The following is a 72,089-nucleotide window of genomic DNA, read 5'->3' as shown; positions in this document are numbered from 1 at the left end:
TCAGATGTCTTGATGGGTAACAAAAGAAACTAAACAAAATTACAATGATACATTAATTATCAAAGGACTACTAACAGTTACTGACATCCCAGCTCCAGACCTTAATTAAACTGATTGAGAAATTACTACGTTTTTCACACCTTATGAAATACAATCATAGTATGGAATGTAACCATGTCAGTCGCAACATATCAAGTCAATTTCACGTGTTAAAAGCGTAATACTAACCCTAGCTTCGTCCCATGTGTTTTCCTCTTCGCTAAAGTAGAAACATTTATTCTCGTACTTTAACCATCTGTTTTGACATGAGCATGAAAGTGAAAGTAAATAAAATATTTTAGAGAATGTTGATCAAACAGCATGACTTCGTTCCTCAAATATTTGTACGATAATTGTAGTCTTACGTTAGTCGTTTGTATACATTTGTTAATAAGATGAATAGAAAACATGTATATATGTCATTTTGCCTGAAATTTTACATTCCTGAAACACAAGTTGATTTATTTTCATGACTATTGATACATTTAAGTGTTTTAATTAAACTTATTATAGACGAAGACTTTAGCTCCCACCTTCTAAATCATTGGCAATAAGAACTTACAAGTGAATGAACTACCACAGCATCAAGAATATGGAATATAGACTGTTAAATTAAAGTGATTTGTAAATGACATGCCAATTGGTACTGAATATTCTAAAAAGGAAAAATAAAATTCTAAACGTTTTCTTACCCTTCCGGAGCACCTGAGATCACCACTAGTTTTTGGTGGGGTTCGTGTTGTTTATTTTTTAGTTTTCTATGTTGTGTCATGTTTGTCTGTTTGTCCTTTTCAGTTTTAGCCATGGCGTTGTCAAAGAGGGACGAAAGATACCAAAGGGACAGTCAAACTCATAAATCTAAAACAAACTCACAACGCCATGGCTAAACATGAAAAAGACAAACAAACAACAGCACACATGACACAACATAGAACACTAAAGAATAGACAACACGAACCCCACCAAAAAACTGGGGGTGATCTCAGGTGCTCCGGAAGAGTAGGCAGATCCTGCTCCACATGCGGCACCCGTCGTGTTGCTTATGTGATAACAAATCCGGTAAATGGTCTAATTCGGTAGGTCACATTCATGAAAGGGAAGGGGATTGTAGTTACGGCGTAAGAAACATATCCGATATCATTTGTGAAACGGTTATTCCATAACGGTCAACCAACTCGTGATGGCCTCCGTAAAATTTACGAAGGGATGATTTCAACTTCACCATTTGTAACTCTTGGTTTAATAGCTTCCTTGTGAGCAGCAACCCTCTATCAAGAAAATCATGATAGGAAATGCAAGCACGGGAATATCGTATCAATTGGGAGATATATACCCCGTATGCTGGTGCTGCTGGAATGTTGCTACTTAGAAATGGAAAGTTCACAATTGGAAAACTGAAATCATCTCTTTTGTCGTAAAGTTTTGTTTTCAACATACCCTCATTGTTAATTTCTAGATGTAAGTCAAGATATGAGGCCGACTTAACTGTATCTGTAGTATCCTTTATCTCTAGCTCGATTGGATAGATGCGTTCCACATAGTCACCAATTGTTTTAGTGAAAGAACATCATCTCTATAGCAAAAAGTAGAGTTAAAGGATATTGCTAACTTCTTATCTTTCTTCCTAAGAAGTTCCTGCATGAAGTCAGCCTCATAATAATAAAGAAATAAGTCGGCAAGTAGAGGGGCACAGTTTGTTCCCATTGGAATGCCGACAGTCTGTTGAAAAACACGTCCCCCGAATGTAACAAATATGTTGTCAATCAAGAAATCAAGCATCTTGATAATATCAGTTTCAAAGAATTTTTTGTTCGAATCAGAGTGATCCTTTACAAAGTAGGATTTATCCCTCCCCAAGACAAGATACTTGTATCTACGTTGGCCATTCTTTTTTACGAAGCAAAGCAATACCAACTCTTTCAATTTGTCTTTTAGTTTTGAATGTGGAATACTAGTGTACAGAGTAGAAAAGTCAAATGTTTTAATACTGTTACAAGATGAAAGAGAGTTAGATTGTATGTACTCTAAAAGATCTTTGGAATTTTTAAGTATCCACATCTGATTCACGCCCCCTCTAGAATAGGCAGTTTCACAATAACTCTGAAGCACGTCTTTGATTGCTGATAAAAGAGATGTTAATAATTTAGAAAGAGGTTTCGTAGAGCACTTGGAAGACCCAGCAAAATACCGTTGTTTGTAAGGACACTTATGTAGTTTAGGTATCCAATACAGTGATGGCAGATCCAGTTCTTCTTCTTTGGTTGAAATTCCAAAGGAACACAGAACAGACCTATGATTATCCAGGATTTCCTCTTTTGTAAGTGTCGTGAGGTTATATGTTGAGTTTCCAAGTGAATTGTCAATACCTAATTCGTTTATCAAGCAGTTAATATAATGAGTTTTACATACAAACACGATGTTGTTTGGGGCTTTATATGCGGGGACAACAACATATTTGTCATGGAGGTAGTTTATTTTTTATTTTCGATTTATGAGTTTGACTGTCCCTCTGGTATCTTTTGTCCCTCTTTTAAATACGATTTTTTTACATGAGGTACATGAGGTATTTCATGTAATAATTCAGGAATATTACAGTATTTTTTTAAAATTGTTTGATATGTCTGAGTTTTTGATTTTGCCATTTCATAAAGGTCTTTCCATTTAAAGTTTCCTTGAAAATTGATCTTTCCACTTTTCCGTGGAAAGACCTTTTGCTGTTGTTCTGATTATTATAAGGTCTTTCCAATTTTCTGTGGAGAGACCTATCAATTTTCTGCTGGTTATGATCATTATATTTTTCTTTTTCCTAAGCCACATACAGTGCTTTTATGATTTGCAAGATGTCGCTAAGATTTTTCGCATTTATTGTGATTTTGAAACTGACCCTTTTTAGTTGAACTTTTTTTTTATTGTTAGAGTTAGATGCATCTCCCCAATCACTGTTTCTTTTTGTGGGCGCATATCTTTTGCAATCGTTTAAGATTAAAACAAAATTATTTCACCAATTTGCTCGTTACTTTGAATCTTAAAAATAATTTTGACTGAAGTGGTCCGGAAAATCAATTTAAGAAAGATTTCCCCTTATGTATTTAGAATTAGAAAAAGGTGATTTTAATTGGTAAACCATGAGTGATAGAGACATAGGGTCTGTTTAATTTGAAGACATTGGTAAAATAAAGACGGAAATAAGGTCAAGGTCAAAGGTCAAGGTCATTTCTAAATTGGGATTGTGGCTTATTTTTTCCTCTTTTAAAACTCCAGATAAGTTATCGACATCGTTTTTTTTACTAAATCGTTAGTTACGACATTTTGTAACACATACAAATTGGTTTTTAAAGGGTACGCTAACAATAAATTAAATTTTACTTTCTTGATTTTACTTCATATGTATACATGATAAGCCATAGGACTCTTTCCATAAGGTTTCAAGCCATTCAACCTTAGAAAAGCCAACCAGAAATGACCTTGTGTAAACCGGAAGTAGCTTTTTCTTATACTTAATTAATATTAAAGTATAGAACTATATATTTTTGAAATCAGTGTCAAGTTAACATTCAAATATATATATTGCTAAAGTCACATTATTCAGAGCGGAAGTAACAAATTATCTCCATCATTTATTTTCTTTGTATAGAAATCATATATTTTTGGAATCAGCATATAATAAGTTATTTTTTGAAGCTGGATATTAACAATTGGTTTTTATTTTATTTTTCTTTAGTCTATTTTTTTTCCATGGCTGTTTTGTTGTTTCAAAAGATGTCGCTTAGCTTTTTGGTATATGCTATTGAACAGTTTATACGCCTTTGAAACTGACACCCTACAACCGTATAATTTATTTTGTAAGAGTTATCTCCCAGAACACTGTTTTTTTGTATGCTACTCCTTTGCAACCGTAAAGATTTGACAAAGGACGAGGAACGATAAGCCTACCCTTTTGCCCCACTATTTTCTCATTTTTCTCATTTTGTTTTGGAAAGTACTTATCACGTAAAAATATTCCCTTAGGTTTGAAGTTTGTTTGGATGAACTTCAAAACCATTAATATCAGAATATGGGAAGGGGAGGGCGATAAAAGGGCATCATAAGTAACATAATAAGTAGCTTTCAAAACCAAAATTTGAAAAATTAGAAAATAGGGGGCCAAAAACGGGACTTATCGTACTTTGTCTTTTTTTTACCACATTGCTCGCTATTTCTCCAGGATGTTTGTTTAACATCAAAGCATTCCAGAAACTCCATGTGAGATATGTACCCGTTTGCATTTGATATATTAAGTGATTTGCATTGGTAGACCATAGGTGATAGATAATGGCTTTAGATATGAGGTACTTATGCCCAAAATAGAAAATAATGTCAAGGTTAAGTGTCAAGATCATATTTAATTTTTATTTCCGCTTCTTCTCACTTCTTTTCATAAACCATACAAAATATCGACATCATTATTTATTAAATAAACAGTCGTTAATAACATGTTGTATCTTTAAGTTGAAAGGGTGTGTATACATTAAATGGGAATTTTCGTCCCTCTTATGTGTAGATAAAGGTAGCAATAAAATACCGCTGTTCGAAAAAAATAATAAATCGATTGAGAGAAATAAAATCCGGGTTACAAACAATAACCGAGGTAAACACATCAACTATTAGAGGAAAACAACGAAACAACAAAAACACTGAAGTGCAATAGAAAGAGAAACAAACTATAAGATAACAACTGCCATTTTCCTGACTTGGTACAGGACATTTTAATTAAAAACATGGTGGGTTGAACCTGGTTTCCGGCTAGTCAAACCTCCCGCATTTATGGCATTGTTAAATATAACACTAAAATGATAAAATTGCATTACAAAATCCTGTATATGAAGTCTGAATAGTGTGAACATGCACGAGCTTAACGTATTAACTACGATATGTAAACACCATACGAAGGGGCAGAGGGTATGTTACTGCTGATAAATGGAAAATTGATAACTAGGAATTTGAAATCGTTCTGTTTGTCATAGATTTTAGTGTGAAATCGTCCACATTGAGAAAAAAAAAATATAAAGGCATGAAGCAGTCCTTCTAGTATTAGTAGTATCCTCAATTTGAAGTTCACGTGGATATATGAGATGTAAGTATTGGCTGAAATATGGATGATTCAGTGATATCATCCATATATCTGAAAGTAAAATAAAAGAATTTTGCAAGGTGCTTTTATTTTTGTTTTGTAGAAGGTTCTGACGGAATTCTGCTTCATACGAGTACAAAAACAAATCGGTCAGTAGGGATGCACAATTAGCAACCATTGGATTACCGAAATATCAACCCTCTAAACTCAACAAATTCATTGTCGATCAAAAAGTCCAGCATTTTGATAATATCATCTTCAGTATATTTTCTGGTCGTTTCAGTGTGGTTCTTCACAAAGTAAGAATTATTATAACCCAAAACAAGAAATGTGTATCTACGATTCCCAATTTTTTTTTAGAAAAAGCTCTGTTTAATATGATGATGAGGCGGTCTTTCAATTGAGCATGGGGAAGAGTAGAGTAAAGCGTAGAAAAGTCAAACGTCTTAATGCACAATTGCATAGATTGTGATTGATGATTAATCAGTAAATCTTTAGAATTTTTTGAGAATCCACATCTGGTTAACACCACTGGTAGACTATATATCATCACAAAATTTTCATAGGCCATTTTTTACTGTAGAAAAAATAGTAGTCAGTAATTCATAAAGTTTTTTAGTCGAACATTTTGATGATCCAGCTATCAATAGTTTTTTATATGGTAATCTATATAATGATGGTAAATTTTCTACGTCTTTTTTGATGATAATACCAAAAGAAAGAAGGACAGAATATGTAGGAGGGATTACCAATTGTGCTGTTTATTCCAAGCTGTGTTGTGAAACATTGCAAATAGTGGATTTTGCTTATGAGGACAATATTATTGTATGCTTTATCTGCTATATCAACGACATATTTGTCATGTAAAGAGGATAAAGCATCCATTACCTCCGGATTCTTAAAAGGGCAAGACATTTGTGTGCTCATAGAGCTTCGTAGGTTCTGAATGCGCTTCTGAATGCATGTTTGAATAGCTTTGATCCATAGAACTATGCGTACAGTGATATAACACATTAACCAACTATATCAAAGACCTATGATCTTTTGATTTAGTGTCTCTGGTGTATGACCTCGGAATTTGGGTCAAGGTCAAAGGTGAATTTGACGTTCTAGATTCTGACCTTTGATTTAAATTCATATTGATGATCATAAAGCCATAATATTTTGTGCATGAGGTACCAAGCCATATGACTTTAAAAAAATACCGGAAGTGACCTTGTGTAAACAGGAAGAAGCTATTTTTTTGTACTCATTTATTGTAAAAATATATTGAACCATACATTTTTGGAATCAGTGTCAGGTAAACTATCAAAATATATATAAAAAAACTGAAGTGACATTTTCAAACATGAAGTAAAATTTTATCTCCCTTTTTATTTCTTTTTGTACAGAAACCATATATTTTTTGAAACAGCGTACACTAAGCTATCATTTGACATTTCAAACCAAGTTGTAATACTCTTATATCAAAATAAATCCTTACTACTGGAAAGACCTTCAATTGTTCTCTAAACAACTGGTTCTTAATTTTTCTAATTAATTTTCCCCAAGAATGTTTGATAGGTGAATCCTGTCACAAGGAAGAGGGATTTTCTCGGTGTGTTTAAGACCCAGCGGTAGCTTCGGGTTGTTTTCTGTTCTTTAGTCGGATTGTTGTCTCTTTGACACATTCCAAGTTTTCATTCTTAATTGTATGTCCTACATATAAGTTATAAACAATCATACCATACATGCAGAAGTAGGGTGTATGTTATGAATTCATAGTTCCAGTGCAATTACAGCAGTTAGCATACGCTCTATCAGGTAAAAGTTTTCTTATGAGGTATAATATGGTTGCTAAACCCCTTTAAATTAAAACTATTTCTATAATTTCAGGATAAATAGATACCTTTGATATTTCACTTTGCCATATTTATTTTTTTGTGGTTAAACTGATTAAATTCATATCTAAAGCTAAAATATTTCTAGGTATAAAACATGTGACTGCAATTTTTAAATCCTACATATCTTTGTCTAAACTTCAATATTTTGGTAGCATTATATTTTTATTGCATTTACTAATCTTTATTGAAGATATTTTTGACAGATTCTTATTTTTAACCATTTTTTATAGTCAATATCATCGATCTAAGGTAGCTGCGGTGTCTTGGATTTTGAAATATATTAGGAAACAATCGGTCTAGATCTGTAATGAAATGTGAAAATTTCGAGAGTAGTTTATAATTCATGTGTACGAATTTTTATGTAAAAATAGAGAATTGTGTATTTAATCATATTAACGGCTGTACTTTACCAAGAAACGTTTTCGTTTGACAGATTTGTTTTTAAAACTTAGCCAAATAATGGTTGATAACTCATTTAGCAAGGGAGATAAATCAGATCAAGTCACTTTTATAATGAATGTGTTATGCATTTACCTTTTTTGTATTTATTAAGCAGTTTCAATTTGATAGCACCTCAACGCGTTCTTTTGTTGTGTTAAGTTCTATTACATTACATTAATGATCAAGTGATATTTTGCCACGTGCTACTCGTTTTAAATTACCTTAAAAGAAATGTGTAGTTCTTTAAAAAAAATCGATTAAGATTTTGTTTCCCAAAAATAATTTATTTCAAAGATATGGTGAGTAAATATTTGCTTATAATATATACCTGTTGATACAACTTGTCCTTGTCACAAGTATATAATATACGTATATAATGTACATACACAATAGAAAATGCATAGTACATAAAGGGAGTTGAGAGCAATATATAATTTATTTGGTATTGAACAGATCTTTACACTGGCCTGACCTCGCAAAAATATATATTTATGTAAAAAAAGTGTCGCACATAGAAAAGAAAGGCTTCATTGTTCGCATTAGGTTGAAGAGATTTGAACAAAAATTGTATTTCATGTTTTCTCATATTAAAAATCATCCATTTACTTATCGCTATTTTTTTGATATTTTGCAATGTTTGTAGTTTTCCAAGTAAACCATTTTGTGATTAGAAGCAACATAACTAGAACGTGAGAATAAGATGTATCTGCATTTATAAACTTGGAGTTATAATATTCTCATGAAAATATCTATAATCTCTAAGACGCAATATTTTGGTATCAACTACAACTCTATTTTTTGAAAATTGACAAGAATTTATCATTTTCATTGGTCTATCGGATGACTTTGCATGAGTAGGTCTGTTTTAAAAAGGTCAATTTGTAGAGGCGTTAACGCAGCTTTAGTGCGACTATATTGTGCAATACAGTTGTTGATTTAATAAAGTCTTATAAGTTTATCATTCCAACTCCCCCCTTTTTTCTGTAAACAACATACTTTTCTTTATATTTGGTTTGTTTTTTCGTCACATATAAAGGACCATACATTATCATTTATTTGTTTTTTCGTATATATCTGGAAAATATCATGTTAATTTCGTATTCAATCATAGACAGTACAACCGATTTAATAATTAAAAAAAACGTAGATGTGATATCTCTTGATTTCCAAACCTTCATACAGCTTTTTATTGATTTATTTTTTTAAGCAAATTTGATATGAGTCCATCCCATATCCATGTTGCACCCATAATGCTTTCACAGTTCGCTAAGACGTTTTAATTTTGTTAAATTTTGGTTTTTAATTTCGCCACTTGCCTAAATACATGTACATATCTACAGTCTTTTTCATATTCATTCCACATGGGTTATTAAAACAATCGTGGACTTTTTGTTTTCTTGGATCAACATGGTAAATAAACATTTTGTATACTTTACTATTTGACAACACATCTGCAGTTTCAAAGTGTAATTAACGTTGATGAATATACATAGGTTACAACAACTCTTTGAAATATTTTTCAAATTTTACATAAACGGTCATAATTCAGAACTTGTACTTCGATTACGTTTTTTACTCGGGGTTTGATATTCACCTTAGCATGTAAAATTTATAAAGTCCTAGAAGATATTTTGTACTTATCAAATACCGGATTTGATGAGATGAACCCAACTTGGGTCGTTCAGGTTAGACAGTGTACGGTACGGTGTTTTGTTCGGAGATAATTCGTCCCGAAGATCAATACATTTCACCACTCGACTATTGACAGACCTTGCTGATGTATTTCATGCTTGTATAGAGGTTCCATTACCTCTTCTTGGTCGAATATAGCAGATAATAATGCGTACATTTGGTTATTTGGTTTTTAATGTATCTATGCACGTCGTAAGGTTTGTCGTTATTTTCTTGGTGCCAATTCTGTGCTTACTGATGTCAGTTATCCCTTAAAATCACATTAGTAACACAGTAAGAATTCAATGCATTTTCAGCCCGACAAACAAGTTTGTCAATTTGATCAAGAGGGGTACCTGATACCGCTATAATAGTTATACTTTGGTCCTTAATTCTAAAGCGACTGCAATTTTAAGCATCAAGTATTACTGTTTTAGAATTTAGGAGTGTAGAGGGTTTCTTTTTCAAACACACTTTCAGTTGTTTTGTTTAATTCAACTATAAATTGCTCTGTGTGTTATTATCTTCGGTAAACGAGTCATCTTTATTGGCGTTTCTGCCTTTTGCAATGTCATGCACATTGTCATCATTCATTTCTTGGTCATCAGCTTAACAATTCCCTTGTAAATGACCTTCTGTTCTCGTACTGCACGGACACTCCGTCTTGTTATTGACTGCGAACAGCCTGACACTAAATCTCCCAAATTGGGTGCGGTTGGAATTATTGGAATACAGTTTGTTAGTTGAACACAGCGTGTGCTGGTCACGATATGTCTTAAATTAGACCACTAATAAGGGATCATTGCACAACATCACCAAATTTTGAAATATGGCCACATATTGTAATGGAAGCTAACTTTTGTATGTAGTTATAACCTAATTATGTTCTAAATACATACTATAGGCGAATAAACACCTATCATTACATAAAACGAACTAATTCAACAATGAATATATTTAAGTAATTACATCTTATTACATGTAATACGCTCTTTTGTTTTCTCTGAGATGGGAAAGATATCGAAATCTTCTATAGATAAATTCACCTGTATATACCGTCCTTGAAATTAAGCATCTAACAAGAGTATCATAATGTTTAAAATTTTGGCTGGGCGGCTGATGATCGGAAGCCTTAGAAATATCCGTGAAATATACATTGTGTTAAAATAAATACGGAGTTGAATAAATAACATATGTATGAATAAGTATGTGGAATTCCTACTTTAATGTAGTTAAAAAATATGAACTAGTTTAATAACATAAAACATATTTGTATATACATATATATATTTAACTAAACCCCTGATCATCAGCTATATATAACTATAATATAAATAGTTATCCCACACTATTTGAACTATTCCAATGATAAATGCTACAAGGACAACAAATAAAGGTGTCGTTATAATTTAACCATTTTATTGATTTTGGCGCGGGCTCTGTTATTTTATAAATATTGTGCAAGCTTTCTGTGGAGACCCTCCCGTTAGAATCTCTTTGAATGACCTGCGGTCAATCACTGGTGATCCAATCAATGTTTTATGGTTTAAGAACATAGGACTCAACGTCCGATTCTTTAGAAATTTATCAAAAGAGCAAGCTTATTGAACAGGATGCGAAAATTCGTGACCTTCTTATGAAGTTAAGATTAATGACTTTTATTTCCTCTGCTAATTATCAAAATAATATATATACAGAGAGCCATCTCTTAATTTTAACCATTCTGATTTTCACTATGAACAGAAATCAAGCTAGTGGCTTCGGAGCTCCATTTCTCAGGCCTGATACTGAATTTAACAGTGACTTGGATTTAGATTTGTCACCTAAAATTCCATCTAGTCAATCTTATCCGACGACTCCTCACATCTGATCCGAATTATCTGGACTTAACAGATAAACTTGATCCAGCGGAACTGTTCGCTAAGATTGAAGGATTACTAAAAGAAAGGATGAAAACCGTAACTATGAAGGAATCCTTGGTATACTTCAAAAATCTAGATCGTAATCCAGGCTTCCTTGGAATAAGTCTGAGATTTAATCCAAGTTACGCGTCCGATACAATGGAAGAAGTGTTCAAACAAGAACTGAAAAAAGTTGAACAGGATGTTAGGAGATCCGTCTATGAGAAAATGATATCTCAATGTGACACTATTATGTTAGACTATATGAAAAAAGCTCATGAACTGTTTAATACAGCTATCGCTAAACTGGATATTACGGACCCAGAATCTGGAAGGATCAGAACTGAACTATTTAAAAAGTTTGACACTATGACAACTAACTTCAAGCGCGAGCGCGCAAAGTATGCCGCCAAACTAAAAAAGAAACTGTGGAGGCCGATAAGGACCACTCCGCTCCAAAATATTTCACAAAAGAAGGCCGTGAACGATTCGCAAACCAGAAAAAAAGAATGGAGAGAAAACATTAACATTTTTTTCGTAACTGTTGAAATCCTGTAACATTATACCATCGTGTGTTCGATAAAGATAACAATAAACCATTAGTAAGTGAAATGTGTAGTAAACATTGAAATAATTATATAATACTCTACTTGAGTTGCACTAAGATTTGTTACTTATACTTTAATTAAAGATACCACCCACTATTTATCTCTGCTTTTTAATTGGCTGAACTATTTAATGTGTTGGGTTTATATTGTTGTCAAGATCATTCTGTTGATCATCAATATGGCGAATAGACGTGCTAAGCGTAAAATTAAGCTAAAGCGATTACAAAATCATAAAAATCGCAGGAAACCTCTGAAGCAAAATTATAACCTTGCTTCAGCAAAAAAAACATATTAAAAACTTTTCAGATGTCACACTAAGTGACGATGAATACCTAATTTTAGGAAAGGGGTTGAAATTTATCCCGACACCCTCCACTGATAGACTACGAACAAATATCCTCGGGGATTTCAATGGTCTCTGTCGGAAAATGAGATGTAAATTTGAATTAGATAACGGTAATTACAAACCACTACATCCCTTTTACATTAGATCTGTATATACACCTCAATTAGCTAATAATGCAATCGAAGCTTATATATTTCAAACAAAGATTGAAATTGACAACTTAAAATTTTCAACACACTATAGTAACTTATCTAAAAACGAATGAAATGCATTAAAATCCCTGAGAAAAAGGGCTGACATTGTGATAAAAAAAGCTGATAAGAACAATAATATAGTTATACTTAAAAGCGATACATACATATCCTAAGGTCTAATGCATAACGATAGCATACATTACGAAAAAATTGAAACCTTAAACACGCACATGATCCAGAGCGATGTTCAAGCACTAGTAGAACGTCTTCATCTCACTAACAAAATAGATAATACCACTTACAAGTTCCTTCGACAAGGATTTCAAAATAACAAATGTGGTAGATTATATTTCTTGCCAAAAGTTCATAAACTGTCTGGCAGTATAATAAACAATCTAGAAAACATTCATAATAGAATTACAATTAAGATACCTGGACGACCCATCATCTCACAATGTGGCTCCCCTACAGAATTAATTGGTAGATTATTAGATTACTTTCTCCAACCAGTAGTGAAACGACAAAATACATATACTAGGGACACTACACAAATACTGCAAGTAATAGAAAATACTGTATGTCCTCATGATATAATTTTATGCACCTATGACTTAGGAAGCATGTATACCAATATGTACTATAATGAACTTATAAGCGCCATAGAAAATGCGAACACTGACATGAGACAAAGCGATTATGAAATCCCATTAATCAATAAAAATTATCTTATAAATATACTCAAACTAGTACTATATACTAATGAATTTGAATTTGCCGGAAACCATTTCGTCCAGAAAAGTGGTTGTTCAATGGGTGCAGTTCCGTCACCCTCTATTTGTGATGTTAGAGCTTACACATTTATAAGCTCGATCTTGGAAAAATTTCCCTTTAATAAACAAGTTATCTTACACAAAAGATTTCGCGATGACTGCTTGATTTTATTTTCTGGAAAGTTAGAACAACTTAAAGTGCTATTCGATATAGCAAATTCAGAACATGAACTACTGAAGTTTAGTTTGAATATTCCAAAACGTCTGTTAATTTCTTAGACGTCACAATATACAAGGGCGATCGATTTCAGTCCACTAATATATTAGATACAAAATCCTACATTGAAAAAACCGAAACGTATCAGTTTCTACATAGAACAAGTGCACACCCTATTGGAACATTTAAAGGTTTTGTAAAAGGGGAAACCCTAAGACATTTACGTTTAAACAGCAATCAATCTAATCTTGAAAATGTTATAAAACATTTTGAATCTAAGTTATTAGAGAGAGGTTACTCATCCAACGAAATTCACAATTGCATAAATTCAGCCTTAAATACTAAAAGAGTAAATGCAATGAAATATAAAAAGAAATCTAATAACAAGGGCACCCCTTTAACTATGGTCACTAAGTACCATCCCTCGATTCGGAAGCTATCATCAGTATTACGAAAACACTGGTCAATTATACTTAATGACCCTACTGCATGTATTCAGTCGGCCACCTATCATTGCCTACAAACGTAACAAAAATATGTCAGATATAATAACCTCTGCAGTGGTCAAGGTCAATCAATTAACTTTAACTTCTACATATTGAAGTTTAATCAATGCAAGTATTCCTTAATTGATATAACATATTATAGTCTGCTATAGATAGCACATCACCTATAAATAAAACTTTAAAAATAATATTATAAAATACCAGGATTAATTTTTATCACCATCCCTAATGGAAGCTAACTTTTGTATGTAGTTAAAACCTAATTATGTTCTAAATACATACTATAGGCGAATAAACACCTATCATTACATAAAACGAACTAATTCAACTATGAATAAATTTAAGAAATTACATCTTATTACATGTAATACGCTCTTTTGTTTTCTCTGAGATGGGAAAGATATCGAAATCTTCTATAGATAAATTCACCTGTATATACCGTCCTTGAAATTAAGCATCTAACAAGAGTATCATAATGTTTAAAATTTTGGCTGGGCGGCTGATGATCGGAAGCCTTAGAAAAATCCGTGAAATATACATGTGTTAAAATAAATACGGAGTTGAATAAATAACATATTTATGAATAAGTATGTGGAATTCCTACTCTAATGTAGTTAAAAAATATGAACTAGTTTAAAAACATAAAACATATTTGTATATACATATATATATTTAACTAAACCCCTGATCATCAGCTATATATAACTATAATATAAATAGTTATCCCACACTATTTGAACTATTTCAATGATAAATGCTACAAGGACAACAAATACAGGTGTCGTTATAATTTAACCATTTTATTGATTGTGGCGCGGGCTCTGTTATTTTATAAATATTTCACTCATTTCACACTGGAAATATTTTATAGTCACATTTTTAAGTTGCTGTTCTTCATCTACTATTTTGATGTAACGATTTTTAAAGTTTATTACTCTTGTGCGTAATGTATGTAATTTGTTCTTGTCTTGTGCTGTAACTATACATTCTTTATCTGTCATTTGTCTACCAGAGTTTTTAGTTCAATTAATACATCAGTATGTGTATACCCTTGGTGAAACTAAATTCGAAGTGAATTAATAATTGTCCCTTGATTTGACCTTTATAATGAACTACCGTCCTTATAAAATCATATAAACAACTCACTGGGTTACTTACAAAATCACAATAAGAAAGAACAAATTGACAAATGCACAATCATTGTTTATTATATGCCCTCTTCGTAATTTCATTTTGATAGATTTGGCATTATATTGGATAAGCATCTTCATTTTATCTTATTTGAGTTTTAAAATCGAACACATAGATTGTCATGTGACCTTTTAAACGTTTGTTTATATATGTTTTCTTTTAAACTATAACGATTATAAATACTAATTAGAAAATGAAATAATTCGCTAATTGAAGAAACTTGAATCAATTGAAATATTATCTTGATCGTGTTTGTTTAAATGTAATCAGAATAATTCAGTCGTTAAAGTCCAATTATCCAGTTCAATGAAGAAATTCATAGCACATGTAATTATGATGTAAAGTTTACAATAAGATATACCGTTTTGGAGAACTATATGTATAGAATGAATCATACAGCAACAGTTTTGTCTAGTAATAATGTCAAACATTATAAGAGGCACCCCTGTCTCTTTTAAACATACCAAACAAAGTTCCAAATACTTATTATGCAACATGAAATAATCATTATCATCAAATTCAACATACCACTATATCAAGGTTTGGTGACTGTGACATAAATATCTTGTCAATATATCTTGAAACAAAGAATATCACTGATACAATTAAGTATCCTTCAAATTATGAATTTAATCTGGGAATACCTAAATTGTGAATACAGCCCTTGGATGGTGTAAACTTCCTAAAAAAAAACCCGTGTATGGTGTAATGGTGTATGGCATATGGTGTAATGGTGTAAGGTGTATGGTGCTATGGTGTATGGTGTAAAGGGGATTGGTGTAATGGTGTTTGAGGAATGGTGTGATTGTGTAACATGCAATCGGGAATGGTGTGAATGATGGTGTACGACATTTAATTGATTGAAAACGAAGTTCTTTTTATTTTATTTTTTAGAATTGTAAACATAAACAATAAGACTAATCTTAATATTTGAAATGTAATTGCATTATCGGTAATTTCGGATCGTGTAGATAGAATGGGGAATGGTGCATGGTGTAAAGTGTAAGGTGTATGGTGTAAAGGTGTAATGTGTATAGTGTAATGGTACACGGTGTATGGTGTAATGGTGTATGGTGTATGGTGTAATGAGGTATGGTGTTAGTGGGAAGTTTACACCATCCAAGGACAGTAGCAACATTCCAACTGACCCTGCATATGAGATAAATATATCTCAATTGTCACACAACGCATGTTGTCCCAATCACAATCACCTTGACAGAATTTTGCTTCTAACAAGGAGGTTATTAAAAAAGGGGTTTCAAATAGTTAGTTAAAATTATCTCTTAAAAAATCTAACAAACGCAGTAACAAGTTTGTTTGGTTCTTAGTACAACTTTGTGGAGATGTGTGGAAAGTGTCAATAACATACTCCAGTCAAACCCGTCTACATTGCATTACATTGATCAATTCAACAACACTTTCCGTTATTTTGATGAGATTTTCCCGTTAAATAAGCAAGAACTGTCTTATTATACTGCTGAAATTTATTCAAAGGAACTTACTAAACTAAGAATAAGTCAAATATAAGTCCTAAAAACTATCCATTCAAAGGTTTAGGTATCATTTTCACACAGGAAACTCCTAACTAAAATTTAAGACAAAAGAAATGATTTTTCACCCCTACTGTTATCTTTCCCTTGTTGAATAGTGATGTTCCTGTGACACAATCTTACGGTGATTATATGTCACACCTTAATTGCTTTGATTGTTGTCTGTTGTGACGTTTTAGACTTTGATGAACTTAATATATGTATAACACAAAGTACATTAAACATTTTACCTTTTACTAAATTCTTTTATTGATATAAAGATTTGCTTCGAAGTTTTGTTGTACCAGTTTGGTTTATATTTCAAACGGGATAACACATTCTCATTTTTATGGAGATGCTGTTTACCGTGTCAGGAGATTTAGACACGATACTAGTAAACATATCGATCCTTTGCATAAACTAATCCATAAAGGTTAAGAATTCAACACCAAAAGAAATTGTGTACCATCTAGAAACTTTCATTAATACTCATTTAGAAAATCGCTTAAATGGGTAATATGCATCTGCCAATATTAAATATCAATAAAGGTAAAGGGTATCATCAGTAAAGCTACATATCTACTGAAATCAATTTTGCTTTGTTTTGAGTCCTTTTGATTTTACAGCTCTTTGTGTATTCAATGACCTAACTGCTACTGCTTTAACTGTAAGATACCCTGAAACTATAAGTATATATAGGGTTTCATATAGATAAGTATTATTTTCTTATACTCCATATTAGAATAGTATAATTAAATCATTGTTCAATAATAATATAATACACTGATCAGAAATTAATTATATACTTTTTTTTACAATTAAATACAATGTTCAATACTAATTTAATACACTTATCCGAAATTGATTACCTAGTGTCGGTTCATATCGTTAATCAATTGTATGATTTAAGTGTGTGGAATATCGATTGGCTTGATCGGATGGTTTACCTTGCTTTAAGGAGAGAGCATGCTTTTTAATGGATTTTTTTGTTGAATTTGGCGATTTTATATCTAATTCTACTTGGAATTTGTTTAAATAGGTATTGGCTTTAACAGTTTTGATTTTGAGCATTCCTGACGAAGGAAAATTGGTGGAAAGTGCTGCAAAAAGCTAGACATTTATATTGTGTTTTTGTTTCTTTATCTAACTTTGTCGATAATTATGCAGGTCGACTTCTGGTGTAATCATCAGTTGTATATTCGGCACTTCGCTACTGCCATGATATGTTGAGTTTGAAGGATTGATATTTCAACAGAAAGTCGATATTCTAATGGATACTAATCGTACACATAATCTAGCTGATTTTGTTTTTGTACTCCTATAAATCAGAATTCATGCAGAACCTTCTTAAAGACAACAATAACGAGCACCTAACACAATTCTTTAATTTAACTTTCAGATATATTAATGATGTCATCTCACTCAATAACCTTTTTCGCCAGGACTTGCATCTCATTATCCAAGTGAACTCAAATTAAGGATAGAACTGATACTAGGGGGACTGCTGCATACCTTGATATTTTCCTCAAAATTGACTGAGATTGACGACTGCAAACTACAATTCTTGACAAACGGGATGATTTCAACTTCCCAATTATCAATTCATTTCTCAGCAGTGACATACCTTCTGCTCCGTCGCGCGGTTTTTACATATCTGAATACGTAACTCTGATCAACACACACATGAATGGGTTGATATAAAAGATATATATGTGTCTAACCTAAATATTGACGTTTGATACACGTCTTAGATTGTAGTTAAATATGGAACGCCGGAACTGTCTTATAGTATAACTATTTAAAAAAGAGGGACGAAAGATACCAAAGGGACAGTCAAACTCATAAATCTAAAACAAACTGACAACGCCATGGCTAAAAATGAAAAAGACAAACAAACAACACCACACACGACAAAACAATGAAAACTAATGAATAAACAACACGAACCCCACCAAAAACCTAGGGGTGATCTCAGGTGCTCCGGAAGGGTAAGCAGATCCTGCTCCACATGCGGCACCCGTCGTGTTGCTTATGTGATAACAAATCCGGTAAATAGTCTAATTCGGTAGGTCACATTCAGGAAAGGGAAGGGGATTGTAGTTACGACGTAAGGAACATATCCGATATCATTTGTGATACGGTTATTCCATAACGGTCAACCAACTCGTGATGGCGTCCGCAAAATTTACGAAGGGATGATTTCAACTTCACCATTTGGAACTCTTGGTTTAATAGCTTCCTTGTGAGCAGCAACCCTCTATCAAGAAAATCATGATAGGAAATGCAAGCACGGGAATATCGTATCAATTGAGAGATATATACCCCGTATGCAGGTGCTGCTGGAATGTTGCTACTTAGAAATGGAAAGTTCACAATTGGAAAGCTGAAATCATCTCTTTTGTCGTAAAGTTTTGTTTTCAACCGACCCTCATTGTCAATTTCTAGATGTAAGTCAAGATATGAGGCCGACTTAACTGTATCTGTAGTATCCTTTATCCCTAGCTCGATTGGATAGATGCGTTCCACATAGTCACCAAATTTTGAATTATTTAGTGAAAGAACATCATCTATATAGCGAAAAGTAGAGTTAAAGGATAGTGCTAGCTTCTTATCTTTCTTCCTAAGAAGTTCCTGCATGAAGTCAGCCTCATAATAATAAAGAAACAAGTCGGCAAGTAGAGGGGCACAGTTTGTTCCCATTGGAATGCCGACAGTCTGTTGAAAAACACGTCCTATGTGTTTTGTCGCTTTACCTTTACGTCCTGTCATTTCTTCTTTATGTTATGTGCAGATGCCTTTATTTCCTGACGCTGCATCTCTGTGACATGTCAAATTAGTAATTTGTTAGGTCAAACAATTGTATGATATGTCATTGCTAACCTTTGTTGTGTAAAATAGGCATTACATTATGCTGTAACTATTATATATTATGTAAATGCTTCCAGATATTATGATCAAACACCTTTACGTTCTTTCATATTTTTTCTATGTTGTGTCTTTTCTTCCTTTACGTAAGTCGGTTAATAATTGCGTCCTGTCTCAAGTGTTATTGTTATGTCAAATGTTCTAAACGTTTTGTTTTAATGCACCTTTGTTCTATGTAAATCTCATGATATTATAGTCTTTTAGCGTTATGTTGTGTTTATACATGTGTATCTCCAGTGAAAAACACAATACATAATGGTATAATTCCTATGCGTTTTGCCGTCCAGTTGATACTTTCTGTGACCATTCATTATGTCATGTGCAGATTCCTTTTACATTATGTGCAAACAACTTATACGTTTTGTGCAAACTTCGTTTACATTATGTGCAAACATCGTTCACCCTATGTGCAAACATCGTTTACTTTATGTGCAACCATCGTTTACTTTATGTGCAAACACTTATTACGTTATGTGCAAATACCTATTAAGTTATGTATAACAACTACATCAGTATGTGCAAATACCGCTTACATTATATGCAAACACCATGTAAGTTATGTGCAAATGCCTATTACATTATGTCCAATCATCTATTACGTTATGTGCAAACACCTATTACGTTATGTCCAAACACCTAGTACGTTATGTGCAAACATCTATTACGTTCTGGTAAACGCTTTTTTGACACAGATTAAAACAAAACGCATCAATGATATGCATTTAGAAACTAAAGAAAATTAAAAGTTTGAAATTTCTAACAAACTGTGGTTTTTTATATATTGATTGGTGTAAAAATGCTATATGCATACAATGTATCTAGTTTTATGGGAAATTATTTTGCTCTACTTTAAGAATGTGCGTTATGCATCCATGCTTTGAAAATTTGTTCACTTTACTTGTTGAAAATTTTAACAAATATACAGACACGACTCTAGTTTCCAAGGGAACAATACGATATAAAAAGGAAGACGTGGTACGAATGCCAATGTGACAACTCTTCACAAGAGACCAGGATGATTTGTTATTACCCTTCCATGCAGTACGGTTTTCATCTAGCGAGAAACGTGAACTAGGTTAATGCTACAAATGCAATGACGTCTCCCACGATTCATGTAGCAGCTAAGGAATCCTGCAAAATGCTTAAGATATTTTGTTCGTTCATTTCTCTTAACAGATGTGAATATTATTCTGAATAACCTTCCTAAGACTTGCTATTTCCTCCGTCCCCGACAAGGCGTGTTGAGACGGGTGGGTGTCATGAAAAGAGGGGGGGGGGGGTCAGGTTACCCGCCCCTCTTATCTGACAATTTTTTTAAAACAAACAGGGATTTTAGAAAAATTTGATCCGATTTTGGATCAGACTGTTAGAAGGGTGTAACAAAAAGCTGCATGTACTCTAAAAAACTATTTTTTTCTTATTAAAAACTGCCTTATCCTGTAATCAACAAAAATGACGCATACACATATTTCTTCTGAATGAAATAGTTATCAGCCTTGTTTCACCTTCACCGGCCATACTGGAAATTGAATCCCGCAGCTTGAAACTCCAGATAATGACTTTGATTTATCCGTATTTGGTCCGGTAACTTTTCGAACCGTGTCATCAAGAACGATACAAAAAAAAAGCATATTCTAGTAAATTGTTATTGTTTTCTTCTATTTTGTATTCCCCACTTACGATAGTAGAGGGGCATTATGTTTTCTGGTCTGTGCGTCCGTTCGTCCCGCTTCAGGTTAAAGTTTTTGGTCAAGGTAGCTTTTGATGAAGTTGAATCCCAATCAACTTGAAACTCAGAACACATGTGCCCTATGATATAATCTTTCTAATTTTAATGCCAAATTAGTGTTTTGACCCCAATTTTACGGTTCATGGAACACAGAAAATGATAGTGCAAATTTCAGGTTAAAGTTTTTGGTCAAGGTAGTTTTTGTTGAAGTTGAAGTCCAATCAACTTGAAACTTAGTATACATGTTCCCTGTGATATGATCTTTCTAATTTGAATGCCAAATTAGAGTTTTTACCCCAATTTTACGGTCAACTTAACACAGAAAATGATAGTGCGAGTGGGGAATCCGTGTACTATGGACACATTCTTGTTTTATATAAGTGATGTCCATATCGTTTCTTTTGTTGTCTATAAGAATAAATAAATAATTTCGTTGCTAAAATGGTCATCATAACATAGTTTTCCCTTTGAATTTCAGAAAAAATTACTATCTATAAAAAGAAGATGTGGTATGAATACCAATGAGACAATTCTCCACGAGAGACTAAATGACAAAGAAATGAATAACAATAGGTCTCCTTGTGGCCTTTAACAACAAAAAAAAACAAAAAACAAAAACCATACCGCATAGTCAGCTAGCCTAATCTATTTGTTTTTTTACCCCATTTAATTTTTTCACCAGTTTAAAAAAAAATGGTTACAGTTAAGTAATTCGCTGTTATTAGCTAGTTGTTGTATACAAATAACTGGTAAACAACACTTTTTTTGCTTTGTTTGTACATGTGCAAATAAATTTTCTTGCTACCCGCTTCCATGTTGATCAATCGGTAATGTGGATATTTCTTTCTGGGTAATAGTTTATTTTGGGGTTTTCTTCGAGTCCGCGTTTCAATAATAGTAAAAATCAGACACAATTGTTAAGATTTAAACAACGTATGCTCAAATACCAGGTGTAAATTGCAAACAATATATGTACATTGTCAGAAATGTAAAATGTATTAGTTGCTGCGAAACAGGAGAAAATTCGGCAACCTCGCTTTTCGTCCTGTTTCTAAAGCTCGTACACATAAATTTCACGTTTACCGTCAAAGTACATTTATAATCAATACATTATTCCACAGTAAGTTGTTGATATGAATTTATCTTTTTGTTCAATATTTCAACGAATATCGTCGTATAAATTAAAAACATCAACTTATTTTCCGAACGGAGAGTCATAAATTCAATGAATATTATTGCTGGATATACGGTATAAACGGTAAGCTTCGATGCGTTTAGTTATGAAAGCGAATGGTTCGATATAGCTAGATACACAATTAAGCCAAATGTTCATAAAAGGGGTTTGCTGCACATCATTATTCTGAGAAATCTTATTTTAAAAAATATAAAATTTCATACAAACATATTCTATTGGATCTAAATGTTATCATTCTAAATATACATTGTTTTGACAGTTTCCGTTAAATAATGCCATTTTTAGATATATCGGTCCCCCATTTTCTCGGCTACTGTTAAAACGAGACGTTTTTTTTTAAATCATTAATAGCTAGCGAGGCATGAAGTTTGTATGATTCAATCGAAATTATCCGCAAAGTGCATTGATGCAATCTTGTTCGCCTTGAAATCGACGTAACAAATTTAGTCAAAATTCTTTAAAAAAAACACCTATATAACGAAAAGAAAACTGTGACAGACTTTAACACGAAAGGGAAGGCTTAAATTCTTCTGTTATTTTCCTGCTACTGATTACAAATTAAGAAAGTTCACTTGTCATGTTTTGTATTGTTGGAATTTCGAAACCCTCTTGTTCATCTGTTTAAAGCACCATGAAACAATTGCCAAATAACCCTTGTTATGTTTTATTACTTTTTTTAATTCTTTATGTTAAAGATATGAATCAAAGTACTGAAGTACTGAACATCGGATGACCGCAATTTCTTGTGGATGGTCACAAGTACTTGTCTCAGAAAACCAAATCACATATCTTTACCTGAAAGTGACGTAAAAGTACAGATATATATTTTTCTGAGACAAGTCCGTGCGTAGATGATAAAGTCAACCTCAACGTAGTAGTGATACAAATCAGTATACTCTGTTTTTTTGTTATATATTATTTTAATGTTTGTAAATTACAGTTACCTGTATATATAATTTTCATCCACTTGTATATCATTATATTGCACTATATTAATAATAGTTCTGTGCAAGTGCATGGTGGACACTCTTCTGTAATAAGTCGATTTTTCTAATAGATTGAATTTGAGTGGGCATTCATATTTTCCTGCAAAACGTCAAAGTCCCACGCAGAGAGAGCAAAGACAGATAATTCTGCATGGGAGATTGCAAACGTTCTTGAGATATTCTTCCGCATGCGTTAACACACTTTTTCTGTACGTGTGTATAAATATCAAAGATTTTTTACTTTATTAATGTTTCTAACGGCATTTTTATATTATTGAATTATGTTCAAAAAAATATATTTTTAGGAGTATCTATTTAAAAATGAATTAATACAAGCGATAAGAAATGTAATTTTGCATTCGATAATGTCTGCGTATTTATCATATTTATAGATCGGTTACAATCTCAAAACGAAGGTTACGTAATGGAAATCTAGGCGACAGCAATACACATGAATGCCCTCACGGTCATCCGATGTAAAATAAATAGAGAAGTTGATCATTAAAATATCATGAGATAAACAAACACACGGACCTTAATTTTTTTTCTCTCTTTTTGATTTCTCATTCAATGACTAGTGGCGGAACCAGAATTTTTGAAAATGATGGAGCTGCCTTTGTTGGTTCTATAAACAGTTTAAATAAGAGGGGGCTCGGGACTCAGTTTTGCCAAAAATTCCTGCTAATTAAAAAAAAAATACAAGATAAGAGGTGGCTAGAAAATATCTTCGTCCTCGGTCAATATAATCTGAATAGACGCATATATAATGTGTTGACCTTGTATAAAGTCTATAATTGATAAATGTTATTCGGCGCCTTCCAAAACCATATGTTATGATTATGTATGCAATATATGGCGACCTATGAAATGACCCGCTTGATGCAGCTAATCTGCACGATTTGGTTGCTAAAAAATGTTCCTATACAACGATTTCAAAAATGCATTATATGTATTTTATGACTTTGTCAATCTAGATATAAGAAGATGTGGTGTGAGTGCCAATGAGACAACTCTTCATCCAAATAACAATTTAAAAAAGTAAACCATAATAGGTCAATGCACGGCCTTAAACACGGAGCCTTGGCTCACACCGAACAACAAGCTATAAAGGGCCCTAAAGTTACTAGTGTAAAACCATTCAAACGAGAAAACCAACAGTCTTATCTTTATAAAAAACGAGATTCGAGAAACACGTATAAATTACATAAACAAACGACAACTACTGTACACCAGATTCCTGACTTAGGACAGGTGCAAATATAGGCACACCTCCAGAGAGATACACCCCCAGAATCGTGTGTGTATATTTGTAAATATTTTAATTTTCAACAAGTAAAGTGAACAAAATATAAAAAGAATGGATGTATAACGCACACTCTTAAACATGTTAAAGTAGAACAACATAATTTCCCCTAAAAACTAAATATTTATATAACATTTTTATATCAATCAATATATAAAAATACCACATTTCCAATACTAAATCAACAACCCGATGCACACATATTACCTTGAAAAAGAATACCAGCGAAGTAGTTCAGAGTTTTTTTAGAAAGCTAAAGCTTATAATTTTCGTAATTTTCAAAGTGTATATCACTGATGCGTTTTGTTTTAATCTGTGCCAAAAAAGCGTTTACCAGAACGTAATAGGTGTTTGCACATAGCGTAATTGGTGTTTGGACATAACGTTATAGGTGTTTGCACATGTTTGTACATAACGTAATAGATGTTTGGACATAATGTTATAGGCATTTGCACATAGCGTAATAGGTGTTTGCACACAACGCAATAAGTGTTTGCACATAGGTTAAACTATGTTTGCACATAGGGTGAACGATGTTTGCACATAAGGTAAACGAGGTTTGCACAATACGTTTAAGTTGTTTGCACATAATGTAAAAGGCTTTGCACATGACGTAATCAATGCTCACAGAGAGTATCAAGTGTACGGCAAAACGCATATGAATTATACCATGATGTATTGTGTTTTTCACTGGAGATACATATGTATAAACACAACATAACGCCAAAAGACTATAATATCATTAGGTTTACATAGAACAAAGGTGTATCAAAACAAAACCTTTAGAACATTCGGCATAACAATCACATTTGAGACAGGACGCAATTATTAACTGACATACGTAAAAGAAGAAAAGACACAACATAGATAAAATATGAGAGAATGTAAAGGTGGTTGATCATAAAGTTTCGAAGTATTCACAGAATAGATAGTAGTTAAACCATGATGTAATGCATATTGTACACAACAAACTTTAGCAATGACATTTCATACAACTGTTTGACCAAACAAATAACTAACTTGACATAACACAGAGATACCGTGTCATGAAATACAGACATTTGCACATAACATAAAGAAGAAACAACAGGACGTAAAGACAAAGCGACAGAACACATTAAATATTTACACTATAAGACAGTTCCGGCGTTCCATAGTTAAACATTGATGTCGTCTTTCTACTAAATAGAGAACGTACCCTATTCCCTACTACGACTGTTTTATCCAGTGTAAGCTTTCATTGCTTGATGATGTGTCTCGGTATTAAAATATACAAATTTCATGTATTCAGTTAATATGTTTCTGTTGTTTTTGTTGTGTGTTTGGCTATATATTGTACATGTTGTGTTATAACTAACGAGTCGTACTTCTTAACATATTAACCTGGATTCAACAAAAAAGACCTGTTAAACTACATGATCTTTAATGTTGTCTGCATTCCGCGCATTTTATGTACAATCAGCTTAAGTAGCGATGTTGGAATTAAAAAGCAATAGAAAGTGTTCATGATAAAACAATTGAAGAGGTTACATCATATTTGTTTCTAAGGTCTATGTCTGGGATAGAAAATTCTTAGTATTTCCACAAAATGTTTTATTCATTAAACATGTTAAATGTAAAAATAATGATTGTTGTAATTAGATTTCCTGTCAACATATCATTGCTGACTTCAAAGCATAAGATGCCGATCAATTTCACACTTGACATGTTCATCAAATGTTTCATTGTTTGAATCAATTTAACAATTGATATACGCATAATTCTTCTTCTTTGACAAATTCTTAGTCATCATACATTATTGACATTCTGATTTTAGAAATGAAGATGTTTTGTGTACTATTGTCTTTCGAGGCTTATTCATTAGTTCCATCTATGTAAGTTTTGTGTTTGGCCGATCGTGGCGAAGACAAACTTTATGTCTTTGTCAACATTCTGCAATATGTCACAATTTAATAGAAATGGCTATTGAAATGTACTGAATATGTCTACCTCGACGACTCATTTTACGCCCAAGATGATTAACAACGAGAATGAATATAATAAATTTAATTAGATTTTCATATTTTCAAAATATCAAAAATCATTTTGATTTAATCAGTTATATGTGTTGTAGATTCCTTTATTGTCGAGCCTTCGAGATATTTGTCGAAAAAGCGAGACATAGCGATCCTACATTCCGTCGGCGGCGGCATCGACAAATATTCACTCAATTGTTAAAGTTTTCGAAATTTTAATAACTTTTTTAAAACTAACCTTGATTCTAAATGGGACAGAAGCTTGTTTATGATCATAATGTAGTATCCATAAGTAAATTTAAAAAAAAAAAAAATCTTTTATCCGCATTTCACTCCTTGGTTCTGATTGTTATTGTCTTACTTATAAACAGACTTCTTGTTTCTGTTAGTTAACATAACATTCACTCTGTGGTTAAAGTTTTTGAAATGTTAATAACTTTTTAAACTTTCCTGGATTTCTACCAAACTAGGACAAAAGCTTGTTTATGATCAAAAGATGGTATCCAGATGTAAATTTTGTAAATAAAAATTCTGTTTCTCCTATTTCACTCAGAAATGAATTGAGTTTTTTTCAGCCGGTTACACATAACATTCACTCTGTAGTTTAATTTTGTAATTTGTTTAACTTTCTTAAACCAACCTAGACTTTTACCAAACATGGACACAAGTTTGTGTATGACCCAAAGCTAATTTCTAGAGGGAAATTTTGTAAAAATCTATTACCTGTTTTCCGTTTGTTACTTTTAAAATTATGTATATAGTTTTTCTTTCGGTTAACATTACATACAATCTGCAGTTAAAGTTCTTAAAAAGTTATTATTTATTAGCTTCTTAAAGAAGACGAGATACTGGGTTCCGTGGAATCCTTACAAATTTTATACCACGACATTTGTAAAGATAACACACAATTTTCAAAAAGGAAGATTTTATACATTTTATTTTTGTTTGTTTGAAGTCTGTTATTGTTTTCCATAACTCATGAGAGGTTTTTGGGCAGCGTGTGGTTTTTCTTGACCTAATGGATGTGTTTTTATCCACCCGAACGGGACAACGTTACATACATTGGGTGTAAGTCCGCGTTTTGAATGTGTAAATGACGAACCAACCAAGTTTAGTTAGATTAAAGGCGTTCAAATGATTTTTTTTGAGAGTGCAAAGCTTCTTTTTACGTTTAATACCTTTCTATGATTCTTCGAAGGGTCCGTATGTGTCCTGACTTCAACTTTACTTTCTATCCCTATCCAGGTTACCATTATTCTGCAATGGGTTTTAAAATATTCCGCTACTCATTTTGGTCAATCCCTAATACCGTATTGTATGTGTGTTTTAATTTTGTATTTGTTTTCGTTCTAAACATTATTAATATTAGTCATTAGACGTAGAGAAGAAAACAACAATCAATTATTAAATCTATCAATAAATAATTTTCCCCCATCATTGCTTGCCTATGGAACATGTTTAACATCTTTTCGGAATTGTTGGTTCCAAAAATATCTTATTTTTTAATGATTGTGGTTCTTGGGTCCTTGATTCCCTTCTCACGTTGTGAATATTTTACTGTTTACTCTGTCGGTGTTTTTGTGGCGGTTTATATTGCAATTAACGTAGTCCACTATCGAGAAACTATAAAGTCAAGCAGTTCATTACAACACTTTTTCTTTTATTTTTTTGTGAATGTTTGTATAGGTTTCATAATAACATGTTATCATACCCTTATCTTCATAATTATGTTGTAAATGGGTATGTTATTTTAGATAAAAATCCAACTAAACTTATTCATCTTTTGAACAACTGCATTCTTTTTTTTTTAATACTTTCTGGTGTTCAAACTACAGTGCATATATACATTTTTTACAATACATAAGCATGATAGGTGAATGACATGATATTTATGGCATTGTTATACTGTTGATATTTTACGAATAAGACATAGTAAAAATTTACAAGTAAATGATGAGAATAATCAGTTTATGATACATCTTAAGGATACTTTGGAATACATTAAATATCCAGACCATATCAAACATAAATTTGATTAAATAACTTCCATAAATCCCCCCATCTGTCGACAAATGACACGTGTTTGTCTTTAGAAAGGTATAAATATTCTAATATCTCCAGCCGTCTTTTTAAAAATTTAAGAAACGCTTGCATATATATTAACAATCTGTCTAATCGTGTGTTCTTACCACTGTTAATGTAATATTTTGCCTGTAGAATAGAATAATTTAAAACTAAGTTACCAGAATTCAATACACAGAAATTATTCAAAAATATTTTTACCCCAAAAACTAAATACCACCAATTACAAAATTGTTTTATTTCTGTACATTAAAAAAAATGTATGCTCTATGGTTTCTATTTCTTTACAACTGGCTCATTCATTAGTTAAGGAAAGTTTATATTTTTCAAGAAGATAATTATGTGAGACTATTCTATGTAATATTTTATATTGGAAAGCTTGTGTATAACTGTATTCTAAATATATCCATGATGTTAAAAAAAATAACACTAAAAAACTTTAAAAAAAGTTTTGACTGGTATTATTGAGTTGGTATTTTGGACAAATAAAAACATAATCAGATATATCTTGATATACAATAATATAAAAACGTGGTCATTTACATAATATGTGAAAACAATTTCAGTTAAAAATCATCAATTTTTATAAAGGTTTGTGTGATCCAGGCTGACGTCTCTCTCATGTATGTTCACATCAACTAGGACAAAAGCTTGTGTATACACAATCCTTTTTCTCCTTTTTAACTCAGAAATGAACTTAGTGTATCTGCCAGTAAACATAACATTCACTCTCTGGTTAAATTTTGAAAGTTATTATAACTTTCAATACCATCATTGATTTCAACCAAACATAGACAGAAACTTGTTATGATCAAAAGCTAATTTCTAGGAGGAAATTTTGTAAAAAAATATATCCTGTTTTTCCGTTTGTTGCTGAATTATGTACACAGTTTTCTTCCGGTTTACATTACATACAATCTGCAGTTAAAGTTCCTATAACATTTGTAGGCTTCATAAAGTATTCGATACATTGTGGTCCACGGAAAAAAGATGCCTGTGCAAACAAATAATCTCAAAACCGTTCCATAATTATAAAATATGTTCCGGTTAAAGTATTCATACAAGCCTTACACAATTTTGTGTGTTTGAAATAAAATACCTGCATGTTTTCAAAATAATAAGATAAAAAAAATCATCGTTTTTTAAGGGCACTTGCTACAAGACTCTGAACTCCAATATATATAATTGAACTACAATTTATGAAATTGTTAACAAAACTGACGAAGGACAGAGGTTTCTGACTTGGGACAGACATGTTCTGCGGCGTGTTTAAACATGTTTTATGAGATTGCAAACCTCTAGCTAATGTAGATTAAACAACCATATACAAGACACAGCAATTTTGTGATTACTGTTTAACTATTATTTGAATATGTTTACACTTGTCAACTAGAAGAATGAGGCAAGTGTTTTTGCTTCGTGTCTACCTTTATCAGTACTTTTTGTTTGTGGTCCATTAAACTACAGTGATCAGTTCAGATTGATACTAAAAGACATCCTGACAAAACGGGCTGTTTAGATCCTGTAAATCTTCAAGCTCGCGGTTCTCGACATTCCTGTTTATTCATATATCTTTTAATATCAATATCAACTTATAAATAAAACAACAATAATTAAAACAAGTTTTATGAATGAAATATTTTATTTTACAATAAAGAACACACAGGATACATACAGCAAATATTTAATCATGATAAGTACATGTAGTACATGAATAAACACTATTTCAGATATTGCAAAATATGAGGTATTTTACTCGTACTTTTGTCCTTTTTGATAACATTGATTCTTTGTATATCAGTTGTAGATTATTTATAAGAATTATATATACTTAATATTTCTATATGCCTTTTACCGTCTTGAATTCAAAGTAAAGGATTTCTTGTAAACTTCCTTTAACGGACGTATACTTATTTCTTTAGTCAATCTATTTAAGATCATTACCAGTTAACCATTTACAAAATGAAATGATGAATTAATCATGTTTTAAATGTCAATTTTGCAGAAATCCTCAGAAAGTAGGTTCGATAAAAAATAATTTAAACTGATAATTAATCTGCAAGATTTCCCCCTCATTACGGTAAAATCATGTATAATGGCGTCCTGAATATATTTCTATTTTGAATCTTGCCCATTTGACATTTTTCGGTATTTAACATCATAGCACTTATATCACGGCAATGCTTCTGATTTTTTAAGCTTACCAAGTTTACAAGTTAGACAATATCCATTTGTTCATTAAAAGAAAAAAAAAACCGTGTACAATTCACCTATAAGTGTACAAATTGTTAATTGTTCTGAGGAATTGACATATTGGAACTTTAATATCATCCTATTGGAAGGCTGTCGCCATGGTAACTCAATATGTCTCAATGTTATCAGCAAAATACCTCAAACATTTACATGTGATGCGAAGACTGATACAAATCTTAAGAATTAATAACAAAATGTAATCCTGATATAAAAAAGATCTAAATGATATTGTACGTTAATGATTTAATTCAAATATACAAACAGAGAGACAATAAATATTGAAACTGTCCTTGGTCTTTTAAAAACGGTATTGCGTTAAATGATTATATTCTTATTACATTTTTTGGTGTCCTTAAGAAATAAAACAATTCTTTTAGAATAGCGTCATTTGCATGTTATCGAACTTAAAAAAATAAAAGTATGCATTATCATCTCAAACCAAATAGACACAAATATGTATTCAAATTTATATATTTAAAGTTGTATCTTAGAACAATTATATAGGGAGCTCTGACTATGTGTTATGGACTTTGGTCACTTTAGAATGCCGGATGGTGACCTAAAATTGTTAATTTCTGAGTCATTTGGTCACTCGTGAAGAGTAAGCATTACACTAGATCCTTGCTTAAAATCTAGTAGGTCTGCTTTTTTTTCTCTACAAGTCGTTTAAGTAAACACATGGCAAATATAACAAACACGCAGAGGTTTGAAAATTCCTGTTTTGATCAAAAATTGTTTGCAATAAAAAGGCAACCTTCGCCCTGGAATTCATTATTTTGATATTTGTATGCTAAATTTTGTCCTGGTAGTTTTTTAAATTCATAATTTGAGAAGAACTAAAATATGGGTTAAGAGAAATGACAAGAAATGATGGGTGTATTTGATTACAAGTTAATAAATACTTGTTTCATTATAATATTTGTGTCAATAAAATCATTCAAAATTTAGTAACAATATATTTAAAGATTAGAAAAATTCGTTGGGGTTGATTTTTACTGAGAGTATATTCTAGTAAACAATGCGTGTTCAAAGAGCAAAACATACATGCAGTGTATGCTCCCCTCCGTCATGCTTCAATGTTATAGGACGAAACACGTTGAGTTAGGTCGGTTATGTCGAGTAAAGTCATTTTATTGGAAATCCCTAATACACGTAACAGAAAGAATATAATTTATCTGATATTTGTCAAATCCATATGATTATAAGCTTGATCATTATTATTTTTGTTTCTGTTGTTTCAGTTCATACGTCTTTGTATAATTATTATATATGTAGCATACCCTATATTTACTGATAATTAATTTAATAAAGTATTCGTAATCGTATTCGAATGAAACAAAAATAATAACCCTTTCCAAAAAAACATAGGAAACTAACGTTGCAAACAGTTAACAAAACCGTCGTTGTAAACAAGCGAGCTCCAGTACATGGCTTTGATTTGTAAGGTAATTCCAAACTGTAAAATGAAACGAGGTTCAAGTATTTGCATTTAAACTAGAGATCCAACTTTAGTTCACAAGACCTGCCAGAACTACAGACATCAATCGTAGAAATAAAAAATATTTAATCTTTACCATTGTGTATTGTGAAAACAATGGTAAGATTTCATAAATGTAATGATGATGTTTCAACTTATGACTCTGTAATCAACGCAAACAACAAACAAAAAGAGCAATTTCAAAAAAAAATATGCATTAAATTCTTCATGACATCACAACTGATTGAATGACGTTCGAAATGTGTTTGCTGTTAGGCCTTCTCTTTTCCAACTCAATTAGTAGACCCTGAAAAATATAGTGAACGTTTAGAAGTAAATAACGTATAAGAACATAAACATATATATAAGAAACATATATAAATAGAGTGAGATCAATGTAAGCAATAACAAAACCTTAAAAAACACACATTATGTACAGCATTCTGAGACTAGGTAAACTATGTTCCAATTTTAAAGAGATGCTAACAGACTATACCTTATATATAATAATCAGTGTTCGTAATGATGTTGACTACTGTTTTAGAATAACAAGCATTTTAAAGTCAGTTATACATTGATAGTTTATATAAAACTAGGGATGTCAAAAAGCACTCGAATACTCCAGTATCGCTCGGTAGTACCGAGTATCAATTTCCAAAATGATACTCGACTAATCGGTTTCCTGTTAGAATGTTGTTGTTTTCTTAAATTCAAACAAGAAATATTTTCATTGAGAGCACCCTCGGGACTTTATATATTATTAGAAATAAATTAAAAAAAAAAAAAAAAAAAAATGAATCGAATGTTTGTGTTTAACTGTCATTTGAAATACCTCATGACAGAGCAATATGTAGGATATATGAATTAGATTATTTTTCCAAGGCTGACATCAATCTGTACCGTCAGTGCATATATTGTCATCAGCAGGACTGTTATTTACCTAACAAATTTAAGAAATGGCTACGTCCCAGAAAAAGATGACAAGATGATATTATTAGATAACTACAAATTTGTTGCACTTTGTATCGACCCTCAGAAAATGATTACATAAACATTAGTAAGTTTTTATCACCACTCCTTTGTTGATCATTAAATGTGTGTTTTTTACGGTTTCAAAATACTGTTTGTCAAGTTTTAATTTTTCGATAGATATTAATTAATTGCTTGCTTAGAATAAAACTAGTTTACGTAATTTGCACATAGAGTAAATGAGCTATCAATACCGGTATAAAATACTTTGGACCATTGCTTTTTCTATTGTCAGTGATACAGCTATGAAAAGAAAAGTAGGGATAAGATGATAAGCAATTTAAGCGGCACTACATTGATAAAACCAGACGACTCTGAATATTTGACAGATATTAATTACATTCTCATTTACACATTCTTTGAAATAAAATATGTTGATAATTAATTTTGCAAATAACCTACTAGAACCATAAAAATGTTGGCTAATACGTGAACGATACCAAAGAGACATCGAAAATGAACTTACAACGACATAACGAAAAAGAAAAAAAGACCAAAGGGCAAACAATGGTATTCAAAACACAAACCCGACCGTATTCCGCGGGTTATCTGAGGTGCTACGAACTGGTAAATGGAGGACGATCCTCCCTTTGGTCAGTTAGTAAAATCATATCTTTTGCATTTTTTTTTATTATCAAACATTGTGACTACAGATCATAAAAAGATTCACGTGTCCTTATATGATATGTCCTAGAAATTTTTAACCTATGTACACACGTATACAACGATGAATGTTTCAGGATAAATGTTTTACTGAGAACCTTTTAAATACAAACTTACTTTTTTCACAAATGAATCTGAATGTGTTGCTGCATGAGGTATCCAACCATTTGAAATCAAGTTTAAACGACATGCGAACGCAATTTTCTCCATCCCAGTTACTTGGTTCTCCTACAACCCAATCAGTAAATGTAAATTGTGTCAGACTACTGGCCCAAATCCAAGTACCTTCACTTTCTATGTCACTTCCACCTAGCCAGTAAACTACAATCATTATTCAGAGTTAATGCATGTAGAAAAAAACGAACTATCTTCAAGTTATTAGAATAATGTAGATTAGAACAGATGCAACTTAAATATGGTATTTCTTTAGGTTGCATTTTGTATAGCCGTTTCATAATCATGATAATCTACGCCTCTTTTGAAATATAAAATATTCTTAGACAGGTTAATTGGTTTACATACTGTATCCAATATCTGATGTCTCTGTTTCATCTATTAGAGACAAAACATGAAAATGTTACCAATATAGACAAACATGGTATCTCCTAAAATTTAATTACTAGACGGTTCAAAAGATAAGGAAGGATTAATATGGAATTTTAATTTAAACTTTCCGAAGTTCAGGGCATATCAATGTTGAAAACATACCACATAGCCCTATATTTTGACCTTTGAATACAATATAATTGTATATCAACCTTTTGTTCTGGGATATAAGTTTGCATGAAAGTTCCTAGTGACAGTGGCACAGTGTTAGCCGTAAAGGAAGATCTTATTAGAAATTGCAGTTTCTGTATTGTAACCAATAAGCTATAATTATCAACAATAATAAGATTTTATGCGTATTACTTTTATTAGCCTATGAGTACATGAAAAATTTTCAGAACTTCATATTTTGACACCATGTGTAGGAAATCAACTTTATGATTTGTATAATTTATTCGTATATAATAAAATCTCCTGATACCAAAACGCTTGTAGCTTTATAAATTTTTCAATTTGACGAGATCAACAAGTTTGTTTATCTTCTTAATTGGAAGTTATTACAAACATCGCCAGAATTCTCACAGACAAGTCTTACAATAACTTATAATGCCTAACTAAAATCTATCGTATTATAAAGACGTAGGGTACTATATATAAGGTCTACAAACATCAACTTAAGGTATCCGACCCATAATAGACCACGTGACTAAAATTAGTCGAAGTCTACCGAGGTTGATCTTATCTTTTCACCTCGGTATTTTCCGGCGATTTCCATAATTTTATTTTTCACATTTAAAAAATTTGACAAATACAAATATTCTTTCAGTTTCCATTTTAAATTGATTAATTTAGTTGAAATATCTAATTTTAAGTCCGAATATGTGTTTTGGAAGTAACGTAATAATCATATCCAATGTAAACAATAACACAAAATGGCCGACTCGGTCGTCTGTCGCGACAAACGGGGGAGGTTTTCAAAGACACTACAAGAAACAAGTGAACCTGAAGTTGCAGAAAACATTGAAATTGACCACAATTATGGTGTGGGACACTTATGTATAGCCGGAGCAACAGGCTGTGCCGTTTGCTGCCCCGGCATTGACAAACTTTTGGGGAGTACAAAGATAAATACCAGTACCTCCTGGCATTCGGGGAGAAGATTGGTGGAATGGGGAACACTGCTGGACCATCTTAAATTTTGTTCGAGGTGTTATAACGGCCCTCTTATATTAAGCCACGAGACTATAAAAGGAGAGATGAAGTGTGGACTGGGTGGCTATCTTTATATCCAGTGCACATCGTGCCAGGAATTGAACAGGGTTCCATATGGATCAACGCACAAAGAAAACCCAAGTTCCAAGGGCATGCCAAGTTTCTGTGTGAATACTAAGCTTGGGGCAGGTAAGAAACAATTTAGTATGCCTTTCAGTATTTATTTATTATTAATTATTATTTGTATCCTATCCTTCATTCCGATTCATCATTTAACATTGTGCATGTACTGTACTACATGTACATGTATTGGTATCTGGTATGTTCACCCTGATTACATACTTGCCGTAGGTTGGTACGTCCTAGTTTTTTCCACCCTGAGTTCGTTTTTATATAGTTATTAGTTATATGATGCAAATATTCTGCGATTTTTCAACAAACGTTGAACCTGACCAATGAATATTCTGCAATTTAACAACAATGCCAAAAAAAAAAATAGGCGAATGGATCTAGGGCGAATGTGTAACAGGGCGAACAGACCCAGATTTGTATCTATCAATTTCTGGTTTGATTTTCATGAAACAGAAAAATGGTTGGTTTTCCTTCAATTTCATTGTAATAATATCAAGACAGGATAAATAAATACATGTAAGTTTTAGTCCACTCACCCGCTCACACACGGGTACCCCATACATGTATTTTAAGAGGGATTAAGTGGGTCCTGATCAAGAAATCCTGAGGTCTTGAGATAAAAAAAAATCAATCTAGTCTATAATCCCAAAATAAAAACATTCTACATGATACCAATTTTGAGCTTAAAAACACCTGATAAAAGCCTCCCTCTTTAAATTTTCATCAAGACATCGGATGAGAAATCAGAGAATGTTTTATTCATGAGCAGATTGCCAAAAATAGGACTGAATTATAGTATTTATCATGTTTATAAGCCAAAATCATTTTCAAGATCTCTTTTACTTTAATTTTTTATATGAAAAGTTGTTGTACTCCTACAATAGAAACTTTTTCAATGTAGTTACATGTACATGTACTTAGTAAGAAATATATGAGAGATATTTATCATTTTTTAAAAGCATTATTCTTGAGACACCATTTTTTATTATTTTCTTACAAATGGTAATATTTGCTTACATGTAGGAAATCTTGCATGATATTTTGGGAAATAAAAGATGTTAGACTCCACAGCTTTTTTTATATATAAAAAAAAGCAAGATGAACGGACAATATTTTTATTTTAATCTGTGAAAATACATTTCATTTATAAAACATTTACAGAGGAATATGATCAGCATATATTAACTCAAATTGATTTTGCTGAGAATTTTTAAGCTTTTGTCAAAAATGTCTGCACTTAAATTAAACATACATGCATGTACAAGTGTTGTTATAATGTACAATGATGTATATATAATGTTTTACTTTTTTTTCAGCAATGATTGATGCCTTAGGTGGTCCTCAGAGGGTAAACAATGTACTGTCCACTTTGAACCTGCCACCTATTTCACATAAGAATTTAAAAGTTATGGAAAGAAGAGCAGGGGAAATGATAGAAGGTTTTGCCAATTTAAGTATGGATCAAAGATGCAGAGAGGCATTTGAAGCTGAAAAGAGGTTAGTTTTCATGTTTACATGTTTTTTTAAGACTTATGATCATGTATGCAGAAAGCATACAAAAAAAGGAGTTTTTTTTTATTTTAAAGAAGGAAGTTTGTACAAATGCATGACCTAATTAACACAAATTAAGAACATGTTAAACACCTTTTTATTGAAGTTCTAAAGTGATGAGTCATAGTACTATTCCTCATGAACAGACATTTTCAATAAAATGAACAACAGTTTTTTTGGTTTTTTTTTTTGGGGGGGGAGTGATTTTTGTGTGTGATTGTTATTAGGAATCATCAAAATTGTATCATAGAATACTTCAATAGCCATATATGGGGAAGGGGGTAGGACATTTATCGGGAATCCAGGATCTGGTGTTTTTAAGCTCGTGATTTCAGGATTGACCTAATTGTTGGGATCTATAAATTCTTTATTTGAATTTAGGGATGTCTGGATTTCAATTTATTTAAAATCGGGAACTCTTAATTTCGTGTTTATAAGCCCGCGATTTTGGGATGAGGACCCCTCCTCTCCCCCCCCTCATATATAGAATATATTTTATGGTTTAAATAGATTTTCATAACATATCTAAATCATTGGGTTTTTTTTAATCGCAATATTTGCAAAAAGTTGTGTAAGCTTAAAAATTGGTTAAGAAATTGATATAAATTTATTGCTGTTTGATCTTGGTTCAATTGATGTGAATTTCATTAATAGAAATTGTGTATTGAATATTTTACAGCAATGCTGCAGAGGATGAAAATGGAACTGAGAATATGCTGGAGACTAATACTGATAGTCATACTGACATGACAGATACTAATACTGATAGCCATACTGACATGACAGATACTAATTCAAATAATAGGTATTAGTTACACTGATTTTTTAATTACACAATGTTTATATAAGAAAGGATATGGTAAAATTACATTGTAGATTGACACAAAATCTATAATTTACATAAAATTAGTATTTATTTAAGCATAGGAAAAAATAAAAAATAATGTAGCAGGTAGGGTTGCCAATGAGACAACTCTCCACAAGAGACCAATTGACAAAAAAACTAACAACGTTAGGTCACCGTACAGCCTTCAACAATGAGGAAAGCCCCTAACGCATAGTCAGCTATAAAATTCCCCAAAATGACAATGTAAAACAAGAAAACTGACGGCCTCATTTATGTACAAAATAATAAAAACCAATATGTAACCAATAAACTAACGACAACCACTGATTAACAGGCCCCTGACTTTGAACAGGCACATACATACAGAATGTGTGGCTTAAACAATGCTTTCGATGCTGTTTTTCATCTTCAATGATGTACTTATACTGATGATCATGATGAACCAGATTACGTGACAAAACAGAAAATTGAAGCAAATAAAAAGGTGCCTTTATTGTTGTTTATCTTGAAAATTACAGTGCAATCTCCAATACAGCCAAATAATGTTGTTTTTAATACTGCCTTGTCAACAAAGCGTTTTAGGGATGTCATGTTAGACAGAGAAATCATTTCCACCATTTTTTAGTTCACCTGGCAGGCGAAAAACAATCTATTTTTTTTGCAACAAGTCGAAAACAATTTTTTCTTTCAATTTTAGCATTACATATAGTGGCCGCTGAGGGTGAAACAAACAGAACTAGAAACAAACTTTTTTTTCCAAAAAAAACATAGCCTCCCCCCCCCCCCGAAAATGAAATGGTTGCTGCCTTAGGGTATCTAGTTTTAAAAAATGTGTCTGGTGACCCAGCACACCAACTGCGATTTATTCCACTGAAATATTGACATGTTGATTGCTGTTCTTTAGTCAAATTAGTGTGTATCTTTGAATTTGTTTGCTTTTTTTCAACAGAAATGAATCTGTGCCAGCTGTTAATTTTTCTGGAATGACTGTTTGTGCTGACCATGGATGGCAGAAAAGGGGATTTGATAGTTTAACTGGTAATGTATATTTAATTATCTTAAAATTATATAATTTTGCCAGACATTGACAGAGAGAGATTTAGTCATGCTACCGTCCATCATTCCATTTTGTACATACTTACTACTTAGCTCTTACAAAATCTTGAAGTCTATTGATTGTCAAGGTCTTAAAGAGCATAAATGTGGTAATCAATATAAATATTGGCTACCATGAATTATCTGTTAAATCATCTAATAGAGATCTTTTTATTTGAAACTATTAGGCCAATTTTAATCAATTCCTTCACATCTAATTTCTATTTTTTGATATAAAATAGCGAAAATTTATATGTCTGTAGGTCATACATTTTTGATGAGCAAGCGTGAGTATGGTAATAAAGTTATCAAAACAATTGTTAAGCATCGTACGTGTGGAACATGCAAATGGTGGAAGAGAAATAGGCCAGGTAGAAAACCAAGACCACACAGATGTGTGTGGAATCACAGAGGGTCAGCTAGATTGATGGAAAGCCAAGCAGGAATGCAGGCTGTCAAAGAGTTACTGGAACAAGGAACCCCTGTAAAGACTATCGAGGGAGATGGGGATAACACATTGATAGCAAGGCTAAAATCTGAACTTAATTTAACAGTTACTAAAAAATTTGACAAAAATCATACCATCAAAAACATTGTTGCCAGATTATATGATCTACAAAAAAATAACAAGAATTTGAAAATTAGCAGCTTAGTCATAAGACATTTGACAAAATCCATCAAATATGTTTTTGCCAAAAATCAAGGTCAACCAGATGACATGAAAAATAACCTGGAAGCATTAATTCCACACCAATTTGGGGATCATAGCCTCTGTCAACCCAGGTTCTGTGGCTACAAAAGGAAACCTAGTGTGAAATACCTTCATAGAAGCTTACCATACAAGGCTCCACTATCAGATCCTGTTTTACGAGAAAAACTGCAAAATCTTTTTGAGCCAGTCATTTTGAAGGCAGCTTCTTATGCAGATTTAGGGTCTAGCCAGGCATGTGAGCATGCAAATAGAGCAGCTTCCTTGCGTGCTCCAAAACATCTGCACTATGGAGAGAGTGAAAGCTTGGACTTTCGAGTAAAAGCCTCTGCTGCCTGTATTAATGAAGGAAGAAACTACTTGTCCGAGGTTAATCAAAATGAAATTTTTATGTTATTTTTTTCTGTTTTTCTGTCTTGCATGTCATTTCTGTGCATGGTGTCATTTCAAAGGTTGATTTCAAGAATTGTTTTTGAATGTAGTGACTATTTCCATTGGAAATCCAATTACAATTCATTATTTAGGTAACATATTTCTGCAATTGGACAATAGAATTTATCTGTAAATTTAAGTCACCTTTTTTTTTAAATACGGGTGTAAATATAAATGACAAACTTAATTTATCATTAAAATGCATTACTATTTAGCAAAACAAAATATGTGTTGAAAATTATAAATTATGGTATCTGCATTCTTCTGCTTCAATGTTTATCCTGTTTTTTTGTATTTTGACTAATGGAGTAAACAAATTATTGAATTAAATTTGATTATTGAAGATTGAGCCTCCCCAAAGAAAGTCTAAAGTCTTTAAAGATGTAATTATATAATACCAAAATATTTGATAAATAAACATCTTTTTTTGTAATTACAGACATTCAAAAGACATGGACTTTCTCCTGGAAGTTTCACAGTCCCTTACAATTCCAAGAAAGACCATGAAAGAGAAAAAAGGCAAAAGAAATCAAAATTACCAGAACAAAAATTAAGACGATTAAAACTTAAAGAAGAAAGAATTACATCCAAAGGAGCCTGTGAGGCAACAGAAGGAGCTAGCTATGAATCTGGTGAGTGCAATATGAGTCAAGTATGTTTTATTAGGATTTACTAGGAATTCCAAAAACATGAATATATTATAATGGATTAAAATGGATATGGTTAAAAATATCCTGAAAAGTTAAAAAAAAAAAAAAAAAGGAACGTAAGTTCCCGCAAAGGAACCATGTTTTTATTGCTGTTCTTCATCTGTAAAATAAGTGATATTTTCAACAAAGAGAACTCATTCTCACCTCAATACTAGTTTCAAGACAGCTCCTAGCTGCAGTTTGAGTAGTATCACATATATACAAATGTAAGACAATATCAAAAGTTACATAATCCCTGGTATAAATAATGTTTAGAAATTGATGGAAAGGGTCCTTTGTTTAATACCATAATGCATGTGTTTTGTTGTCTTTTATAGAAATAAGTTTTAGTGAACAAGCTGAGGACATTGAGAGGATTCCAGATGCTATCCCCAAGCCTTTATTTACGGCAGTGTCCTCTTTAGACAACCCAACTTTTGTCATCATTGATTTAGAAACTACAGATTTGAGTAAGTATTTTTCTGAAACAAAAATTGAAAAAAGATAAATTTTAAAGATAATTACTTGCACATTGACATCAATATTTCAAATTATTGCTGTTTTGTTAATTTTTCCTTTTTCAAAAGCAAAAAAGTTTCATTGAACAAAAACATTGATATTGATTCAAATTATTGCTGATCTGTAAGCATTGTCAATGCAAGCGTCACTTTAGTCATGGGCAAAACAGCAATACACAGATTATGATAGGTCCTCGTCACTCAATCTCTCACTCTCCATGTTAACGCCTATAGTGAAAAAATCAATTACGTGAAGATGACCAACAATAATCTATATAGAACTAGTAATAACTTTTGTAATATATCTTTCATTGTTTATCATGGCTTCATAATCGTTACAATAGAGGATATATCTTTATAATTGCACTTAGTCCAGTTTCATTATAATTATGTTACAAAGGGATACTGTAGACAATATGAAAACAAAACACCTTCAAAATGGTCAACAAACTTGGACAAACATTTGAAAAAACTGAAATTTTGATATTGATTTTCTGTATATTTTCAGTCAGAAGAAACATCATTCCTCACATAGTACAGATAGCTGCCAAAGAACACAGAACTCAAACCAGTTTCAACCGTTACATACCACCACAGCTACCAATGTCTAATGAAGCCGAAAAGGTGACTGGTATTGTTTGGGATGGACGAAAGCTTTTTTACAAAGGTGTTGAACTAGACTTTGTTAATATAAAGGTTGCCATATCTGATTTTTTTATGTGGTTAAATCAATTCAGTAATGCTGTACTTGTAGCACATAATGGGAAAAATTTTGATTTTCGGGTTTTGTCAACAGCTGTTTATAACTGTAATATGTATGATAATTTTACTCAGATTGTTATGGCATTTATAGACTCATTGGCCCTTTTTAGATCAAACTTTCCCAAAATAGAAAAATATAATCAGCCATTTTTAGCACAACATTTTTGTAAGGAGGAATATAATGCCCACAATGCTGTGGATGATGTAAATATGCTTGATAAAATACTCATTGCTGCTAATGTTTCTAAAGAACTAATGCTTAAACTTTGTTACAATTCTAATTCTCATTTACTGCAAGAAAACTTCATCAAGGCAAAAGCTAAAAACTTGCCAAGCTTTCATCCCCTGATTGCTAGCGGTGTAATGAAAATGACAACAGCAGAGAATATTGCTGGATCAGGTTTGAACTGTGCTCATTTAAAACTTATTTATACTCGTAAAAGAGAAGATGGACTTATTGATGTTCTTATGTCTAAAACTGCTTTTGGTAAGCCAAGAGTTTCTAATGATAAAAAATTAATGTGTTCTGTGGTACAAAAAATGGGCAATATGTTTTCAGAATTGTGAGATTGCTTGAAGAAGTGATCTTTTATGTCATGACTTGTATTATAATCTATACTTTAGTACTATGTTTGAGCAGTTATTATAAATTTGTATGTATGTGTAATTTTTTTGGTATATTTGTGTATTCAAAATATTCTATCATGCATTATTTTTCTGTGAACTCATAAATGACTTCATAAACATTTTTTCTAAAAGTAGCTACCATTTAGAATAAAAATGAATTGTGCTTACTTGTTTTCTCTCAAATTGACCACATTGTGTGATTTATTAGTCAAAGTTCAGTTTTCTTGTAATTTGTTGTATGAAATGATTATTCAGCCTTCATGTATCAACATTTTATGTCACCTTTATCTCAAATACATAAATTTGCTAATTTAATGTATTACATTTATATATAGTGTAACATTATTTTTTTAAATTCAATATAAGTCGATAATAAACATTGAAACAGGTATGACATTTCTGGTTGTCCACTCTTGTAAGCTTTCTCTTTTTTTTTTAAACTGAACATGTATTTGTAATTCAATTAGAATTTGCTTTACTGACATATTTTATAGAAAAAGTCTTTTTTTATTATATAAATATGATCTTATTTATTTGTATCCTTTTTACCATCATGACCATGATTATACTTTATTTAAAAAATATCAGTATAATTTGAAAATAAATATTGAAATTTTATTGAATTTATGTTTTACTATGTGCATGAAGGAGTATAAACCTGATCAAACATATTTCAAGGGAGATAATTGACCTGAGTTCAATGTGAAACAGGAATAATAGGGTATTCTTTAGTGAGCTGTAGTTAATGCTGGTATGAAATCAAATAATAGTTATCCTCTGGACTCAATAAAGCCTGATGCTGTTTTTGTGATGTCTGGTGTTACACATTGACAAAATTGGACATATTTGGCATAACTATAAATATTGTCTATGTTTACATTCTTCAAAAACCTCAAACAAATATCTTTGCCACTATATAACACATTATTCATTTTTTCACATACATATACAAACAGGACATACATCCATACATGTATTTTACTATGTTGCTAAAATAAATGTTTCAACCAATAGATCCCATTAGTTGATATTCACTAGATAAAGGATAGGGTTCAATCTTTAGGTCAAAGGGTCAAATTTCAAGGGCATACAGAAATGAAAGTAAATAAATATGTATACTAAGTACTATACTTTTAATTCATCCAACTTTTAACATGTTTCAATTACTTATTTTTCAACAAAACAAGAGAATTGTCTAATTTCAGGTCCCAAAATAACCTTGACCTTTGACCTTTTGATCTCAATGTTGAAGTTATTTCTTTATGTACTGCAGATCATAAAGTTAACAAAAACCCACATGTCATAAATTTATTTCCCACAACAGATGAATTGCAGATGAAGCAATTCTTTTAATAAAGATTACTTTAAAAAAATGACCAAAAAAGGGATCATGGTATAATTTATGCTCCTAAAATTACTTGACCTTTGACCTGTTGACCCCTAAAGGTCGAAACCAAGCCTTGATCCTTTGGATATCATTAAATGGTCTTTATTAACAAAGGTCATGAAAATTATGGGACCAATAGGAAGATACACTTTTGAAAATTTAGCAAAAAGGAAGATTATTGTCCTATTTTAGCTCCTAAAATGACCTTGACCTTTGACCTTTTGACCTTTACATGTCATAATTATCAAAGTTAATTATTATTATAAGTTTATATAAAGTATATTGAGTTTTTCTAAAGATTTACATAAATTATACCAAATAACATCAGAACAGTGATACCAATTCTCCATTTAGGATCTGCGACCTTGACATTATAAATGAAAATTCTCGAAATCGGTACGGTAAAAGTTTCTAATTTTTTTTTTTAGGATGCAACAATATGTAAAGTTAATTTAAATGTCAATTTTGAATGCTCTGCTTAAATATTTACTTTTGAACTGGTGAAGATAGAAGATTGACAAATTTTAGAATTTCCCCCTTTTTCTATTATCAGTAACAATAACACTGTTCTAAAGATAGAAAAGCATTTTTTTTTTAAATTTTTTTGTTTAAGGTTACAAGGTTACATGTAAAGTCCCTTTTGAAAGAAAGATTAGTAAATTATACTATATAGGTTTTTTAAAATTACATACTACTTAAACCCCTTATTTGGAATATGAGGACAAAAAAGGGGGGTCACTGTAACCCAGCTCTGTTGTTAACCTGAAATATTTTGCGGATTTTTATTTCATATTAAGAACTCTTAGATACCCCTACTCACAATCCTTGATAAAAATATAAATTATTTTGCTTGTTGTTTATTGGCTAATTATGGGCCGAATACCTTAAATAACCGGTTAAACGGTTAATCGGTTGAACGATGATCCGAGTAACCAGTTACACAAAACTGTTCTTTTTTTGACAAGACTACTAAACATACATATTTTACTGGTAGGTAGAAATATCATATGCACCTTAATTTTGATTGTTGACTTTTGAAAAGCGGAATACTACTGTTGCCTTTATTTTAATTAAACGTGCTGGCATAACATGATTTTAAAATGGCGAATAAACAAGGAGCATGTAAATCAGTGACTGTCGTCTGTTGCTGTATATCATATTTGTTGTTGTTCAAACATACGGCCGTTGGTTTCTCAATTATATACAATAACATTTCATGAATTTTTGTAGTCTTAATGCTGTATTGGTTTCGCTCTTCGTTTGTACGGACACCTATTGTTGCTTACATTTACACCATTTTGTACTATTATTTGTCTGTTTGTCTTTTTATTTCTAGCCATTGCTATGTCAGTTTATTTTCTATCTATGAGTTTGACTCTATCTATGGTACCTTTCGTCCCTCTTTTATAGCTAGCTCACTTACTTGCATCTTAATTTATTGAATATACTTACTTGACTCGCTTGCTGACATCTTAACAAACTCGTTTTCACATTTTGAATCTATTTCTACAAGCATTCCTTTCTCAGTTTCACAGGCAATCTATAAATATATACATATCCTTTGTCTAAACAACAGCCCAACAATGTTAGATCTGTATCTTTTTGGAAGCAAATGTTTTTTTTTCCTTGATCTGGATTCGAACACATCGAGAGGTCATGGCACCAAATCAACTTGAGCAATTCCGACGCGCTAGACCACTAGAACTCATGAACCCTACATAAAGTTATATATAGGTAGTTGTTTTTTTGTTCAAAGTGTATCACATATTTCATATCGGGACCTTTTATTGCTTATTATTCGGCAAATGTTTTGTTCATTGTTAAAGGCCGTACAGTGACCTATAGTTGGTATTTCTGTGTCAGTTGGTGTTTTGTGGAGAGTTGTATCATTGACAATATTACGACATCTTTTTAGTTGTAAACCTTTAGCAAGAATAAGCTTCAGATAATATACCAAAAATTATCAATAATTTTGATAATCAAATCTAATAAAGAAAGTGATAAAATAGCTTGTCTATTAACCCAGATAGAATATAACTTAATGTCAAAGTAATGCAATCAATGTCCAATAATATGAAATAAATTTCGAATTACCAACCTTAGCATCTGTCCAAGTGTTAAGTTTATCGCTGAAGTAGTAGCATTTGTTTCCGTTTTTTAACCATCCGTTTGGGCATGCAAGTGAATCTGAAATTTAATAATTAAATAATTAGCTTTTAGAAAGAGAGATATGTATAGGACATAACGTAAATTAAAAAAATTCTTTATGGTTTTTGAATGAATATCGAAAATACGATTCAGTGACAAATGTATGATTTGAAACTCTGTTCATAAGCGAAATTCGCTTTTTTTGTAATCACAAGCTTTGTTTCTATTATACATTTAACGGAAACTTTACTATGTAAAGTGTTTAAGACAGAAGACTGGTGCTTATGCTTGAGAATTGTACGAAATAAGAATTATAAATACATTCATAATGTGCCTGTTTCACGTCAGGAGTCTAAAGCGAGTGGTTGTCGTTTGTTTATGTCGGTCATATTTGTTTTGTACATTGTTTAAAATTATTTCGGCAGGTAGTTTTCTTTTTTGGATTGAATCATATTTTGTATGTCGAGGCTTTAGATAGCTTACTATACGATATAGTTTTCCTGTTTGATGAGAGGCCGCACGATTGACTATACGGTATAGGTTTTGTGTTTGTTGAGAGGCCGTCCAATTGACTATACTTACTTACGTTCACTGTATTTGAACTTCGGGGAATAGTTGTCGAATTGGCTATCCTACCTCATGTCGTTATGTTGATATAAAAGTCTAATGTTGCAGTGCAGATTTTCCCATATTATATATAAACAATACACATGATGCTATTTATTAATTCATCATTGAGATACCAGGATTGACATTTTTTATTGGCGCCACACACGGGTTTTGTCTTCAATGGACTAATCAGTGACGCTTGAATTGATTTTGTGTTTAAAAGGCCAAGAAAAGTTAAAATGCATAAAATAACCATTTAATTACATAGAACACATATTGCTTATTTGACTTAATAGTAGTTTAGTTTACAGAGTTATGTGTTGTGATATTGTTTCAGGTAAAGGTCAGGGTTGGTGCCTAAAGAACTACAGACTATATCAGTTTATATCGCTACCTGTGTGACGTTTAGTTTCTGACATCAAACGTGCGAGTCTACGTTAGATTCAATGTTGAAATGGCTAGTTCTTAAGATATTTTTATCGTTTATGGGTGGATTTGACATACTATAAAATTTTAAAATAAAGGATCTGACATACTTAAATATAATTTAAAAATAAAAACATATATTGCTTTTTTTTTTAGTGATTGAGATTATGACACAATGTTTACTGCGGCACTTTTGACATTTTACCAATTATGTATGCTTGTTTTGTTCACGCATCGTTGTAAATATAAAGAAATTTGATGCGACTGTAATACAAGGGAGAGGTTTAGCTAGCTATAAAACCAGGTTCTATCCGCCATTTTCTATATAAGAAAATGCCTGTACCAAGTCAGGAATAGGACAGTTGTTATCGTTTGATGAGTTTGAGCTTTTGATTTTGCCATTTAAGATAAGGTACTTTCCGTTTTTAATTTTTCTCGGAGATCAGTGTTTTTGTGATTTTACTTTTGTTTATGAAACGTCTTGGCAAGCTGCGTTTGTTTGCACCTGTCCTCGTTTTGCATTTATTATATAGATTAAACCGTTAGTGTATATGTATAGATTATAACATGGCCTTTGCCATATTGGCCCTGGTATCATCCCGAGACTCCCATATCGGCCTCGAGGCTTTAGTCGAGGGCCGATATGGGTCGAGGGATGATACCAGATCCAATATGGAAAAGACATGTTATAATCTATTGATCACATATCTAAGTTCTGCAGAATAGAGACACAAAGTTCAATTATTACAATTTAATAAAACATAACAGGTAAAATTTTAAATTTTGTATCACAAAAGTGTCGTTAAGGACGCAATGACGTGACGTCATTTGGAATCAGGGCACAATATCAATATCGTCTTTTTTGCCCCGGGTAATTTTGAGGTTATTGCATATGCAAAACCCAACGTATTCGTAACAAATATGTGATAAGTATCATATATATCACAATTCTATTGCCCGAAACAATATTTAGGCTTTTGTACTGAATAGTGTGATGTTTTTCACGGTTATAAATATTCAGGTTCCAGTTTATTTGTATGATCTGTAACGTATCGATTGTATTTCATAATATAACGGAATCTTGTCAACAGCCGATACCAACACAATATCGTACAGTAAAATATGACAGTTTAAACAAATTATATCTGACACGATACTCATACATGTTAATCATGAGTGCAATAAATAAGATATTTGATTTCAAATGAAAAACACAGGCTCTAATGATTTCATATCAGAAGTTAGAACTGATAACGGACCTCATTTGTGAAAAGCTATTATTTCTATGATCTTGTCTTTATAGATAAGTGTAATACGTCATAACAGAGGTAATGATTTTGATTCCATTTTTTCAACATGCTTTTTTTTCTAAATAATTGAGGTTAAAAGTATGTGAAATTAACATCTGTGTTTACGCAAAATTTAATTAATAGCCCAATTATGTTGGAGTAAACGCTTCGCCTATGCCATGTATGTGTATATACTCAAAATGTGTTTAATTTTGCTTTTTTTGTAGTTCCGGATCTTATACATAAAAAAAAAATTAAGCAAAAAGAAAATAATCTGTAATACACAGTTCAAAAATAAAAGTAAAACGGATAGCTGACATTAATATGTTTTGCCCTTACGAACTACTCAACTAATTATTTCTGTTTTCTTTGTGAATTTTTAGACAAGACACACACTTTCATAACATAGAAATCGTCTTTAAAGGGGGGGGGGGATTGGGGAGCAAACAAAAGCTGTATTCAGGTAAATGCACATTATTAAAATAGAAATCCGTCCTGTAAACATATATGGTCCAACGTGTTCGACTTCAAAATTATGAAAAAGGCAAAAACTGTCACTTCTGAACAAAGCAGTCTAATAAAAAACAGGACAGTCACAAACATACTAGTATTAAACAAAAAGGTAGGCGTCATAAACTTTATCAAGTCTATGAATAACTGACATGATAACACCCATTTAACATTGAAATGTCACTTGGGTACAAATCGCTATTGATTTATAATCGATAAAAGCATAGCATACAGAAGTAATTGCTAAATGAAATCATTTAACGAACTTTGAAAAAAAATGATCGTGATAATATTTGCACCATTATTGCATATCCTAATATAACAAACCCAAATCTGTCATACACAAGATGGTTAAGCAGATTTTTTACAAATGTTGCATGAAGTTACGGCATATACATGAGATCAAAATAATACGAAAAAAAAAATAAAAAAAATACAGTCTATACCTCACAAAATCAAGAAGCATTAAAAAGAATCCCTTGCAAATCGAGTTCAACGACGATGCTCCGATGTCTTATTTAACTGGTATCATCTACATTATTTTTAGTTGAAGATACTTTGTAACAAACTACTTTTGTTGTTTTAAGAATTAAACCGAGTTAAAAAGCTGAAGAAGTTTATGAAATAAATTTCTTATATTATAATTCTTTCTTGAAAAACAAACTTTGAGATTATTTCAAAAATGTTAATAACAATAGCCAAATTTTCAATTTGATGGTTGTCATATTAACATAACTTCTATCTAATTGATTGACGTTAGACATCGAATTCGAGTATTAAAGTTATTTTTCGCATCTTTTTTTTGAAAATTAAAATAGCTTAACAAGTGTAATACGGCTTTGAACACATTAATACTTGTATATTTTTCCTTCACGTTTTCAGAAAAAAAAAAACAATCGAATAATCAATTATAAATCAAATTAGTGTTGGATGTTAACTTACCTGTTCGGATCTTCAACATCTGTGCATCAGCTGATTGCTCACTTTCTGGGCAGCACGATTTATCTAGGTTACATTGCTGTGTTTTCCTATCATAACTAGCAACACAACATGCTTTATGTATTGAACACAAAGACACACACACTGACAGTGACGGTACTTTTTGCTGAATGAGTGTGGTACTGCTTGGAGATATTCGTCCGTATTTAGTAGTAAAATAGTCACGTTTTACCACATTCAGCTTTGCAACACCCCTTGCGAACATAACACACAAACATACTATCGAAACATCAACTCTCATCATATGCAAAATAATCATGGCTGAGAATTGTCAAATTCGTCTAATGTTTGTCATGATAACAATGTTTGTAGGGAGATAAATTGTTTAACAAACTGAATGTTTTTTCAAGCATACATTTTTAAATTAATGAATTCGAACAAATGTACAGTGAACATTAAAGAATTAATTATTTATTACAAAATGTAAGTAATGGCTAAATGAATAACTCCATTCTTACTGTACCATGGATACATTACTAATGTGTAGGCTGTTATTGTGCAGAATTACGATGACACATTTTATGTATAACTCTCTAATGATTTCCAAGAACAATGTAAGATTTTCTATAATGGATGGACTCTCCTTTTTAACTACAAATGCAATCATGAAATAATAAACCTGGCTGAACAAGGACAAAGGACGAAGCATAAACAAACTATCGATTGTTTTAAACAAAAAAATGCGCGCACGCCCACTAAAATGAAAATTGCAGCAAAACACAAACACATAAAGAACTGGTCTGTAGCAGAAGTCCTGATGGTGCCTGAAAAGTCCGTCACGCCTATCAATATCAACAAAATGATTGTATTTGAAACCAAAGTAAGGATTAAAACCAAACAAAAAAGAAAACAATGCATACTTAACCGTTGTGGTTATTGATATCATATCACCTTACTATGAGAAAAACCTGTTTCAAACTTTTTTTTCATATGACCTTTTGTAGTGTCTAGAAATTAATATTATAGTCTTCTGTTAAGTATATAAAGTGAAATCTTCCATACGACTATGCTATTTAAAATTATAATTATAGAACAGGGATTTTAACAAGGTGTGTGTATTTGTTCTTTAAAAATCTGTACAGACGTCGATAGTTTTGTTCTACCTAGCAATACAAATCCAGCAGAATAACGTACTGTGATATAGTCAAGGGTTGGTTTATATGATGTGGTTGTTCCCCATAACGATAGTTTCCATCTCTACATATAAGCATACACAACATATTTTGAATCAACGTTTTGCGCCAAACTTTCAATATTTTAATCGTGGTTGTTAAATATTAAAGCACGTTAAGCATGACATTAGAAATTAAAATGGTTTAGTTAAACAGGCAACAAATTAAAAAAAAAAAAAAAAAAAAAAACACAAATTGCCAATCTTCGAAAAGGTCTATTTCATACTAAAACATAAAATTTCTCACACATGTTACAGACTAAAATTTCTAAACATTTTGTGTTTAAACTTCAAAGATAGTATGCGTAAAGCATAAACATTTACAATACGTATTTAATCTTGACAACTATTTGTAGAAAAGCTAATCGAAGAAATCAAATATATCAAAATATTCAACGAGTGGCCAAACTATACATTTATCGACGAATGCGGATAGCACATGAGTTAAATTTCTGTATTGTTTGGTCATGAATTAAATATGTTTCAATATTTGAATTCTCTGATTAGTTATTCTTTTCCTTTTCTCAAGATCCATCCAGATTCTCCAGTATAATGAGAATCAAGGTATTTTATTGTACCCAATGTATCAACATATTTAGTTATTTAAAAAAACACATTAGAAATAGGAATAAAAATGGTCGCTAAATTAAGAAAGGTGGTCTTATAGTACAAGTTCAATTTATATGACATGTACTCAGACGGATCTAAATTTAACGGTTTTATAACACAGGTGTTTGCTTAACACAGATGGCCTCATGGGCAGGTTTGACCGTACACTTGACGTCAAGATAACGGAAAACAAATATCGGTATATATAAGAATACTCACAGCTAATAAAATTCGATATCTACATTGCATTTTAAATTGATAAACATGCGTTTATATCTTCTCAAAATAACAAAATACTATTTTAAAAATGAACTGGGAACACATAAATCGAAAATATTGAAAAATAAACCCTGGCCCTAACCATAACTCATATCCTAAACATCTTTAAACCTATAACCAAATTAGAGTATACAGAATTGTCTTTCTCCGTTCGATGAACTTGCTTGCACATAATACACTTTATAGTTAGTAAATCTTTTGGATTAAGTGAAACAGATTGATTGATTATCGACATTGGTGTTTAATGCCCTTTCGACACTATTGACTATATCGTAGCGTACAATTTTTATTGATTGAGTTAAAACGTTTGCACGAGAGAACCACCGATCTCAAGCTAAAATATTTGCTTTTCCAGTCAATTGAGATTGGCATGATTGGAAATGAAAACCCGTTGTTCCATGTGCGTGATTCAAATTAACATTTGACAGGCTAGTGATACAGTAAATGATCATCTTACACAAATCAGCCAACGATGAGAGAGAGGCAGAAGGTTATCAAAATGAGTTTTGAACTCAATAGTCAAAGACAACCTGACGAACGCCAATGGCAACAATGGAAGAACAAACATACAGTCTATACTTCACTACAAGAAAAACATTTGACGTAGCAACATTCTGATGGCGACTTTTTGTCTATAAAATAAACAAAAACTATTACTTTTGTTCGAACGTCACTGATGAATGTTTTGAATACGAAACGGGGGTCTGGCGAAAATACAAAATTTCAAACCGAATACCAATGTTAAGTTTATTGTCATATAATTGTTTACCCTCACAAACGTGCGTCTGGCGCAAACACAAAATTTCAAACCTGGTATCTATGTTATGTTTATTCACATATAATTGTTTACCTTTACAAACACTCAAATGGAGAGTTGTCTTATTGGCTCTCATATCACATACTGTAAATGACATAAAAGTTATCTTTGATACTAGGTGCATTTTCTATCACGATTACATATAGAACTTCTCTACACACTGGCTCTTTATTTTGTATCTATAATTTGCACTTAATGAAATTTTGTATCATACATTTTAAAATGTATTTAGATACCAGTTTAAATTGAAATATTTAATCAAACTGATAAAATGTTAAAATCAATGATGAGGACCAAGTAATGACGAGATGTGGTCTTTTGCAGTTAATGATTTTGATGAAATAGTTTGTAAATAATATATTATGATGTTAGGTGTTATATTTCAACGCAAAATGTAGTTAGTACACCATGAAAAATATATTTGATTTATATGTAATAATTCCCTGTACGAATATAAATCATCTAGACATAGAAATATATGTTGATTTGTTATTAGTACATAAGCCTCTATCAGAATTCATTCTTAATACGAAATATTTTATAAGCAAATTATTTGAAGGCCTTGTGGGAATATCAGATCATTTAACACGATGCTTTTGCAAACATATAGGACATTTTTGTTACAGATCTCTTCAACCGATTATTAATTATCTGTGTTTGTGAAAATGAATAGTTTAAAAGAATAAAAATTGAAACACTTTTACAATGTATGATAATTATCAAATGTTAAACTAAGCTGTTTGTTTTTTTTTATTTATTTTTTAATTTTAAGGCTTTGTGAATATGAAATTATACGAGACATTTTGTAAAATACTTTTCTCTATTTTATAGAATGTCTGAATAAATAACCAACTTTGTAAACAGTTTAAAAATGAAACTGTAAGATATAGCTTGAATACCAACATTTAATAAATCATGTATACATTTAAATTTTTGAGACATGCTTGCTGTATTAAAAGTTAAGTAAAGTAATTTCAAGAGTATTTTCTTTTGAGTGATGGAAAAATTGCAAAACAATTATATATATTTGTTCCGTAAAAAATATATATTTTTTTTGCAATAGTTTTCCTTTCTACGAATCAAATTAATTACTTTCGACTCGGCGTTTTAAATTCATTTGTAAAAATAGGAAATCAATCTATCCTCTATACTATCAATTTAGTTTTTCTCTTAAGAAATCTGTTATAAAAAAGTACTTTGTAAAACATCAGTCGGATTCTAACAGAACACTCTCCGACACTGACATTATCAAGATACTTGATTTCTTGATTGACAATATATTTGTAACGTTTGGAGGACGTGTTTTTCAACAAACTATCGGCGTTCCCATAGAAACCAATTGTGTTCCACGTTTTGCCGACTTGTTGATTTATTCGTATGAGGCTGACTTCATACAGAAAATTCGTAGGAAGAAAAATAAGAAGTTGACCTTACTTTCCGCTATATGGATGATGTTCTCTTGCTAGATAATTCAAAATGTGTTGACTTTTTTTAACTCATCTATCCCATCGAAGTAAAGATAAAGGATGCAACAGATACAGTTAAGTTTGCCTAATATCTTGACTTACAATCAGAAATTGACATTGAGGGTCGGTTGAAAACAAACCTTTACGAAAAAAGAGATGATTTCAGCTTCCCAAAAGTGATATTTTCATTTCTTTGTAGCAACATTCCAGCAGCGACTGCATTCGGAGTATATATCTACGAATTGATACGATATACCTGGACTTGTATTTTCTATCTTGATTTCCTTGATAGACGGTAGATCGGTAGATGCGCTCTTAAATGAAGAGTTCCAAAAAGTGAAGTTGAAATCATCCCTTCGTAAATTGTAAGGATGCCATAACGAATTAGTTGACCGTTATGGAAAATCCGTTCCACAAATGATATCGGATATGTTTTTTTTATGTAACCATACTCCTGTACCGTTTTCACGAATGTGAACTGCCGAATTAGACTATTTAATGCTTTTGTTATAAGACAAGCAACACAACGGTTGCCACACGTGGATCAAGATTTCCTCACCTTTCCGAAGCCCCTGAGAATACCCCCAGTCTTGGTGGGGTTCGTGTTGTTAGTCATTAGTTTTTTATGTTGTGTCTTGGGTACTAATATTTGTCTGTTTATCCTTTTTTTCTTTTTAAACCATGGCGTTGTCAGTTTCTATTGATTTTTAAAGACAAAAGTTTTGTTTCACAGGAAGAACATGAAGAAGACATGTCCACCAATTTTCATATAGATTTGGATAGGTAAGATGCAGGTAAAATAAAGGTAGTAAACCCAACTCTCTCATGGAATATACGGTTTATCCAAAATGTATTGAACATAATATTGTTAAGGGTCCAGATAACTCCTGCCTCTAGGTGCGATTTTGTTCTCTCTGATATCGTAGCTATTTGTGTTTTTTACCCTTTTTGCTGTTTCGTGTGGATTTTGACTTCAACATTGCTTGATGTTTACGTATCCAAAAAATTGGAAACACATATTGAGCTGTATGAACACTGAGGCAAATCAGAGAAACGATACATCGACTATCGATTTATCAATACATACAACAGAAAATGTCGTTCTATTTCCTTATTATCTTACTGTTATCGTCATTAAAAGCTTAACAAACTAATATACCTGAACAAAGACAAACCATACCATCTGTTATTTCCGTTGGCTCCGTCTTCCAGTGTTTGTATAATAGCGATAGTATAGTTGAAAACACCTCCCGGGGGTAACTTGTACTTGTACGCTCATGGAGATGAACCTCATTCATTAATTCACTTAAGAAATGAAATGAACTAACAATGTCAAAATCAATTAAAAAAGTAATTTTTAAAATATAAAATGAATTCACAGGCACACTATGTCTCACATGTTATAGGTGTTAGTGTTAACTTTAGGAAATAACAATTCGTCCGGCAATATGAAGGATTTTTCGCAGAGATTATTCATTAATGAAGGTGATGAAGTGTTCTTTAGACAATCACTTAGGTTTTAAAGCTGCCTCCTCAATAGTTTAGAATCAGAGGCGAATACTATGGATACGTCATCGAGCATTTATAAAAGAGGAAAAGATACAAAAGACATAAATATCATTAATCAAGCATTCTGAAATAATCTGATTATAAAAGGAAGAGGTTGTACGATTGTCAGTGAGATAACTCTTCACAAGAGACCAACAACTTTAGGTCTACGTATGACCTTTAACAATGAGAAAAAAATATACCAAAAGGTCAGCTATAAAATGCTCCGAAATGACTAATGTGAAACAATGATTAGTTCTGCACCTTATAATATTTTTTTAGGTGTAGTCACTGGTATCGGACACGTCGGTATAGCGTTTGTGTTTTTGATTTATCCACTGTTTTGCCCTGCTATTGGATAGATGCCATAAAAAGGTTAGATAACGAACAAGTATCAATTACTTTTTAATGTTTCATTTTTAAAAGATGTGGTAAATTGTTTGCTTAAATATATTTATTCTCATTTTGAATAGAAGGTATACTAACACGTAATACTGATTTCGGTGGGAACTTTCTGTTTGTTTCTAATTTTAGATTTATTTCTTTAATGTTATGAACCCACTTTACTACCTCGCTTCCAAATGATAAAAAAACTCATTAATATATATTTTGTTGATATAGTTTTTGTTGGAAATACCCATTTTTTTTTTATAAAAAAAGTGAATGTAATCTATTTTTGTTAACCTTATTCTTACTAATCCATAAAAAAGACCGATGTTCATTTTTAAATCTTGATATCATAAATTATCATATCAGAATTTTTAACACGGTAAAGGTGTCACATTTGGAACAGTATCTGTTTACACTTTCGACGTACACGCGGACACTCTCAGTGTTGTTATAGTTGCTTAGTCTTTAGTTTTTGGTGTTGCGTTTCGTGAATTGCTGTTTTTTTTGTAATGGCCTCGTTAGTTAATATTTGAATTATGAGTTCAATGTTACGTTGGTTTCTCTCGCCTCTCTTTTATGATAAGCATGGAGACTTTTATCTTGCTATTTTGTCCTTCCTTTGGTAGTGATGTAAAGTTGGTAACTCCTTGTTATGAAGTGCATATTTCACATATTTTCCTCTATGCCACGTGTTGACGAAAATGTGTCGAAATAAAGTAGAGTAATATTTTCATCACTAAAAAAACCTTTTACAACAGTGAAACACGTATCACAAATTGAAAAAAAAAAAACGTTGATATGATACGATGGTTGTTTCATTGATAATTTTATTCATATTAATGTTTATGGATTACTTTTGATTGCACATTGTTTATTCAAGTAGAAACGTAAAACGTCATCCTGAGTATAAACATATGTACAAATCCCACATATCAAACTTCGATTGCAATTTACACAACTTTTCTAATGATAAAAGGTATATTGCAATAAACATATAAGATGTGTCTGGCATAGTCCAATCAAACTAAGTCTGAACCTCAAACTAATTGCAACAGAAAATGTGTTAGTTCTTACCTAAAGCATTTAGTCCTAAATATACAAAGAAAAAGACCCATAAAATCAGTATTTTTAGTATGGAAATTAACATCGGAAAGGAAGATATCTCCGCAAAAATGAGTCTCCTTTTTGGAATTTTTTGGTTGATTTTCTTAAAATTCTTGTAAAATATGAAACTTTAAATTTGATGAGGTTAAGTTTTTATTTTACTATATAATATAATCTTCATGAAATGTACAAAACCGAAATGTTATAGGTATTTTTTTTTTATCATTCTTAATTAAAGAAATTTCAAATTTATGGCTTTGTTACCATTTTGAAAAAATAAATTGTGAATATTTGGTATTGTTTATATCTGTAAATTGTATTAGTTCAGCATTTACCTTGTTTCAAAATACTTTAAACCACAAAAAGAAGAATAGATGCTAAATTATTTTTATTAAATTTCAGATTCTTTACCTTGACATGCTGAAAAATCTAAGAAATTAATGAATTATGAAATCTAGGTTGTAGCTTGATGAAAAATATGAAAACATCTTAAGAGTTGTTTGTTATACTCTAAAGACAGTTAAAATATCAAGAATCAATCCGTTCTGTTGAATAAAAGCGGTGGGAAAGTTATAATTGTGTATCGATTTTTATTGATATTTCTGCCTTTTTTGCAGAGTTATCTCTAATTTCAATGCAAATCTCCATTAGAATTTTCAAATCGTGTTTTTAGTTATATATTGTTGGACTTTTTTCTGTGTATATAAGGGGTATAGTGCTAAAGATAGTATGTGTAAAGCATAAACATTTACAATACGTATTTAAAACTTGACAACTATTTGTAGAAAAGCTGATCGAAGAAATCAAATATATCAAAATATTCAACGAGTGGCCAAACTATACAATTATCGACGAATGCGGGTAGCGCATGAGTTAAATTTCTGTATTGTTTGATCATGAATTAAATATGTTTCAATATTTGAATTCTCTGATTAGTTATTCTTTTCCTTTTCTCAAGATCCATCCAGATTCTCCAGTATAATGGGAATCAAGGTAGTTTATTGTACCCAATGTATCAACATATTTAGTTATTTAAAAAAAACACATTAGAAATAGGAATAAAAATGGTCGCTAAATTAAGAAAGGTGGTCTTATAGTACAAGTTCAATTTATATGACATGTACTACAGACGGATCTAAATTTAACGGTTTTATAACACAGGTGTTTGCTTAACACAGATGGCCTCATGGGCAGGTTTGACCGTACAATTGACGTCAAGATAACGGAAAACAAATATCGGTATATATAAGAATAATCACAGCTAATAATATTCGATATCTACATTGCATTTTAAATTGATAAACATGCGTTTATATCTTCTCAAAATAACAAAATACTATTTTAAAAATGAACTGGGAACACATAAATCGAAAATATTGAAAAATAAACCCTGGCCCTAACCATAACTCATATCCTAAACATCTTTAAACCTATAACCAAATTAGAGTATACAGAATTGTCTTTCTCCGTTCGATGAACTTGCTTGCACATAATACACTTTATAGTTAGTAAATCTTTTGGATTAAGTGAAACAGATTGATTGATTATCGACATTGGTGTTTAATGCCCTTTGGACACTATTGGCTATATCGTAGCGTACAATTTTTATTGAGTTAAAACGTTTGCACGAGAGAACCACCGATCTCAAGCTAAAATATTTGCTTTTCCAGTCAATTGAGATTGGCATGATTGGAAATGAAAACCCGTTGTTCCATGTGCGTGATTCAAATTAACATTTGACAGGCTAGTGATACAGTAAATGATCATCTTACACAAATCAGCCAACGATGAGAGAGAGGCAGAAGGTTATCAAAATGAGTTTTGAACTCAATAGTCAAAGACAACCTGACGAACGCCAATGGCAACAATGGAAGAACAAACATACAGTCTATACTTCACTACAAGAAAAACATTTGACGTAGCAACATTCTGATGGCGACTTTTTGTCTATAAAATAAACAAAAACTATTACTTTTGTTCGAACGTCACTGATGAATGTTTTGAATACGAAACGGGGGTCTGGCGAAAATACAAAATTTCAAACCGAATACCTATGTTAAGTTTATTGTCATATAATTGTTTACCCTCACAAACGTGCGTCTGGCGCAAACACAAAATTTCAAACCTGGTATCTATGTTATGTTTATTCACATATAATTGTTTACCTTTACAAACACTCAAATGGAGAGTTGTCTTATTGGCTCTCATATCACATACTGTAAATGACATAAAAGTTATCTTTGATACTAGGTGCATTTTCTATCACGATTACATATAGTACTTCTCTACACACTGGCTCTTTATTTTGTATCTATAATTTGCACTTAATGAAATGTTGTATCATACATTTTAAAATGTATTTAGATACCAGTTTAAATTGAAATATTTAATCAAACTGATAAAATGTTAAAATCAATGATGAGGACCAAGTAATGACGAGATGTGGTCTTTTGAAGTTAATGATTTTGATGAAATAGTTTGTAAATAACATATTATGATGTTAGGTGTTATATTTCAACCCAAAATGTAGTTAGTACACCATGAAAAATATATTTGATTTATATGTAATAATTCCCTGTACGAATATAAATCATCTAGACATAGAAATATATGTTGATTTGTTATTAGTTCATAAGCCTCTATCAGAATTCATTCTAAATACAAAATATTTTATAAGCAAATTATTTGAAGGCCTTGTGGGAATATCAGATCATTTAACACGATGCTTTTGCAAACATATAGGACATTTTTGTTACAGATCTCTTCAACCGATTATTAATTATCTGTGTTTGTGAAAATGAATAGTTTAAAAGAATAAAAATTGAAACACTTTTACAATGTATGATAATTATCAAATGTTAAACTAAGCTGTTTGTTTTTTTTTATTTATTTTTTAATTTTAAGGCTTTGTGAATATGAAATTATACGAGACATTTTGTAAAATACTTTTCTCTATTTTATAGAATGTCTGAATAAATAACCAACTTTGTAAACAGTTTAAAAATGAAACTGTAAGATATAGCTTGAATACCAACATTTAATAAATCATGTATACATTTAAATTTTTGAGACATGCTTGCTGTATTAAAAGTTAAGTAAAGTAATTTCAAGAGTATTTTCTTTTGAGTGATGGAAAAATTGCAAAACAATTATATATATTTGTTTCGTAAAAAATATATATTTTTTTTGCAATAGTTTTCCTTTCTACGAATCAAATTAATTACTTTCGACTCGGCGTTTTAAATTCATTTGTAAAAATAGGAAATCAATCTATCCTCTATACTATCAATTTAGTTTTTCTCTTAAGAAATCTGTTATAAAAAAGTACTTTGTAAAACATCAGTCGGATTCTAACAGAACACTCTCCGACACTGACATTATCAAGATACTTGATTTCTTGATTGACAATATATTTGTAACGTTTGGAGGACGTGTTTTTCAACAAACTATCGGCGTTCCCATAGAAACCAATTGTGTTCCACGTTTTGCCGACTTGTTGATTTATTCGTATGAGGCTGACTTCATACAGAAAATTCGTAGGAAGAAAAATAAGAAGTTGACCTTACTTTCCGCTATATGGATGATGTTCTCTTGCTAGATAATTCAAAATGTGTTGACTTTTTTTAACTCATCTATCCCATCGAAGTAAAGATAAAGGATGCAACAGATACAGTTAAGTTTGCCTAATATCTTGACTTACAATCAGAAATTGACATTGAGGGTCGGTTGAAAACAAACCTTTACGAAAAAAGAGATGATTTCAGCTTCCCAAAAGTGATATTTTCATTTCTTTGTAGCAACATTCCAGCAGCGACTGCATTCGGAGTATATATCTACGAATTGATACGATATACCTGGACTTGTATTTTCTATCTTGATTTCCTTGATAGACGGTAGATCGGTAGATGCGCTCTTAAATGAAGAGTTCCAAAAAGTGAAGTTGAAATCATCCCTTCGTAAATTGTAAGGATGCCATAACGAATTAGTTGACCGTTATGGAAAATCCGTTCCACAAATGATATCGGATATGTTTTTTTATGTAACCATACTCCTGTACCGTTTTCACGAATGTGAACTGCCGAATTAGACTATTTAATGCTTTTGTTATAAGACAAGCAACACAACGGTTGCCACACGTGGATCAAGATTTCCTCACCTTTTCGAAGCCCCTGAGAATACCCCCAGTCTTGGTGGGGTTCGTGTTGTTAGTCATTAGTTTTTTATGTTGTGTCTTGGGTACTAATATTTGTCTGTTTATCCTTTTTTTCTTTTTAAACCATGGCGTTGTCAGTTTCTATTGATTTTTAAAGACAAAAGTTTTGTTTCACAGGAAGAACATGAAGAAGACATGTCCACCAATTTTCATATAGATTTGGATAGGTAAGATGCAGGTAAAATAAAGGTAGTAAACCCAACTCTCTCATGGAATATACGGTTTATCCAAAATGTATTGAACCTAATATTGTTAAGGGTCCAGATAACTCCTGCCTCTAGGTGCGATTTTGTTCTCTCTGATATCGTAGCTATTTGTGTTTTTTACCCTTTTTGCTGTTTCGTGTGGATTTTAACTTCAACATTGCTTGATGTTTACGTATCCAAAAAATTGAAAACACATATTGAGCTGTATGAACACTGAGGCAAATCAGAGAAACGATACATCGACTATCGATTTATCAATACATACAACAGAAAATGTCGTTCTATTTCCTTATTATCTTACTGTTATCGTCATTAAAAGCTTAACAAACTAATATACCTGAACAAAGACAAACCATACCATCTGTTATTTCCGTTGGCTCCGTCTTCCAGTGTTTGTATAATAGCGATAGTATAGTTGAAAACACCTCCCGGGGGTAACTTGTACTTGTACGCTCATGGAGATGAACGTCATTCATTAATTCACTTAAGAAATGAAATGAACTAACAATGTCAAAATCAATTAAAAAAGTAATTTTTAAAATATAAAATGAATTCACAGGCACACTATGTCTCACATGTTATAGGTGTTAGTGTTAACTTTAGGAAATAACAATTCGTCCGGCAATATGAAGGATTTTTCGCGGAGATTATTCATTAATGAAGGTGATGAAGTGTTCTTTAGACAATCACTTAGGTTTTAAAGCTGCCTCCTCAATAGTTTAGAATCAGAGGCGAATACTATGGATACGTCATCGAGCATTTATAAAAGAGGAAAAGATACAAAAGACATAAATATCATTAATCAGGCATTCTGAAATAATCTGATTATAAAAGGAAGAGGTTGTACGATTGTCAGTGAGATAACTCTTCACAAGAGACCAACAACTTTAGGTCTACGTATGACCTTTAACAATGAGAAAAAAATATACCAAAAGGTCAGCTATAAAATGCTCCGAAATGACTAATGTGAAACAATGATTAGTTCTGCACCTTATAATATTTTTTTAGGTGTAGTCACTGGTATCGGACACGTCGGTATAGCGTTTGTGTTTTTGATTTATCCACTGTTTTGCCCTGCTATTGGATAGATGCCATAAAAAGGTTAGATAACGAACAAGTATCAATTACTTTTTAATGTTTCATTTTTAAAAGATGTGGTAAATTGTTTGCTTAAATATATTTATTCTCATTTTGAATAGAAGGTATACTAACACGTAATACTGATTTCGGTGGGAACTTTCTGTTTGTTTCTAATTTTAGATTTATTTCTTTAATGTTATGAACCCACTTAACTACCTCGCTTCCAAATGATAAAAAAACTCATTAATATATATTTTGTTGATATAGTTTTTGTTGGAAATACCCATTTTTTTTTTATAAAAAAAGTGAATGTAATCTATTTTTGTTAACCTTATTCTTATTAATCCATAAAAAAGACCGATGTTCATTTTTAAATCTTGATATCATAAATTATCATATCAGAATTTTTAACACGGTAAAGGTGTCACATTTGGAACAGTATCTGTTTACACTTTCGACGTACACGCGGACACTCTCAGTGTTGTTATAGTTGCTTAGTCTTTAGTTTTTGGTGTTGCGTTTCGTGAATTGCTGTTTTTTTTTGTAATGGCCTCGTTAGTTAATATTTGAATTATGAGTTCAATGTTACGTTGGTTTCTCTCGCCTCTCTTTTATGATAAGCATGGAGACTTTTATCTTGCTATTTTGTCCTTCCTTTGGTAGTGATGTAAAGTTGGTAACTCCTTGTTATGAAGTGCATATTTCACAGATTTTCCTCTATGCCACGTGTTGACGAAAATGTGTCGAAATAAAGTAGAGTAATATTTTCATCACTAAAAAAACCTTTTACAACAGTGAAACACGTATCACAAATTGAAAAAAAAAACGTTGATATGATACGATGGTTGTTTCATTGATAATTTTATTCATATTAATGTTTATGGATTACTTTTGATTGCACATTGTTTATTCAAGTAGAAACGTAAAACGTCATCCTGAGTATAAACATATGTACAAATCTCACATATCAAACTTCGATTGCAATTTACACAACTTTTCTAATGATAAAAGGTATATTGCAATAAACATATAAGATGTGTCTGGCATAGTCCAATCAAACTACAAAAAAAATGTAAGTCTGAACCTCAAACTAATTGCAACAGAAAATGTGTTAGTTCTCACCTAAAGCATTTAGTCCTAAATATACAAAGAAAAAGACCCATAAAATCAGTATTTTTAGTATGGAAATTAACATCGGAAAGGAAGATATCTCCGCAAAAATGAGTCTCCTTTTTGGAATTTTTTGGTTGATTTTCTTAAAATTCTTGTAAAATATGAAACTTTAAATTTGATGAGGTTAAGTTTTTATTTTACTATATAATATAATCTTCATGAAATGTACAAAACCGAAATGTTATAGGTATTTTTTTTTTTTTTTATCATTCTTAATTAAATAATAAAAGAAATTTCAAATTTATGGCTTTGTTACCATTTTGAAAAAATAAATTGTGAATATTTGGTATTGTTTATATCTGTAAATTGTATTAGTTCAGCATTTACCTTGTTTCAAAATACTTTAAACCACAAAAAGAAGAATAGATGCTAAATTATTTTTATTAAATTTCAGATTCTTTACCTTGACATGCTGAAAAATCTAAGAAATTAATGAATTATGAAATCTAGGTTGTAGCTTGATGAAAAATATGAAAACATCTTAAGAGTTGTTTGTTATACTCTAAAGACAGTTAAAATATCAAGAATCAATCCGTTCTGTTGAATAAAAGCGGTGGGAAAGTTATAATTGTGTATCGATTTTTATTGATATTTCTGCCTTTTTTGCAGAGTTATCTCTAATTTCAATGCAAATCTCCATTAGAATTTTCAAATCGTGTTTTTAGTTATATATTGTTGGACTTTTTTCTGTGTATATAAGGGGTATAGTGCTAAAGATAGTATGTGTAAAGCATAAACATTTACAATACGTATTTAAAACTTGACAACTATTTGTAGAAAAGCTGATCGAAGAAATCAAATATATCAAAATATTCAACGAGTGGCCAAACTATACATTTATCGACGAATGCGGGTAGCGCATGAGTTAAATTTCTGTATTGTTTGATCATGAATTAAATATGTTTCAATATTTGAATTCTCTGATTAGTTATTCTTTTCCTTTTCTCAAGATCCATCCAGATTCTCCAGTATAATGGGAATCAAGGTAGTTTATTGTACCCAATGTATCAACATATTTAGTTATTTAAAAAAAACACATTAGAAATAGGAATAAAAATGGTCGCTAAATTAAGAAAGGTGGTCTTATAGTACAAGTTCAATTTATATGACATGTACTACAGACGGATCTAAATTTAACGGTTTTATAACACAGGTGTTTGCTTAACACAGATGGCCTCATGGGCAGGTTTGACCGTACAATTGACGTCAAGATAACGGAAAACAAATATCGGTATATATAAAAATACTCACAGCTAATAATATTCGATATCTACATTGCATTTTAAATTGATAAACATGCGTTTATATCTTCTCAAAATAACAAAATACTATTTTAAAAATGAACTGGGAACACATAAATCGACAATATTGAAAAATAAACCCTGGCCCTAAGTGAAACAGATTGATTGATTATCGACATTGGTGTTTAATGCCCTTTCGACACTATTGGCTATATCGTAGCGTACAATTTTTATTGATTGAGTTAAAACGTTTGCACGAGAGAACCACCGATCTCAAGCTAAAATATTTGCTTTTCCAGTCAATTGGGATTGGCATGATTGGAAATGAAAACCCGTTGTTCCATGTGCGTGATTCAAATTAACATTTGACAGGCTAGTGATACAGTAAATGATCATCTTACACAAATCAGCCAACGATGAGAGAGAGGCAGAAGGTTATCAAAATGAGTTTTGAACTCAATAGTCAGAGACAACCTGACGAACGCCAATGGCAACAATGGAAGAACAAACATACAGTCTATACTTCACTACAAGAAAAACATTTGACGTAGCAACATTCTGATGGCGACTTTTTGTCTATAAAATAAACAAAAAATATTACTTTTGTTCGAACGTCACTAATGAATGTTTTGAATACGAAACGGGGGTCTGGCGAAAATACAAAATTTCAAACCGAATACCTATGTAAAGTTTATTGTCATATAATTGTTTACCCTCACAAACGTGCGTCTGGCGCAAACACAAAATTTCAAACCTGGTATCTATGTTATGTTTATTCACATATAATTGTTTACCTTTACAAACACTCAAATGGAGAGTTGTCTTATTGGCTCTCATATCACATACTGTAAATGACATAAAAGTTATCTTTGATACTAGGTGCATTTTCTATCACGATTACATATAGAACTTCTCTTCACACTGGCTCTTTATTTTATATCCATAATTTGCACTTAATGAAATTTTGTATCGTACATTTTAAAATATAATTTAGATACACGATTGAATTGGAATATTTAATCGAACTGATAACATGTTAAAATCAATGAGCAGGTAATGACGAGAGGAATTTGTGGTCGTTTGAAGGTAATGCTTTTGATGAATTAGTTTGTAAATAATATATTATGATGCTACAGCTGTAGGTCTTATATTTCAAAGAAAAATGTAGTTAGTACACCATGAGAATTATATTTGATTTATATGTAATAATTCCCTGTACGAATATAAATCATCTAGACATAAAAGTATATGTTGATTTGTTATTAGTTCATAAGCCTCTATCAGAATTCATTCTAAATACAAAATATTTTATAAGCAAATTTTTTGAAGTCCTTGTGGGAATATCAGATCATTTAACACGATGCTTTTGCAAATACATTGGACATTTTTGTTACAGATCTCTTCAACCGATTATTTATTATCTGTGTTTGTGGGAATAGTTTAAAAGAATTAATTTTCCAAAAATTAAATTTTTTTTACAATGTATGATAAGTATCAAATGTTAAACTGAGCTGTTTTTTTTTTTTTAATTCTTTTTTAAAATTAAGGCTTTGTGAATATGAAATTACACGAGACATTTTGTAAAATACTTTTCAATTTTATAAAATGCCTGAATAAATAACCAACTGTGTAAACAATTTAAAAATAAAACTGCAAGATATAGCTTGTATACCAACATTTTATAAATCATTGATACATTTAATTTTCTGAGACATGCTTGCTGTATTAAAAAGTTTCTTTTGAGTGATGAAAAAATGCAAAACAATTATATCTATTTGCTCCGTAAAGAATATATATCTTTTGCAATAGTTTTCCTTTTCCCGAATCAAATTAATTACTTTAGATTCGGCGTTTTAAATTCATTTGTAAAAATAGGAAATCAATCTATCCTCTATACTATATATTTTGTTTTTTTTTCTTAAGAAATCTGTTATAAAAGTAGTACTTTGTAAAACATCAGTCGGATTCAAACAAAACACTCTCCGACACTGACATTGTCAATATACTTGATTTCTTGATTGACAATATATTTGTAACGTGTGGAGGACGTGCTTTTCAACAAACTATCGACATTCTCATGGAAACCAATTGTGTTCTTCGTTTTGCCAACTTGTTCCTTTATTCTTATGAGGCTGATTTCATACAGAACCTGCGTAGGAAGAAACATAAGTTGGAAATATCCTTTAACTTTACTTTCCGCTATATGGATGATGTTCTCTTGCTAGATAATTCAAAATTTGTTGACTTTTTTAACTTATCTATCCCATCGAAGTAGAGATAAAGGATGCAACAGATACAGTTAAGTTTGCCTAATATCTTAACTTACAATCAGAAATTGACATTGAAAGTCGGTTGAAAACAAATCTTTACGAAAAAAGAGATGATTTCAGCTTCCCAATAGTGATATTTCCATTTCTTTGTAGCAACATTTCAGCAGCGACTGCATTCGGAGTATATATCTACGAATTGACATTCCTGGACTTGTATTTTCTATCATGATTTTCTTGATAGACGGTAGATCGGTAGATGCACTGTTATATCAAGAGTTCCAAAAAGTGAAGTTGAAATCATCCCGGGGTAAATTTTAAGGATGCCATCACGAATTAGTTGACCGTTATGGAAAATCTGCTTCACAAATGATATCGAATATGTTTTTTTTATGTAACCACACTCCTGTACCGTTTTCACGAATGTGAACTGCCGAATTATACTATTTAATGCTTTTTTTATAAGACAAGAAAGACAACGGTTGCCACACGTCGAGCAGGATTTCCTTACCGTTCCAAAGCCCCTGAGAATACCCCCAGTCTTGGTCGGGTTCGTGTTGTTAGTCTTTAGTTTTCTATGTTGTGTCTTGGGTACTAATATTTGTCTGTTTATCCTTTTTAAACCATGGCGTTGTCAGTTCATTTCAGTCTATGTGTTTGAATGTCCCTCTGGTATCTTTCGGCCCTCTTTTTTAAGGTCTTTGGATCTCAAATTTAATGACTTTTCAGAAGTATGGATGCACGTCAAAATATTTATACATATTAATGGATCCCGAATTTTTATTGTGTATAGCTATGCTTCTATTGATTTTTAAAGACAAAAGTTTTGTTTCACACGGAGAACATGAAGAAGACATGCCCACCAATTTTCATATAGATTTGGATAGTGAAGATGTAAGTAAAATAAACGTAGTTAACCCATCTCTCTCATGGAATATACTGTTTATCCAAAATGTATTGAACATATTATTGATAATGGTCCAGATACCTCCTGCCTCTAGGTGCGATTTTTTTCTCTCTGATATCGTAGCTATTTGTGCTTTTTACCCTTTTTGCTGTTTCGTGTGGATTTTGACTTCAACATTACTTGATGTTTACGTATCCAAAAAATTGGAGACGCATATTGATCTGTATGAACACTGCGGGAAACCAGAGAAGCGATACATTCACTTTCGATTTTTCAATACATACAACAGAAAATGTCGTTCTATTTACTTATTATCTTACTGTTATCGTCATTCAAAGCTTAACAAACTAATATACCTGAACAAATACAAACCATGCAATCTGTTATTTCCGTTGCCTCCGTCTTTCAGTGTTTGTATAAAAGCGATAGTAGAGTTGAAAAACCTCCCGGGAGTAACTTGTACTTGTATGCTCATGGAAATGAACGTCATTCATTAATTCACCCAAGAAATGAAATGAATTAACAATGTGAAAATCAATTAAAAAAGTAAACTTTAAAATATAAAATGAATTCACAGCACACTATTTCTTACATGTTATAGGTGTTAGTGTTAACTTTAGGAAATAGAAATTCGTCCGGCAATATGAAAAATATCATTAATCAGGCATTCTGAATGTAATCTATTTTTGTTTACCTTATTCTTACTAATCCATAAAAAAGACCGATGTTCATTTTTAAATCTTGATATCATAAATTATCATATAAGAATTTTTAACACGGTATATGTGTCACATTTGGAACAGTATCTGCTAACACTTCCGACGTACACGCGGACACTCTCAGTGTTGCAATACATTTTTTTTGTAGTTGCTTTGTATATTTTTTTCTGCGTTGCGTTTCGCATGTTTCGTGAATTGCTGATTTTTTTGTAATGGCCTCGTTAGTTAATATTTGAATTATGAGTTCAATGTTACGTTGTATTATATTTTCCGTCCGTTTTATATAATCCGCTTATCCTATCTCGACTATTTAAGATTCAATAGTCTATCCTAAATTGAGGTTAATTATATAGCGTTGCAGAACAAATGTTCCTGCTTTAGAAATGTTACCCATGACCTCATGACCATCAATATGTGGCCTTTTATCAGCCTCAAATATCTTTACTTTCACCCGATCTGTTCAACGTAACGTTAAGTAAAATGACTTAATTTTGGACGGGATTATAAAAAATGCGGAGGTTATATATCTACATCATCATGATCATGGTCAAAGGATAGAGAAGGGTCTGAGTTTTCGCAAACATGTCTAACAATACAAAAATGAAAACGTTGAACAGATCGGTTGAAAGTAAAGAATTTTAAATAGTCGAGATAGGATAAGCGGATTATATAATACAAGCCAAAACGAATAAATTGATAACAAGATGTAACAAAATGGCTATTAATGTATTACTAAAAGGAAACTATCAACTTGCATACAAGATGTTATACCACAAACAGGAGGGCAAATATAAGTACATCATATCCGTATTTCGACAATTAATGTCTCTTCAGTGATGTTAGGGATCAAAACGGTATTTGGAAGGCCAACTTATTTATCTCAATTTAGGAAAGACTCTTGAATTTCAAAGAGTCGAGATCTGATGAACGGATTATCTAAAACGGAGTGAAAATATAATACAAGCCCAAAACAAATACATTGATAACAAGATGTACCAAACTGGATATTAATCTATTACTAAACTATTATCAACGTTCATACCTATGATAGCGTTGGATAAACACCGCAATTTTTATGCATATGTATGGAAATCAAATTTTGTTGTAGAAGGGTGTAAGTACAGCACAAACAACATTTACCAAATTAACTTAAAATCAAAAAAGTATATTTTAATAAAACGCAGTTGACTAGCTGGTCGAACAACCGATATCCCAAACCTTGCTGACTGCCATTGAAGATTGCAACATAAATTGATCACAAGATATCACAAAATGCCTCTTAATATTAACTGAATACTAAACAGAAAACAATAAACTTGTGACAAAGATGTTAAACCGCAACTTTGAGGTGCACACATTAGTACACCATATCCTGATTTCGACTATCAATGTCTCTTCAATGAGGTTAGGGATCAAAACGGTTTTGAGGTTTTTTTGAGGTTTGGAAGGCCATATAATTTACCTCAATTTAGAATAGACTCTTGAATTTTGAAGAGTCGAGAAAGGATGTACCTATAAGTCAGAAAATTGCGTCCAACAGTGTTATAATTAGATTTGTATTCTGACAAATTTTTGTACAATTATTTAATATTTATGTTTGTTACATATACGTATGTTAAATTAAACTAGTTAATCGAAATATCATATGTAACACTTTGATTCGTTTCTGTGTGTGTTTCAGTGTCTCTGAGTCTCATTTCTGGTGTTTCGTTGTTTTCCTCTCATAGTAAATCTGTTTCCCTCTTTTTTCTAGTTTGTAACCGGGATTAGTTATTTCTCAATCGATTGATGCAGCAGTTTACTACTGTTGCCTTAATTTGAGTTAAACGTGCTGGCATCAAAATATTTCTCAATAATTTAAAAATCAGGAGCCTATGAATCAGTGACCATCGCTTATTGCTGTATACCATATTTCTTTTTGTTAAAAGATTAGTCAGTTGGTTTCTCGAGTAACTAGTATAATATTTTATGAATTTTGGTGGCTTTTATGCTGTATTGGTTTCTCTCATCGTTTAATGTTGTACTAAGACCTTTTGTTGTTAAGACATTCCCCATTTTTGTCTCAATAGTTTTTTTTTACTGGAAATTATAAGGACTCTTAGTTCGTTAACGGAGTGAGTATCTCGGTATTTCGTACTCAACAATGTTTCTACCTTTATGAGTAAAAAACTGTATACAACTGTTGATCTGCATGAGTGTTTGAAAATGTCAAAATTATAATATAGTAAGCTGATATTTTAAAAAGAAAATGCTGTAGTATTATCGTAGTTCATTTGCTTTCTTTCAAACGGTTATAATACCGATGCTCACATTTTATGTATTTGGATGACTTCTACATGGATGATATA

The 72,089-nt window shown here is 31.6% G+C and overlaps 1 protein-coding gene across 1 annotated transcript; it reads left to right on the top strand.

Moving 5' to 3' along the window:
• Positions 1-35,285: 35,285 nt before the first annotated feature.
• Positions 35,286-44,675, top strand: LOC143059868 (uncharacterized). The gene is made up of 8 exons (XM_076233431.1): positions 35,286-36,010; positions 37,270-37,450; positions 38,184-38,309; positions 39,301-39,389; positions 39,710-40,524; positions 41,027-41,219; positions 41,615-41,746; positions 42,303-44,675. The coding sequence occupies exons 1-8, from the start codon at positions 35,542-35,544 to the stop codon at positions 43,121-43,123; spliced, it is 2,826 nt and encodes a 941-aa protein (XP_076089546.1). The 5' UTR covers positions 35,286-35,541; the 3' UTR covers positions 43,124-44,675.
• The last annotated feature ends 27,414 nt before the right edge of the window (positions 44,676-72,089 follow it).

This window comes from Mytilus galloprovincialis, chromosome 14 (assembly GCF_965363235.1).
Source record: "Mytilus galloprovincialis chromosome 14, xbMytGall1.hap1.1, whole genome shotgun sequence".
NCBI classification, from domain to species: Eukaryota; Metazoa; Mollusca; class Bivalvia; order Mytilida; family Mytilidae; genus Mytilus; species Mytilus galloprovincialis.
Note: the sequence above shows the minus strand (reverse complement) of the source record. Positions and strands in the feature narration are given on the sequence as shown.

What these genes read in the sequence shown, in the direction of transcription:
- LOC143059868 (XM_076233431.1), top strand. Translation starts at nt 35,542, where the DNA reads ATGGCCGACTCGGTCGTCTGTCGCGACAAACGGGGGAGGTTTTCAAAG. An exon ending in GAAGAAACTACTTGTCCGAG is followed by an intron (nt 40,525 to 41,026) that starts GTTAATCAAAAT and finishes TTGTAATTACAG; the next exon opens with ACATTCAAAAGACATGGACT. An exon ending in TTTAGAAACTACAGATTTGA is followed by an intron (nt 41,747 to 42,302) that starts GTAAGTATTTTT and finishes GTATATTTTCAG; the next exon opens with TCAGAAGAAACATCATTCCT.